Source organism: Ictalurus furcatus, chromosome 3 (assembly GCF_023375685.1).
Source record: "Ictalurus furcatus strain D&B chromosome 3, Billie_1.0, whole genome shotgun sequence".
NCBI classification, from domain to species: domain Eukaryota; kingdom Metazoa; phylum Chordata; class Actinopteri; order Siluriformes; family Ictaluridae; genus Ictalurus; species Ictalurus furcatus.
In genome coordinates, this window is record NC_071257.1 from 37,064,442 (window position 1) to 37,135,839 (window position 71,398).

The 71,398-nt window shown below is 41.0% G+C and overlaps 6 protein-coding genes across 8 annotated transcripts; 1 reads left to right on the top strand and 5 right to left on the bottom strand.

Moving 5' to 3' along the window:
- Window positions 1-3,440: 3,440 nt before the first annotated feature.
- On the top strand, window positions 3,441-9,963 carry cdkn2a/b (cyclin-dependent kinase inhibitor 2A/B (p15, inhibits CDK4)). The gene is made up of 2 exons (XM_053622243.1): window positions 3,441-3,868; window positions 9,440-9,963. Exons 1-2 carry the CDS (start codon window positions 3,728-3,730, stop codon window positions 9,689-9,691), a joined length of 393 nt encoding a protein of 130 aa, XP_053478218.1. The 5' UTR covers window positions 3,441-3,727; the 3' UTR covers window positions 9,692-9,963.
- Window positions 9,964-10,284: 321 nt separating this feature from the next.
- mtap (methylthioadenosine phosphorylase) lies at window positions 10,285-24,051 on the bottom strand. Of its 2 annotated transcripts, none has more exons than XM_053622236.1 (8): window positions 23,895-24,051; window positions 21,843-21,929; window positions 21,681-21,739; window positions 21,419-21,586; window positions 12,536-12,638; window positions 12,106-12,345; window positions 11,621-11,743; window positions 10,285-10,645 (listed from the first exon to the last, which is right to left on the bottom strand). In XM_053622236.1, exons 1-8 carry the CDS (start codon window positions 23,910-23,912, stop codon window positions 10,607-10,609), a joined length of 837 nt encoding a protein of 278 aa, XP_053478211.1. In that variant the 5' UTR covers window positions 23,913-24,051; the 3' UTR covers window positions 10,285-10,606. The 2 variants fall into 2 exon arrangements, with proteins under 2 accessions (XP_053478211.1, XP_053478210.1); XM_053622235.1 differs by having other exon boundaries at window positions 23,889-24,049.
- Window positions 24,052-25,327: 1,276 nt separating this feature from the next.
- Window positions 25,328-28,576, bottom strand: toporsa (topoisomerase I binding, arginine/serine-rich a). Its single transcript, XM_053622216.1, has 2 exons — window positions 28,465-28,576; window positions 25,328-27,952 (listed from the first exon to the last, which is right to left on the bottom strand). Exon 2 carries the CDS (start codon window positions 27,950-27,952, stop codon window positions 25,715-25,717), a length of 2,238 nt encoding a protein of 745 aa, XP_053478191.1. The 5' UTR covers window positions 28,465-28,576; the 3' UTR covers window positions 25,328-25,714.
- A 2,648-nt stretch (window positions 28,577-31,224) lies between these two features.
- On the bottom strand, window positions 31,225-33,650 carry ndufb6 (NADH:ubiquinone oxidoreductase subunit B). Its single transcript, XM_053622244.1, has 4 exons — window positions 33,292-33,650; window positions 32,095-32,187; window positions 31,874-31,918; window positions 31,225-31,366 (listed from the first exon to the last, which is right to left on the bottom strand). Exons 1-4 carry the CDS (start codon window positions 33,472-33,474, stop codon window positions 31,295-31,297), a joined length of 393 nt encoding a protein of 130 aa, XP_053478219.1. The 5' UTR covers window positions 33,475-33,650; the 3' UTR covers window positions 31,225-31,294.
- Window positions 33,651-36,590: 2,940 nt separating this feature from the next.
- mxd4 (MAX dimerization protein 4) lies at window positions 36,591-46,588 on the bottom strand. The gene is made up of 6 exons (XM_053622242.1): window positions 45,673-46,588; window positions 43,961-44,090; window positions 43,824-43,853; window positions 41,582-41,696; window positions 39,650-39,800; window positions 36,591-39,463 (listed from the first exon to the last, which is right to left on the bottom strand). The coding sequence occupies exons 1-6, from the start codon at window positions 45,734-45,736 to the stop codon at window positions 39,366-39,368; spliced, it is 588 nt and encodes a 195-aa protein (XP_053478217.1). The 5' UTR covers window positions 45,737-46,588; the 3' UTR covers window positions 36,591-39,365.
- A 2,030-nt stretch (window positions 46,589-48,618) lies between these two features.
- On the bottom strand, window positions 48,619-55,273 carry si:dkey-56e3.3 (zinc finger and SCAN domain-containing protein 2). 2 transcript variants are annotated; one of them, XM_053622228.1, is made up of 6 exons: window positions 54,874-55,273; window positions 52,828-52,928; window positions 52,521-52,632; window positions 52,352-52,398; window positions 52,025-52,094; window positions 48,619-50,673 (listed from the first exon to the last, which is right to left on the bottom strand). In XM_053622228.1, the coding sequence occupies exons 1-6, from the start codon at window positions 55,127-55,129 to the stop codon at window positions 49,970-49,972; spliced, it is 1,290 nt and encodes a 429-aa protein (XP_053478203.1). In that variant the 5' UTR covers window positions 55,130-55,273; the 3' UTR covers window positions 48,619-49,969. The 2 variants fall into 2 exon arrangements, with proteins under 2 accessions (XP_053478203.1, XP_053478202.1); XM_053622227.1 differs by having other exon boundaries at window positions 48,619-50,733; window positions 54,874-55,272.
- Window positions 55,274-71,398: the final 16,125 nt, after the last annotated feature.

A 71,398-nucleotide genomic window follows, 5' to 3' on the forward strand; every position in this document is an offset into this window, starting at 1 on the left:
TGTGTGGAAATGTTTTTGGACTAAAATCTAAAGACCTAAAAAGTCCCACCAGAAACTCCACAGATTTTCTTCATACTCACAGCAAATGTTAATAAACAACAATCAGCATAAATTACAGAGCACGTTCACAACCTTTACATTTAGCCACACCCACAAAACTGCATAAAAGAGCCGAAAATGACAAAACAATGACTAAACGATAAAAAAGCTCCTAACTTTAACAAGAAGACTGTTCAAATGAGCAACCTGTATTCCAAATGTACTTATATTATATAATTTTATATATATACAGTATAATTTATATTATCCGTTTCATGTTTTATTTATGTATTCATTTACATCATTCTTTAGTGTGTGTGTGTGTGTGTGTGTATGTAACCTCACCCTGGTGTTGATTTGTGTATACTGTTTACATTATTGTCTATATGGTGCATCTGAAAAAATTAGAATATCATGGAAAAGTATCTTTTCCGTTATTTAATTCAAAAACTGGAACTTTGATATGTTCTAGATTCATTACATATAAAGTGAAATATTTCAAGTCTTGTTTTGTTTTAATCTCGATGATTACGGCTTACAGCTCAGGGAAATCAAAAATCCAGAATCTCAAAATATCAGAATAAAGAATTTATAATACAGAAATGTGGACCTTGTGAAAAGTATGTTAATTTATGCGCTGATACTTGGGCGGGGCTTTAGTCCGTCTGCAGGAATTACTCCATCAGTATGGCGTGTCGTGGGTAATGTGTAATGAATTACCCAGTTAATCTAGAATATATGAAAGTTACACTTTTTAAATTAATTTACAGGAAAAATGAACTTTTCCACGATATTCTCATTTTTTGAGATGCACCTGTAGATATAAAAACACCTTGTTTTGTTATGCTTTGCTTTCATAAATAAAAATAGTCAAAATCACAGCCTACGCTAAATCTTACTAAAGCCACTGCAGAGTGTCGACTACCATAGATACACACTACAGCTACTGTTGTAGGGTGCCATTACTTTTTGAAGTTGTTCCTGTTTGAACTGTTAGTATTATTTGTCTTAATGTATGGATTTGTTTTGAAATCACTTTGTTTCAGAGCATTAATACAAGATGACAAAATCAGATTTTCACAAAATGTTCATTAAATTGGTGTGTAACAAATAAATAAGTGATTTAAAAGTGACGGTGTAATACGTGTATAAATATAATTATATATATAAAATATAACATCACAGGAACTCCTCCTCTGTTATACGACATGAAGACGATCACGATGTTCACATTACTCTCTTTATGCGCAAATTTACTCAAACTCAGGACACCAACATTTTCCCAACTACCATTTCCATGTGTGAAAATAACACAAACTTTGTTTATGTTTATGTTCTGTAACTGCGTCATTATAATCATCCACAATCTGCATGTTATAATTACAGATAAATTTATTTTTCTAATAAAAACATCAATTTCTCACTTCCAGTAAAATGTCTTTTATTTAAATTCTGATTCTGCAGAATTTACAACCTTTCTAAACTGCCTGTGTGTGTGTGTGTGTGTGTGTGTGTGTGTGTGTGTGTGTTCATTCATGAGCAGCAGGAATATCAGGGGATTTCCATAGTCTCAAAGCTAAACACACACACACACACACACACACACACACACACATACACACTTACAAGTAAATGTACACACTAAATTATAGATTTACAACATCATTTAAATAAAAAAAGAAAATAAATAAGTACAGACCGAAAAACCTGACTTCGCTCTAAAAACGTCCCACACACACACACACACACACACACACATACACACCACAGAATAACACACCATTTTGCAAAAAATACAGTGGTATGTGTGTGTGTGTGCGTGTGCATGTGCATGCGTGTGCGTGTGTGTGCGTGTTTAGAGAATAAGGGGTGAAGTTAAATAAATCAGGACAGTTTCTGAATTCCCACATTTTCTAAACTTTCTTGACATTAATGAAACAGGTGATATATTTGTGAACTCTTAAAGCGTTATCTCTGTAGCTGTGAAGGAGAAATGTTCATCTGGAATCCTACAGAAGCAGCTCAGCATTCCGACTAGAACCTTGTTAAAGACACTCCGTAGTTCAGGCAGCATGTTTCCACTGACGGCTTTAAAACATTATTCATTATAGAATACTTATTTATAGCATCAATAAATCACATTTCAGTAACAGGACTGTAAAACGTCATCTCCAGGTTCATCGTCTCCAGACTGGAGCACTGTATGGACACAGAAGACTCAGTAAAACTGACTACACATGAAGATCAAGTCGTCCTGAGGAACATGCTATCATTCATCTCTTACAGCAGTAACAACAATAACAGGGTTTATAAAATAACACATTCAAACTCTTCTAAACTTCAGTACAAAGAGAAGTGTAAATGAGTCAAATGTGTTCAAAATGTAGGGAACGTTTATCATTTATTTCCTGAAGTAACTCAGGATTTTAAAAATAAACGTTGACATCAGTCTGAAATTTAATATGAATATTATGATTTTGTTCTCCACCCCAATACTATGTAAAGGGCTTTGAGAGTCTAGAAAAACTATATATATATATATATATATATATATATATATATATATATATATATATAACTGTAAGTAGAGACAGAGCAACATGCAGCACCTACACACCTTTGAGCAAATACCATCTTTAATCAAATGCTCATTTACAGGTGGATACACACAATTCCTAAAACTACACACAATTCCCAAAACACACAATACACACATCTACCCAACATACACACACCCCAAAAAAATTCCCCAGAATTGTGTGTAGTTTTGAATTGTGTGTAGTTTTGGGATTTGTGTGTAGTTTTGAATTGTGTGTAGTTTTGAATTGTGTGTAGTTTTGGGATTTGTGTGTAGTTGTGAATTGTGTGTAGTTTTGAATTGTGTGTAGTTTTGGGATTTGTGTGTAGTTTTGAATTGTGTGTAGTTTTGAATTGTGTGTAGTTTTGGGATTTGTGTGTAGTTGTGAATTGTGTGTAGTTTTGGGATTTGTGTGTAGTTTTGAATTGTGTGTATATCCACCTGGGAAAACTGTAAGTGAACATTTGATTAAAGATCTGTTCAGAGTTGTGTAGGTGCTGCATGTTGCTCTGTCTTTGGTAATCTTACTAAAGAAAATAACCCACGCCCTCTGATTGAACTGCGCATGCGCCCTGCGTTTATTTCCCTTATTACACCTCATGACTGATGACTCACTGGTGATTAGCGCACTGCAAAATGATGATGAGTGCCGTTTATTACTTATAATTACACCTCAGATTGCTGTTATAATCACTGACCTACATTATTACTTTACTGTTTTATTCCTGCACCGGAATGATAATGAAACAGCGCGCAGCACTGAAACCGCTGAGTAAGTCAGTGTTCTGCGCATGCGCACTGCGCTACAGCTGGAGTGACGTAATGACACAAACACAAGACAAGTCCGAACATATATCCCGGGCACCCGCTGCTCGGGAGAGAGAGAGCGAGAGAGAGCGCGTATAAAGGCATCTATTCTGAATGCGACGACACACACACACACACACACACACACACACACACAGAGTATTTAATATAATATAGCACAGTGTCGCGCGATGCGCCTGGTGTAAAGTCCTCGCGCACACCTGTCCTGTCTGTGACTTACCTGTCACACAGTACGCAGTCCGGGCTCGCGCACAGGTGAGAGCAGGTGAGGGAGACGGCAGGATGCGCGCGGCCGAAGCGGACAGACTGGCGAATGAACTCACGAGCGCGGCGGCGGCGGGAGACACTGCGCGCGCTGAACTCCTGCTGCAGAACGGAGCTGAGATCAACCGCGCGAACCGCTTCGGGAGAACACCTGTACAGGTAAAAGCGCTGTATATTATATTATCATACTCCAGCTGTCTGTCTGTCTCCCTACCTGTCTGTCTGCCTTTATATGCAGTGAGAGCACATTAACTATTATTATTAATAATTATATATATATATATATATATATATATATATATATATATATATATATATATATAATTTTATTGTTTAATATAAAGGTTTTTTTTTGTTTTCGTATTTAATTTGTTATTTATTTCAGTCCCAAACTTTTAAAGGTTGTAAAAGTAGAATTTAGTTCGAAAATCAAAATGTAAACTTTAATAAAACAGCTGATATTAAACTGATCCTCCTGCTCTGATCTCGAACCCAAACTGACATCATTTACCATCTAAAGCAGCAGGAAACATTCAGTAAATTCAGTACATTCAGTACATTCTACTGAAATAAACAAATTCATCAAATCAGTCTTGTAATGAAGCTGTAATGAAGCTGTAAGTGCTGATCAACTGCGATAAAGCTGCAGTTTTATATCACGATGGACTTTAAAATGTGTTTATAAACTAATAAAAAAAATTATAATAATCTATAATCTGTCAGTAGTTTCATATAAACGAAAATGAAAGTGAACATTTCCTCAGAATAAACTCACACATTAAACACACACGAAAAAGATTTAAATAAAATAAAAACAACAACAAAACCAATTGAAAACACACTGGAGGATGAAAGTGTGAGAGTTTAATCTAAACACTGAATTTATCGGCTGCGTTAAAAAGAGCCGGCAGCTAACCCAGCGGCTGGGTTACACAACACTACACAACACTACACAACACTACACTACCACAAAACTACAACAAAACTACACAAGACTGAGAAAATAACCTAATTAAGTGACCCAAAGGCTCAACCCAGTGATTTTTGGAGTGTAGCAGGAAGTGTAATAATATCCGTTTTATTATTATTATTATTATTATTATTATTATTATTATTATATTCTACCGAATTTAGACAATCGTTTGTTCAGTCATGTTTCTGTTACACGGATTCAGAGCTGAGAGAAATAAACCGCAAATTAAAATGTTCTTTTATAAAATAAAATAAAAAGTAGCTGGTGTTTTTCAACACACACACACACACACACACACACACACACATACACACACACACACACACACAAGTAAATTTACACGCACAATTTTAGATTTAAGAGATCATTTAAAGATGTAAAGTTTCATTTTAAAATTAAATCAATCAGTAAGGACCGAAAAACCTGACATCTCTCTGAACACACACACACACACACACACACACACACACACAATAAACAAGTTAAATAAATAAATGAATGATGACCGCGCGCTAATTACACGTCAGAGTTTATTATAAATCAGTAAATAACACTTACAGTTTATTTATATTTCTATTCAGTAATAATGTTGACTGAAACTCACAGATTAAAATCTGTTCATTAAAACCCGGATTTATTAATAAACTAATCCTTGTTTTAGATTGAACAGATAATAAAGTTTATAATCACTTTATTGAAGTTTTATTTTAATTCATCAGGGCTTTGTTTCGGTTTAATGGGTTTTAACTGAAAGAAGGAGCAGAAGTGTGTGTGTGTGTGTGTGTGTGTGTGTGTGTGTGTGTGTGTGTGCGCGCGCGCGCGCGCGTGTGTGTGTCTGAATTCTACACCGAATTATTTTTATATTGCAGAGAAAATAAAATAACAGAGTTTACAAACCAGCGCGCGCTTCGTGCGGATTAAAAAAAAGTGGGCGTGGCCTCGCGCGCTGATTTAAATAGAACAGAAATCAGCTTTAAATGAAATGAATATTTTACACTTTCCTCTAGAAATGAAAATAAACAGAAGCAGAGAACATGTTTAATGCGTTTCAGAAAGATTAAAGCATTATTTAATGAATTCGCTTTGAGCCTTCTGTAAAATTCACACACAAAATAAATACATTTAATGATCTAATAAAATAATTTATATGTGTTTTGTACATTTTGAGGTATATTACATAATTATATAGGTCTACATTATTATATCAATATATTCTTAATTATTACAAATAATTAAAATAAGTAAACATATTTATAATTTTACAGCTACATTATATTACACAGACCTGTATGAGATGTATGTAAATATATTTATATTAATTAAAATGATTCATTTGGTGTTCGTGATATCGCTCTGGTCTGTTCAATAGGATTTCAGTAAAGCTGTGCACACACACACACACACACACACACACACACTCGTCAGTAATATAATTTATAAAAAGTGCTCTGTAGTTTTTAAATGAGTATTTGCAGTTGTTTGCATAAATTATTACAATTATTATGCAACTATTTACAACAGTGATAAAAATAATAATAAAGTATTATAAACTTATTTTTTGTTGTTGTTGCTCTACTGAAGATATTTTCACAATACACACTATACACTCACCGACCACTTTATTAGGAACACCTCTACGTTCAGGCGATGATCATGTGCCAGGTGCATGGTGTGTACAGTCCTGTAGATATGGGTGATCATGTGATCTCAGGACTGTTAACGTGGCCCGGTGTGTGTACAGTATCTCATCATATTTCCTTTGTTTTAATGCTGACGAGTGAAACAAAACATATAAAAGCTTTTATAAAAAAATATAGTATTACAGATATAAAAATATAACATTCCTCAAGGTAAAAGTACAATACTCAAGCTAATGTAAAAATATTACCAAAACAAGCAGCTGCTGAGTTTCAGTGGTGTGAGTCAGAGACATATACTGATCATAATCACATTAAAATATATCAGAACTTTTATCACACATCACATCACAGCCGCGGGTCGCGTCTCACATTCAGCCGTGTGAATAAAACACTAACGTCTGTATATTTCAGAGTGAACTAAAATACCCCCCACACACACACACACCATGAGCTCTTTCTGCTCTTAAAACATTTTCATTCATAACGAGAAACTCTTAACATAAAGTAATATTTAGAATAATATTTACATATTTAAATGAGTTGAAGATGGTGGGTTTTTGTGTGGATGCTCTGAAATTAATCTCGATATAAGATACAAGAAAACATTAAACAATAAAAATCAATCAGAAACATTAAAGCTGATGATATATTTCTGATTCATTAACATTTATATTTATCTTTTATATTATATGAACACACACAAAATGCAGATTGCCACAGTGTCTATGTCTGGGTATATAATATACACTTATTAATATTCATTGCACACTTTAATATTCATAAAGCTCTTTAAGTACTTAACATTATTTAAGAAGTAATTAAAATTCCAAATACCAAGTTTAAAGGAATTTGGCCGCTCGAGATAATTCTTTCACCAAAAATCTTTCATGTTAAATGTTTAAATAAGATCGTGATGATTAATCAGGTGTTAAATATGCGAATGATTTTAAAAGAGATTTCTCTTTTGAACACACAAAAAATAATTGGAGAGTAAATAGTTGATTTTCTGACACGAATAACACGTGGTGTTCAGTTTCTGACATTTTAACCCAGAATTCAGCGCTGTGCATAGGGTTTAATAACGTACCATTTCTTAAGATTAGACCTCAGTGTGTCAAGAAATGATCTTAAACTGTTGATTTTATAATAACTGCAGTAAATTTGGGGTTGTTGGATATTCATGTCATGTTCTCAGCTCTGATACGAATAACACGTGCTGTATAAACACGTTTATTTCATCTGGATCACTTTTTCAAGTCGTTTTTAAAGTTTCTCAGTGAGAAGCTTTTTCCTCCGGAACAGCAGAGGGCGCTGTGGGGAGAGTCCGTACAACAGTGACGTGTTTCTGGTTTAAGTTAAATTAATCAACAATGATTTAGATTACAGAGCGGCACGGGGATGACGTCATTGTGTACTAGTTAGTGTTTTAGCTCTTCCGGGTCCATCGTCCCGAATCAGTGGGTTTTTTAAAATGGGATTTTGGTTAAAAGCCTGAAATAAAGTCTGTGGTGAACACAAGCTCGAAATATTTTCACATTTTATTCTACGACACAAAATACACCAGTAAAACCCCACTCGTGATTCTCTGAAGGAGGCTCCACCAAAGACAAATAAGCATTGCAGACCATAACACAGAGTTTTCTTAGCCACGTAACACACTCGTGCTGAGGCCACGGTTTACACCCTCTCACACCCGGTCACACCCTCTCACATCCTCTTCACCCTCTCACACCCTCTCACACTCTCTTCACCCTCTCACACCCTCTTCACCCTCTCACACCCTGTCACACCCTTATTAATCATCACTTTCTACAGATTTCTGCAGGTTATTTGTACATATAAGAAAAGAAACAATCAACTATTGCAGTGTAAACTAACATAAATAACATTAAAACTACTGCACTGTGCTGACGGCTACGTTTACTGAATGTTTATTTTTAATTATATACAGTACATAATAATAATAATAATAATAATAATAATAATAGTGTTACAGTAAAATGAATGGAAGTAGGTGTGTACTGATGGTTATGAAATATATTTAGTTTTAGTTCTCAACATTTTTGAATGGATTTCCTTTTTGATTTTTTAAATGATTTACTTTGTGATATTTATTTACTAATTACACGTCTATTTTCATCACTCCATCATCTCATCCTTCACAGTTAAAGAGTTTTAGAGTAAAACGCTGCTACACACTCGTAGGCCGGTCATGATAACTTTTATTGTCCCATAAACAATATTAATGTCATTTTAACACCATTTTATGCCACTGATATAATAATAATAACACACGCACACCTTTCACAGAGCAACAAGCTCTTCATTCTTATGAATATCCAGACGTTGGAATACAATATTGTGGAATTCTTTATGTTTTAATTATTTATTCACCATAAAACATGATCATGAAGTTATGTGAACTTATTTCTTCTGCTTAACTCTGTTATGAGAAGTTTTGAAAATTGAAGTTAAGTTTATAAATTCTCACAAATTACATGTAAAATTTAATGTTGAAAAAAAAGGTTATTTTAAGTTGAGTTTATTCACGTTTTTACAGAAGCAGGTGAACTTTCGTGTCCAAGTTTAACCGCCTGAAATGTTTTAGTGCGTTGTTACGGAAACCGCGTTTTCACAACCTGACACGTTCCCCTGTGCACTCGCGTCATCGTGTGCAGAAGCGGGTTGTAATATTAGATTAATGTTGTGTATAAGTCTGATTAATCTCATGTGTGTATAGGACGTGTTTGGGTGAGTTTATTAACCCGCGAGTAAAGTGCTTCAGTTTACCGCCGTTCACTCTTACATTTTTGTGCATTTTATCTTAAATTCGATGAATATTTGAAGTTTGGATTTTAATATAACAGCACTCGAGCAGACGAGAGGACCGACGCAGCCGAACGGCTAAAATGTTGTTGACGTTCATTCTTATGTAAACAAACACGCATGTAAACACAACGGGTGATATCATCGAGGTCAGAAAAAATGATCGAACTCACGTCCATAAATATCGCACGATAAATCAATAACGTAATAATGTTGACGAGCCTAAACACTCATTAATAAGGGTTTGGTTAATCCCTGTGTGTGTGTGTGTGTGTTTGTGTGTGTGTGTAGGTGATGATGATGGGCAGCGAGCGCATGGCCAGCCTCCTGCTATTGCACGGTGCGAACCCAAACATGGTGGACGCGAGTACGGGCGCGACGCCGCTACACGACGCAGCGCGTGAGGGTTTCCTCCTCACCGTACAGCTGTTAGTCAGAGCCGGAGCTGACGTCACCGCACTGGACTACAGTGGGCGGAGCCCGGCCAAGTACGCACTGCAGGCTGGCCACGCTCACATCGCCAAGTACTTACACACCCTCTAACCAACTTTATGAACTGCTGTTCCAGTGTTTTATTAGTCTCTAATAATGTTTATAAACATGATGACGACACAGACACTGAATGCACTTTACACCTTTCTCTATTTTATTAAAATTATATGTGTGTGTGTGTGTGTGTGTAATACTACGATGTATTGTAGATCTGATGATTAATGTTTCTGTGCTGGAACACTGAAATATCAACCAGATTATTAAATAAAGATGAAATATCAGGATATTTAAATAAATAAATAATGAAATAATTATTCAGCATGCTTGTATTCGTTCAGATTTGTGTCATTTCTGCTGTGTTTTAAATATATTAATATAATATAATAGTATAATGTTAATAAATTATAGATATATATTATTATTTATTTATGTCCGTGTCTAAATTTGTTGTTGAATTATTTCCCATCACAAGTGAATTTATTTTAGAAACATTAATAATTTAGAAAATAAAAAATAAAATAAGAATAATTTAAATGAATAATATGATTATGAATATTAATAATGTTATATCAGTATTTCCTCTGTAATTCAGTGTACAAAAAAAACTATATTTTATATAATCTGAGTAAACACACAATGAGAGAAAAGTTTTATTTGTTTATTATTCTGATGACTGACACGACTGTAAATTATTAAACACAAATCATCCACATGATTTACATTTTACTGCTATAAAAATGAATACAGTAAAATTATGTAAAAACAAAACAAAAAAACCAACAACACATGAACACACACTCTTGTGCCATTAGCTAGTGTGAATGTACCTTAAATGTTTGTGTGTGTGTATGTGTGTGTGTGTGTGTGTGTGTGAAATGCTAAATGACCTTTTGTCCTTGCTGAAATGTGATCAGGCACTTTGCTCATTACAGAAGAGTGCAGTGTGTGTGTCTATCATCAGGAGATTCAGTGTTTGGGCAGCATCACGGAGCAGAGAGCCATCGCCTACACACACACACACACACACACACACACACACACACACACACACACAGAACAGGGAGATGAAACACACTCGAGGAATTCATTACTGAAGTGAAAGTGAAGGTCTGTTCACACCAGGACGTTTTTTAACGCCCCGTGTTTAAATTAATGGCCGTCACTGTGGGTGTGTGTGTGGGTGTGTGAGTTCACACAGGCGTAAAACACGTGGCGTTAAAGTGGCAATTTTTTTAATGTCAAGGTTTTCACTTTTTTTGACACCACGTTTAAAACTGTTCAACCAATGAGATTGACGCTTTTGTTCACATGCTTGGAGCCGCTGAAGTTACAGAAAAATACGACTTGATGGCGCTCAAGTACAAAACTGTCTTACTGACGAAGATGAAGAAGAAGCAAGCGTCCACCATCTTAGTGAGTGTATAAGTGACATACCCATATATTATATTACACACACTAAAGTGTATTTATAATGTTGTGGCTATTTTTTTGACGACACTGAAATGCAAGCATATATTCTAAGTGCTCCTACACTACACTACACTTTCTACACTAAATAGCAATATCATTTACCCCCCCACCCCACCTCCCCACCTTCAAATCATTACTTATTTAAAGAGAGTATACTGTTTAAAATTTACTGTAAGGAACTTTAAGGATTTAGCTTTAAAGAAGTATTTGTTACAATTCACAAAAGTGCATATGTGCTTTAGTGAGTTCACAAAAAGACGTAAATACTGACTCTCTTCTTCTTCTCAGTGATAAGTAGGTGTCAGACACGGAAAGTCGTGCAACGCCGCATTGTGTACTGGAGTATTTCTGCTTTTCAATAAGTGCCACCTACTGTCAGGGAGTGAAATTACACTTTCATTCAGTGCGTCACTCGAAAAAAACATCCCCGCGTGAACGGGCCTTAAATGTGTGAGTGAGTTTCATGTCGATTTACATACACAGCCTTGTGTGTGTGTGTGTGTGTGTTACCCGGTGCTGGCTGATGGTCTCCTCCCAGTACAGTTGGCTGATCAGTGGGATGGTCGTCAGTAAGATGCTGCTCGCTTTGTTTGCATTTTCTTTCATGGTTTTCAGCACGTTGTCCACACACACCTGCAAACATCACACACAGAGTTATCATATATGTCCAAGTAAGTAATCAACAGTGTGTGTGTGTGTGTGTGTGTGTGTATGTGTGTGTGAGAGAGAATGTTAAGTTTAATAATGGTGTATGTGTAATAACGACTGTGTAACTACACATACTATAACTATAACTATTAAAACTATTATTAAATATTTACTACACATGAATAATACGAATATATCAGTATAGATTAATTAAACTAAATTAAAAAATCGAATTAATAAAGAAATACATAATTTAATAAATAAAGCATATAAACAAGGTGCTGTTACACTGAAGGAGATAAACGTCAACCAAAGAACTGAGATCAACACTGGAACGACGCTCTCACCGCCTCCTCGTGCTGCTTCCAGCAATCGTAGTCGGTTGCCATGGCTACGGCGGCATAGCAGAGCCCCGCCTCCTTGGCAAGCACCACCTCGGGGACGGTGGTCATGTTGATGACGTCAGCGCCCCACTGACGAAACATCAAAGACTCGGCACGCGAGGAGAACCGCGGACCCTCGATACACATCATCGTGCCACTAGCATGGAAAGACACGCCCAGAGACCTCGCTGCCTCACTCAGAACCTGAAGACAGACAGACAGAGAGAGAGAGACAGACAGAGAGAGAGAGAGAAAGACAGAGAGAGAGAGAGACAGAGAGAGAGTGATAAACATGGCTAGCAAACTCGCTAATCTACTCATATGAACCTGAACAGTATACAGGTGTTTATCAAACCTCCCTTCCGACCTGTAAATAAAATGATAATGTTCTAACCTCTCTGGTTCTGGAGCAGAAGGGTTCCGCCATGGGAATGTGACTCACACCAGGAGGACGGCTGAGTTCACCATCATAAAACGTCTGCGCCCTCTTAGTTGTCCTTCAGTTCAAAGAAAAGAAGAAAAAGAAAGGAGAGAAGATGGATTCATCCAGCTCTCTCAATGCACAGAGTTCTCTTTGGGATTAAATATCAAGTTTGTCTGAAGTTGTTGAACTTGCTCTTAGTGTCCTCCTCCAACTGGTTTTACCAGGATGCACTTTTAACATTCCGATAACAATATCATCCGTCTTCATTTAAACTCCAGCAGTGTTATGTTCTGGACTGTGACTGGTCAGAAGGTGGTGATTAGTTCTCTATAACAGCGGCTCTGACAGTAGCGCAGGTTTATATTAATGCATCGCTCTAATACGTTATGGTTTCTATAGTAACGGCTCATTCACAGGGACTCGTACAGCAGACGCTCCACTGATAATAAAACGATTAAAAAACGTGTGATCATTAATATGGTGACGTTTCCTGTAAGATGTTTATGTAACGTGTATGGGAGGAGTCTCCAGCGTCAGTGCTGTGTAACAGTCGGAGGTAAAGCTGTAAGTTTAAGGTTTCCCACATCTTCAGCACAGAGGAGTTCTTTTGTGTGGTTTCTGCTGTCATTTTTGTGTTTTATTAACTTCAAGACAGCGAATAAAGAGATGCTGGTGAAGGAGTGACTGTTTTTAGCTGCTATAACACACGTGAGAATGAAATATAACAATAAACATATAAAACATACAGCATGTCATTCTTTAATAAATAAAAAATACCTGTATGGTATAAGAGGATTAAACACCTGAGGACCTGGTACTACAGACAAATCAGCAACCTTGTGATGGTAACAGTAACTCGGCTTCACGCCGCCCTGCTGATTATTTTCCCGTAACAGCATGACCCCACTTGCTTTATTCCTTACAGAGCAGCCTGTTCTAAACTGCGGCCTCTTTCATGTGCTGATGTAAACGATGGGCCATCTTACTGCCTGGAGGTGCTCACTTCTGGCTAATGTTACTGTAAATAGTTTCAGCCATCACCTTTGGCACCTGGTTATGACACCAACAGGGGGGCATTCACTTCATGCTTTCTGGCACCTACTAAAGATTTGTTCTGAGATATCAGCATGCTCATTGAGATTCTTGAGAGGGTGTTGGGTGGGTAGGTAGGTGGATAGATGGATGTACTTTATTGATCCCCAAGGGGAAATCTGGGGTTCTTGTACTGATCACTGAAGAACTTGCACTGGGTGTCGATCTACTAAAACTCCAAACATGTAATCTTCATGTTTATCTTGTCCTTGCCATTCCATTAATACATTGTGCCTCCAGTATGTATGCACTGGCTTATGGCGGTCCTTATATAAGGCTTGTTGGGCCCAAACCTGCCCAAACCTGTCCTACTACAAGCAACTCCAACAATCATCCTTAAACCTGTTTAACTACCACACCTAAACTCTAACTTCTACCATCCTCACACAGTTTATTCTTCTTCCCCTACAAAACAATGCTTCTGGAACATTCTAGAAGACCAAGCCACCATTAGAGGTAGCTAGCTGATCTTTATTAAAGCTCTCCACAATGCTAACTGGAATATCATAAATAAAAAAGGAGCAAAGGCTATTTCCAGGATGATGTCATCGGGGTAAATTCATACCATGACTTGCCTGGCAATTCAGATTTCTCTTCATCTTCTAATTTTTCTTATTCATCTTTAACGTCAACACTGGAGACCTTTAACCTGGTTGACTATCCATGCTTAGATGAGAAATCTCTAAATCCTGGGGATGATTTTAAAACGCTCTCCTGGAGGTCTGTCAGATACCTGACCTGGTCAAGTGTCCTCCAGACTCCACTTCCACTGACTCAAACAACATGTTCATGTCCACAGCACAGAGATCGATTCAGTCCAATACAATTTTATGTATATACGTACCACTTTAAACAATGGACATATTCACAAATAAACATTACAGAATTCTGGATATATAGTCTTCTTCTTCTTCCTTTAGAGAACCTAAAACCATAACCGGTGTAATAATCAAGGATCATTACAGGTCCCTGATCTAACCTGGGAAAGTCCAAGTTATAAGGTATAGAGACAGACCCTCTATAATCAGCAGAATTATCATCCAAGTGGGTTTAATAAAGCCAGAAATGCTAGCAGCCCCTTCCTTCTACACCAATCTCACGTCCATACTTTACCACGGACAGTAATGAAGCTTCTCTTTGATGGCAAAACAAAGCTTTGCAACTTCAGGGACCACAAATTTCACCTTTTTGGTCCATGATTTCTGGTACTTGGCCATCAGCCTCCAGGATAAACAATAATCACCATCATTGTTTAGAGGTCCACACAGTCCTTCAGCTCTGCCTTGATCAGGTGAGGACATATCAGTAGTCTGGACGCTCGAGACTAGATTTTGTGTCTGGAGTATTCCTCTTTCATTCATAGTTCAACAAACAAAGAAAAAAGTAATCCCCACTTCCTTTTCACATTTTCAAAATAAAAAACCTGTCATTGGCTGTATATCTGAAGTTACAGGTTCACAGTAGTGTGATGCACCTCAACGCTGAAGCTATCAGAATCCCAACACCTGTGTTTACTAGGTGGATTAACTAACATACATGGATGACAGAAGATCTTTTCAGAATCAGGCACGTGCAGGTGTGTAAACTGATGAAACCGAGCAAAACCTTTACATTTGAACGTGTATGTTTCATCTTGGCTTGGTGGACCATCAGACCATCTTTCTACTATATTTGTTTCCAAAATAACTCGGTACTAGTCTCTCTGTCTTCCTCCCTAAGGATTTCCCATAACCCTTTCACACCTGGCGTAGCATGCTGAGTCACGCTGAATGAATTCCTGAATCTCTGACTAAACCTGCTCAACAGAATGAACGTTTGAGTCCAGACGTCATTACACAAAAGAGGCAATATACGCTCGCTGAAACAGTGCCATTTTTGTATGATTTTTTTGGTGGCATCCCTAATATACATTCAGGTCCATAAATATTTGGACATCTAAATCATGTGTAGGATGTATTACCTACAGTACTTCTTATATGTGGTCCACCCTTTTTAACAGACTAAGTCATTGAACAAGTAGCTGCTCTGCTGTTCCATGGTCAAGTGTGTGATATTCCCCTTATTTCACCCACAAGATAAAAGGTTTAAAAGTGTGCATCTGCATTCTGTTGCTGTTAACTCTGAATATCAAGTCCAAAGAGCCGTCACTGCCGGTGAAATAAACCATCATTAGGCTAAAACAGTCTAAACAAACCCATCAGAGCGATAGCAAAAACATTAGGTGTGGCCAAATCAATTATTTGGTACATTCTTAAAAAATGAAGAACACACTGATGAGCTCAGGAACACCAAAAGGTTCCATGAAAAACAACTGGGATGGAAGACAGAAGAATTCCTTCCCCTTGGTGAGGAAAAACCCCTTCAGAACAGCTGGCCAGATGAACATCCTCCAGGAGGTAGGTGTACCTTTGTCAAAGTCAACAATCAGGAGACTAAATAAGGAGGGTTTACCACTGGGTGTGTGTACGGCTGGCAGTGGAACTGCTTCTCTTGTATTTCATGCTTCAAAACTCAATGGATGTCTCTGGGTTCCAGACTTCAGGAAGTCACTGACTGCAAAGCGTTACAACCAAATATCAAAAATGATTTCAATTATGATTCATTTTTTTTGTCCAATTATTTTTGGTCCCTTAAAAAAAAAGGGGGGGGCATAGAAGAAGTGCTGCTGTTTCTACTCAAATGAAAGCTTTTTAAATTGAAGATTGGCAGACAGATCATCTGAAAAAACCTGAATGTTCCAGGAAATGGAAAAAGCAGCTGTGTAACGTGACTCTGAATACAAAGAACTTTTAAATATTGAAGTAACTTTTGAACTTATATTCTGAAGACGAGCTAAAATACAAAGAGCTAATGCAGGATAAGCTGAGAAATTAATTCATAAAGATGATAAAATCAAAGCCACAAACACTTGACTGCTCAGTCACGATCGAATATCACACACACCAACAGCAGAAACAGACATCATTCCATCTACATGATATACACTCGTCTAACCACATTATTCAGTTTGATAACAACAAGAACAAGATCCTGTTACTCTGCTATGAGGAAATGCAGACTCACATTTCAAAACGAAACTGAAACGCTGAGAAGTGACGATGGTTTGGTGGTCGGAGCCCCACAGTGCCCCCTGCTGCCCCTCAGAGCCTCGCAGCGCCCCCTGCCACCCCGTAAAACACCCCTGCTGCCCCTCAGTGCCCCTTGGAGCCGATTAGAGCCCCCTGCTGCCCCTTTGAGCCCTGCAGCACCCCCTGCCACCCCTCTGAGCCCCGCAGTGCCCCTGCTGCCCTCCAGAGTCTCGCAGTGCCCCCTGCTGCCCCTCAGAGCCCCGCAGCGCCCCCTGATGCCCCACAGAGCTGCGCAGCTCAGGTTTCCACCGTGGGTGCATAGAAAATAAACACAACAACACCCTACACATAAACCATCATAAACAATCACAGGCATAGAGGGGAGAAGGGAACAAAAAGAAAAACATCAGGATCATACAACAAATGCATCTGACATCACAATGGCTGAGTACCAATGTGTTTAACGCTCATATAGCCATAGGAACAAAACTCCTACCATAGCTGGCCTTTCTGCACATGGGTAGTCTTAAATGACATAAATGTCATTGACGCTGATCTTCATTTCTAATTTAACATAACATTTTTTACATTAATTTTTGAGCTACAAAAAATGTAAACTGAAATGAAATTTAGAGAATATAAGTGAATTTGAACTTTATTTAATGTACATGCATACTTCAAGGCCTGTGTGCTTTATGACAGTCAACAAACAGGTAATAATGGAGAGATCCAGGCACTGGCACACAGACAAGAGGAAATTTAAAAAGGTTTGGCAAGATGACTTTTTATTTACTGAAATCTATTCAAAGGCAGTGTGTCTAGTTTGCAAGCAGTCAGTTGCTGTTTTGAAAGAGTACAATATCCGTCGTCATTATGAAACAAAACATTCTTCAGCTTTCTCAAAGGACAGCGGCGAGGCGCGAAAACAGAAGGCTAACGAGCTGCTTGCTAAACTTCGATCTGAGCAGAGCGCGCTGCTACGTCCTTCATCAGCTCAAGAAAGTGCCACATGGGCCAGCTATCAGATTTCACACTAACTGCTAAAAGTGGAAGAGCCTTCACTGGAGAGTTCGTCAAAGAAAGCCTTGCAGTGGCTGCAGAAGCAGTGTGCCCTTCTCAGACATGCATGTTCTCACAAATCAGCTTGTCAAGGAACACTGTTACCCGACCATAGAGGACATGGCCCAAGACATCGGTGAGCAAATGAAGGCAAAAGCAGCTGCCTTTTCAATAGCTTGTGACAAGAGCACCGATATATCTGATTCCACACAGCTGTTGGTATTTCTGCGTGGAGTAAATGAAAATTTTGAAGAGAAAGAGCTGGCTGGCACTGAGACTCTTTCTGGTACTACTAAAGGAGAGGATCTTTTTTTCACTGTTGAGAGAGTGTTAAAAAAGAATGAATTAAAGTGGGAGAATATGGCTGGCATTACAACTGATGGAGCCCCGGCGATGGTAGGGAGGAAATCTGGCCTTGCTACGTTGGTGTCTCAGAAAGTCAGTGAATGTGGAGGGAAATTAGTAAAGTACCACTGTATTTTACATCAAGAACAGCTATGTGCCAAATCCATCGGGCTTGTGGATGTGATGCGTGATGTCGTCAGAATTGTGAATGATATACGCTCCAAGGCGCTCTCTCACCTGCAGTTCAAGGTACTGTTGGATGAGATGGATGTGCAATATGGTGATGTGTTGTACCACCAGGAGGTTAGATGGCTGAGCCGAGGAAAAGTTCTCAGGAGATTTTTTGATCTGCGTGATGAGATCAGAGCTTTTCAGGAAAGCAAGATTGGTAGTATTCAAGAACCCATGGATAAGAAATGGCTTTCTGACCTGGCTTTCCTGGTGGACGTCACAGAGCTGCTCAATGTTTTAAATGTTCTGCTCCAGGGAAAAGACCAGATTATCACCCAGCTTTTTTATCACGTCAGAGCCTTCAAACAAAAACTACTGCTGCTCAGAAGACATCTCTCAGCAGCTAACATTCACAATTATAATATTCACCATAGTTTTATGTGCAGTTATTGTTATTATTAATACTTATATTTAGTTAGCATTTATATCCAGTGGTGTCAGCTTTGGGTTTTTTTGTTAATCAAGCTGATAAATTTTGTGTCAAAGTTCTCTTAAATTATCATGGATTAATTTCCTTGTTTTGTCAGTTATTTATTATATTTGCCTCCCTCTCTCTTCTTTCACTCCCCATCTCACACTGTTCCTCTCTCTCTCTCATCTCCACATCCAGGAAATTTAGCCCATTTTCCCTGTTTTAGAGAGGCAGGCATGATGAAAGAGAAGGTACCTGAGTATGATGCTGTTCTCAGCAATCTTATCCAGGAGTTTGACAGTCGCTTTGAGGACTTCAGACACAATGCTTCTGACTTTGAGTGGTTTGCTCAACCCTTCACCATCAGTGTGGACATAGTCAGTGATGATCTACAGATGGAACCAATTGAGCTTCAGTGTGATTCAGAACTCAAACACAAGTTCAGGTCCCTTCCCCTGACAGACTTCTACAAATGTGTCCCAGCAAACAGGTACAGATGTGCAAACAGGCACAAGTGATGCTGTCTCTGTTTGGCAGTACCTACCCTCTGTGAAGACTTTCAGTCTGATGAATTTAAACAAGTGTAAAGTGAGATGCAAAGTAACAGACTCTCACCTACATAATATCCTGACTTTGACAGTAAGTCCGCTGCATCCAAATTTGGAAAAACTTTTGAAGAATAAGGACCAGCTTCACGTGTCTCATTAGAGGTCACTGATATTGCAGGCATGTGGCTGTATTGCTTATAGCTTGAATAGTTGTATTAGGTATTGAACATGTATTATAAATGGGATTGTTTCTATGTTTTCATTATACTTTAAGTTTCATTGAACTATAAAACTCTGAAAATAAAACTGCATTAGTTAAGCAGATTACAGACTAATGTTTCCTATTTATTTAATTATTTGTAAATATTATGAAATCATAAATGAGGAGAACCATGGCAACTTTAATTTTAATATAATACAGTTTGGTATAATGCAACGTTATCTTTCAGCCCACGGCCCTCAATCAAGTTTGATTTTTGGCCCTTCATAGGAAAAAGTTTGGGCACCTCTGGTTTAACAGCTTGTCCAGTAAGAGACCTGACTCACTGAAAAGACTGTTTGGTGTTCATATTTGCAAAGTCCTTCTCCAATTTGTTTTTATACTTCTTTTTAGCCTTAAATATTTCAGTTTTGATGACTTGGTGTATGATTTTAAGACCAGCAATGTCCTTCTGCTTAAATGCAAGTTTTCTATTGTGGAAAAGAGATTTTAGAGATGAGTTGATCCAAGGTTTTGAATTTGGGCATGTTCTGGTAGTCTTTACTGGTATCAAGGAATCCATACAGAGTTTAATGTAATCAGTAATAACTGAAGTCTGCTCATCAAGCTCTCCCTCAAAGACTTACCAGTCTGTACACGCAAAGCAGCCTTGAAGGCATGCATTAGCATCCTCCGACCATTCAGGGGCGCTATGTATTACTGGCCTGCGTTGTTTCAGCCGTTGTTTGTAAACAGGAAGTAAACGGATAACATTATGATCCGCTAATCCTAGTGGTGGGAGAGCTCTAGCTTTATAGGCTACTGGGATATTACTGTAACATAAATGGGTGGTTGTGGCTCAGGTGGTAGAGCGGGTTGTCCACTAATCGTAGGGTTGGCAGTTCGATTCCCGGCCCACATGCCGAAATGTCCTTGGGCAAGACACTGAACCCCAAGTTGCTTCCGATGGCAAGTTAGTGCTTTGCATGGCAGCTCTGCTACCGTGTGTGTGTGTGTGTGAATGGGTGAATGAGACACAGTGTAAAGCGCTATATAAGTGCGCCATTTACCATAAATCTATAGTTTTATTAAATCTTGTTGGTACATCTACATATTGATTGAAGGCTGGCAGTGCGTAATCAAGCCGACAGCTGTTGAAGTCACCAAGAAGTAGTACTGGAGCATCCGGGTATTTGTTGAGCATAGTCTGTGTATTATGCGCTATCTGCTCAGCTGCTGCCTTGACATTAGTGCTTTATGGTGGAACATAAACACAGCTAAGCACAATAGTTGAGAACTGGGGAGGTAAAAGGCATGGGCGGACAGGGTGAGCAGCTCCAGGTCCGGATTACAAGATTTCCCATGTAGTCCCGCCAGTTGATGTACATACACACCCCACCTCTCCGTTCTTTCCCCGTATTACTGGTTCTGTCTTCCCGAAAGATCTCAAACCCATCCAGGTTAACCTCGGTATCCGGGACAGACTTATCCAGCCAGGACTCTGTCAAAGCGAGAACACATGCCTCCCTGAACGATACCTCCGTCAGACATTTCACATACAATAAGTTCATGTTGTTTTTCAATGAGCGAACATTTGAAAGGACGATTGAGGGTAGTGGAGGTTTAAAAGGACGCCTTCTAAGTCTGCAACGCACCCCTCCTCGCCTTCCTCTTTAAGACAGATGTTAATGTTCTATCCAGCGGAATGGCGATAGATGGGTTCAGCAGTGGATAGAGTTACGAAGGAGTAGATGTTCCTCCCGTGAATAGGTGAGTCTGTTCCTCAGTACACCAGCGGTTTCTTTCTTTTTCAGGACATTCCAGAGTGTTGTATTGACTTTACCCAGTGTTTGTGCATGTTTATGAAGTGTGTGTGTGTTGTTTATGAAGCGTGTGTACCTGTCGATAAACTGGTCGATGAGGACGATGTCCCCCGGTCTGATTTCGTCTCTCAGCGAGCCGCACGCTGTGGTGGCGAGGATGTGAGTACACTTCTCCTCCTTCAGAGCCCAGACATTCGCACGATAATTCACATTAGACGGCATGATGGTGTGTTTCCTGCCATGTCTTCACACACACACACACACACACACGATCAGAACTTTGTGTTCTCTTTATCTTTATTAAAGCACAAGTGTGTGTGTGTGTGTGTGCGTGTTACCTCGCGAGCAGCACACACTCCACGTCTTGGATCTTACCCAGAATCAGAGCATCTGATGGCTGTTACATGAACCGTGTGTTTTATTAAAGCATTTAAATAATATTAATGTGGTATTACTAATTATTTATTGATCAACTCTCTCACTCACACACACACACACACCTTTCCAAATGGCGTCTCCACATAGCGCTCAGTTCGGTCCTCCAGGATGTCTGGATCATCAAGACCAGAACCACCGATGATCCCAATCTACACACACACACACACACACACACACACACAATTATTTTAGCAACTGGATTTGTCTCAGTTCATGATTTTTGGTCTCAATTAATTCAACACTGGTTATTAATTTAAAACATAAATAAATAAATAAATGTGACTAAAATAATATTCTGTTTTATCAGTCAAACAAATACGGGATTATTAAACAGTATAAAAATTTGAAAGAAAGAAAGAAAGAAGAAAGAAAGAAAGATTATAAGATGGAGATACGGCCAGAAAGAGACAAAAACAGTAAAACATTAAAAAGTAAAATGCCAGGGTCGTCTAACATACAGGACCGGCCCAGAAAGGTTCTAATCATCCAGCAGCACCATCATATGGAGATAAATATGTGCCAAAAGTAAACAAATAAATTACCATTTCACAAACAAACACAATCTGCTTTGCAAAAGAAAACTCGAGTCTCAAACAAACAGCAATTTGGGATAAAACGCAAAGGCACAACCAATACATGTCCTGTGTTTACATTATATCATTTTATATCTCATATATATATATATATATATATATATATATATATATATATATATATACATACAAACACACACACACGAGCCTACATCATATTTCACAAATAAATACAATCCATTCTACAAATCTTTGAACAAATAAAAAATCCAAGGCATTCAAATGCACACCTCTCCATTATGTTTGTGAGAAACCTGCAATTTTAACATTTTAACAAGGGTGTGTAAACTTTTTATATCTGCTGTAGGGTTGCTCACAAGCTCCAAGGAAAACCCCTGCTGAAAGACTTTCAGGTGCGTTGAGTATGAAGTCTTTACAAAGCCTCCATGTTTTTGAAGCGTTTATGAAGCATTCATGAAGCGTTTATAAAACGTTTATGAAGTACATATTAAACATGTATGAAGCATAAATTCTGTATCACTTGTGTATAAAGTGTGTACAAGGCCTATATGAAGTGTGTATAAAGCGAACAGTATAAGTGTGTATGAAATGTGTATTCTTTAATAAATGTGTATGAGGTGTGTGTGAAGCATGTACATATAGTGTGTGTGTGTGTGTGTGTGTGTGAAGTGTACAGTCACCACCAAAAGTATTGGAACAGAAACGTAGTTCTTTTGTTTGTGCTGTAGACCAAAGACATTTAGGTTTGAGATGAAAAGATGAATATGAGACAATAGATCAGAATTTCAGCTTTCATTCACATTACCATTTGTTACTCAAAGGGTCGGTGGTCTTACAGTCTTTTTTTTTAATTTTTGGAACCATGTGAGATTTGATGCACAATAAATGATTACTCCAGTTTAAAATGTTCTGCTTCTGTTTAGGAACTGCACCTTCAGGAGCTTAACTGGGAGGATTGTAGGAACCCACAACATCTCACTGTTCCCACAGCTGACAACCTATTAAACCCTGAAGAACTAACAGCACTACAAGCAGCCAGTGATTCCATGAGACCTTCACCATCATCCATCCATCCACCCATCCATCCATCTCCCTCACTGCTTATCCTGCACAGGGGTGCACCTCCGAAATGATCTCAGGGCACAAGGTGGGAGACACTTTGTACAATCCACTGCAGTGCACAATCACACACACACAATAAATTATATATATATATATATATATATAAAATGATATAATGTAAACACAGGACATGTATTGGTTGCGCCTCTGCGTTTTATCCCAAATTTGTTTGAGACTCGACTTCTTTTGCAAAGCAGATTGTGTTTGTTTGTGAAATGGAAGTTTATTTGTGTACTTTTGGCACTAATTTATCTCCATATTATCACGTGACACTAAACATCTCGCGGCATTAGATGGCATCGCTCTGTATCAGACGAGATCAGGTTGTAAAAGTTCATCGCATAAAAATACAAATGTAAAAGCCGCAGATGAAGTGAAATCTCCGGATGTTAAACTACACACGCTATAAACACTAAAGAAACATAACTTTACCTTTACCGGAGCTCGCGTGGCCATTTTCACTCCTAATGAAATGATGAACGTTCAGCACCACGTTTCCTACACGTGCGCGTGATGGCGTCAAATGCGACAGGGCGTTACGTCATGACGTCAAACCCGGAAGTGAGTTATGCCGATTTATTGAAGTTCGATATATAGACACACACACAGTACTGTGCAAACGTTTTAGGCACCCTATTTTCTTTAGTATAAACTTTGCTATAGATTTTTATTTTATTTTATGACTTCTACATTATCGTGATAGTACAAAAACATTTTAGATTCCCCAAGCATTAGTTTTCCAGCACAAAATGAAATGTTACAGAAAAATGTACCTCAGTAAAGAAAGCGGGTATTGAGTAAGAGACACTTTTCAGACTGTTTTACTGCCAGAGGACCTGGACATTTTGTTAGGACACATGGCATCATGGACTCTATCAAATATCAACAGATATTAAATGAAAACCTGACTGCCTCTGCCAGAAAGCTTCAAATGGGCCGTGGTTGGATCTTCCAGCAGGACAATGATCCAAAACATACATCAAAATCAACACAAAAATGGTTTACTGACCACAAAATCAAGGTCCTGCCATGACCATCCCAGTCCCCTGACCTGAACCCCATAGAAAACCTGTGGGGTGAACTGAAGAGGAGAGTCCACCAGCGTGGACCTCGAAATGTGAAGGATCTGGAGAGGTTCTGTATGGAGGAACGGTCTCAGATCCCTCACCATGTATTCTCCAACCTCATCAGGCGTTATAGGAGAAGACTCAGAGCTGTTATCTTGGCAATGGGAGCTAGCACAAAGTATTGACTAAAAGGGTGCCAATAATTGTTGCACACCTATATTTAACCAAAATTTTCTTTGGATAAACCTGTGTTGTGTTTGTAATTGTTTGATATCCATGAGAGCTGAGTATTTTTGTGAAGTTTTTGAACAAAAGATCAAAAGGTTAAACAATAAAGACCATTTTGGCAGCCTTCTTTGCTCATACTTACCAAGGGTGCCAATATTATTGGAGGGAACTGTATGTCTCTTTATCTGATGTAGTATACATGTAGATTTATGTTTCAGTATTTGAGCATGGTTTGTTGAGCAGGCAAACTATTTATCTCCTGTGGTGTGACTTAGATTTTTTTACCTTCTCACTGCTCAGGTATAAATTCACATTCTGAATTTGCACTCGGGACATTTTTCATAAACCATAACATGACCTTCATAATGCTAAAATGAAGAAAAATGTAAAATACACGAACAGCTATAAGTCATTGTAACATGAAGTGATTTATACCAATTCCTCTTATAGGATACATGATATTTTGTGTTAATTATCCAGTGTTGATTTTAACTTTGGAATAAACTGCAGCGCTGCACAGCGCCCTCGTGTGGTCACACTGTGCAATCGCACCAACAATAAAACAAACTCTGAAATTCAAATCATCTTTAATATTTACAGGCAGTCTGAAAAATAAGTGCTTCATCCGACTTTAAAAACAGATTTCAACAGCACTGTAATGTTCGAAGTCTCAGTTTGAAAATAAGGCGATTTTAACACAGATCAGTCATTTGTTTGTTCACTTGTTTCCATAGAAACACATCAGAAAATACATGACGTCATTAGGATGATGTAATTAGCATATAAAATGATTTGAACACTTTAATCTGGATTGTCCTGCCACAATTTATAGGATTTTATGCCTTAAATCTGTTCGACACAATAATGACGGCTCTGCAGGTATTAAAGGAGGAGCTCGGCTTGGCTGCTCTGTGCAGGTGCAGAGAGGTGACGCGGGGAGTCCGTGTTTGAGGCTCGGCTGGGTCATGGGGAATTATTTGGAGGCGTGATGTTTGATGGGCCGTATGATGGTGACTCTTTCAAAGGAGTTTTATCAGATGCACAGTTTGAAGCTGTGCTGTTATGAGTTGTGGTGTTGGCGCAGGTTGGACAGGAATTCAGAGGCTCGCTGTGTGGTGTTGCAGCATCTCTCGGGGACGTGGCCTCTTCAGCAGACTCTGGATCAGTGTGGATGGTGAGGACAGTGGGGGAGCTCGCCCCGGAGCCCCGTCCCATCCTCTTACTCCTATTCCTCCTTTCTCTCTTGTGTTTTTTCTTCTTATGATGATGCTGCTTCCTACGCTCAGCACCGACCTCCATGCTGGAGCTCCGCCTTCTCTTCTTCTTCTTCTTGTGATGATGACGCTTCTCTCTGCTCCTCCTCCTCCTGCTCTCCCCATGCAGGGATTTATGCTGCTGCTTTCCACAGAGCTTGTCATGGCTCAACCTCCTGTGTGAGGAAGGGGAGGGGCTTACTGAGCATTTCCTGTTCTGGAGAGTAGCTTGCATTCTCCAACTTACACTGTAGAAGCGCGCGCGAGTTCTTGACCGTGAGCGCGCGCGAGTTCTTGACCGTGAGCGCGCGCGAGTTCTTGACCGTGAGCGCGCGCGAGTTCTTGACCGTGAGCGCGCGCGAGTGCTTGACCCCGAGCGCGCGCGAGTACTTGACCCCGAGCGCGCGCGAGTGCTTGACCCCGAGCGCGCGCGAGTTCTGGTCCATGAGCGTGTATAAGATCTTGACCGTGAGCGTGCACGAGCACTAAACCTAGAGAATGGACGGGTTCTAGACCTTGAACGTGAATGAGTTCTAGATCGTGAGCGTGCACGTGCCGGTAGCGGTGTGTCTCGGCTGTAGTGCGTATCTGTGTATCTGCTGTGTCTGTGGGGTGTGTGTGAGCACATGTGGGATGGAGAGCTGTGATTGGTTGCTCTGCTTCTTCTTCTGTGCTTATAGCTGAGTGAGCGAGAGCGCCGCCTGTGGCTGTGTGAGGAAAAGTCCCTGCCCCTGTGTTTACTCTTTGAGTTGTGTTTTGTACCAGAGTGGGAGGGGGCGTCGTCTGTATTCCGGCTTCTCTGATTGGTCAGATCTCTGGAGGTAGCCGGTTCTGGCTCTTCCTGCACCGAGGTGTCAGAGTCAGAAGACAGCTGGACGAGCTCGGGAGTCCGCTGGGCGGAGGGTTTGATGAAGCCTATGATGACGCAGTCTCCATCGCTGCTGTGATCATCCTCATCTACTGCAGCGTTAGCGACATTAATGTTAGCGGTAGCATTAGCGTTAACACTTACAGTCTCCTCTTCTTCATCACTCACGCTGTCTACATCCGAGTCACTAACGGTTACGGTAAACATACTTTGCGTGGAGCTGGAATAGCTTGGACCTGGAGTTTCATCATCCCAGGGTGAAGGAGCAGAGCTAATGTCTGCATCATCCTCTGAAACTACAGACATGTGTGAGGGGGCGGGGCAATCGTAAACAGCGTGGTGATCGTACGCTTCCATGTTGAACGGTGACTTTGCGAAACTCAGGAACTCGTGCAGGAAGTGCTCAGTTCGTGATGACAGGAAGGGGCGGAGTTCCCGCAGGAAGGTCTCATCTTGCATATCGAGACGTGTGATCAGGGACAATATCACCTGCAGAACGACATCAGCAACCGAGTCATGTGACCCATAGAGCACTGCCAGCTCCCGTTTCAGCCATGGAACCAGTCGGTGCAGACACGCCGGGTTTTTCCGGAAGAATTCGGCAGACGTGTCCCGGGAACGACCGCCATCTCGCACGCCGCGCACCCGCACGCCATGCCGGTACAGCCAGCGCCGGAAACGCAGCACTTCCTGTCGGTGAGAGCTGCCGCGTGTCCATCCGTCCCTGCGGCGCTGGTGCGTTAGAGTGGTCCGGTAGCGGAACCTCTGACCCTGCACGCTGCCGAAGGAGCCGTTCTGGGACGGACGCAGCTGGTGGAGTTTGAAGTCGTCCTCGGAGCGGACAGAGTGGTACACGGAGCTGAAGGGCTGCTTACACAGCGGACACTCGGCTTTGTTCTTCCCCCACTCCAGGATGCAGCGGAAACAGAACCGGTGGAAGCACCTGTCCGCGTACGACACGTTCCTGAAGCGGTCCAGACAGATCGGACACTTAGAGTCCGGAGACGTCTCCTTACACGCCGCCTCTGCTGCAGCACCAATCTTCTGCAGCTCCACGTCCTGCTCTGAGGAGGCCATCATCTGGAACATCAAAGGGGAAAGGCATCAGCATCAGGTATAAAGGACCATTACACACACACACACACACACACACACACACACACACACACACTACACAGAGACACACAGACATACACACACACTACACAGAGACACACAGACATATACACACACACAGTTCCACAGTTACACACACACACAGTTCCACACACACACAGTTCCACAGTTCCACACACACACACACACACACACACACACACACACACACAAAACATACATACATATATATATATATATATATATATATATATATATATATATACACACACACACACACACACACACACACACACACACAACATACATACACACACACGTTTTGTTAGCTAAACCGGCTAAAAACAACTCGCCCTCTTACTGACATAAACAATTTAAAGTGTATTTACAGATAAAAATGTTAAACATTAAACACGGATTTTAATTATAAACCCGAATAAAGTTCCGGACCGTAACAACAACAACTTATAACTTACACACACAATCTTATAGCTGTACTCGGCTCTCCTGGCCGGAAATGACTCGCTGGATATTTTTTCAATAATACTTCCGGTTTTGACGGCATGTCAAAGTAAAAGTCATCAGGCTCTGCGTTGTTAAATTTGTACGACAAAAAATGTCTTAAACATATTTTATTTTTTATAAATGAATTGAAATGTTTTTAACAGAGTTACTACACGGTTTACTTTAACTCTTTCCATTAGTGCTGTACATAAACCTAATTTTATATATCTACATTTACATCATAATTCTTTTTAACACAAAACACATCTCATTTTATATAAGTATATATCACACTCTCTTGAACACAAACACTGCCTGAAAAAAAGCTGTTTATGTAGTTTTAAACGATTGAATGTGATAGAAGTTCTATCCTACCGAATACTTTGCAACAGATATTTGTTTGTAAATGTATTGGTTAATATGAATTCAGACAGAAACATGGAGTTAAGAGTAGGTGTGTTAATCGGTAACTAAAAGGGAATAATAAATAAATGGGAATGCTAACACATACAAGCAATTTTAAGTATGATCCTTAATATTGGCAGCAAAAATGAAAATTTCAATTAGATAAACACACTTTAATTCTGCTCATATCATTATTATTATTATAGCCAGTATTATACGTTTATTATGGTAATCATTCTGTATCCAGTATAGAACACTATGAACACCATACACACTGTATTCTGTATGTACATAACTAAATGAATACATTTATTACACATTCTTATTAAGTTGTGCTTGTGTGATTCGGAATTCAGAATTCGATGGAGTAGGACGCGAAGTTGGAGGCTCCTGCTGATTTCGATTAAAATTGTAATTAATTAGCGCTTTTCGGTCATACAATATATTTTGACTTATTCTACTCTGTTTCCTTGTTTGCAATTTTAACTTTGTGGTACATTAAAATGTGTGGAAAGAACACGAAAACCCGTGGTAGCATTCAGACACGATTGAGGCCAAGTGTGCGCACTGTGAGCGAGTCCCCTTCTCCCCCTGAATCCACATCGCCGAGCGGTGACCCTGACTTCGCCGCACTCAGGCTTGAGCTGTTGGCTTTACTGAGGAAGGACATCGCCGATATTTTTAAAAAGGAGTTCCAGAAGCTCCAGGAGACTCTCGGGGGTGTGCTGTCTACTATCCAGCTTGACCTGCAGGCCGTGAAGACACAGCTGGCTAGTGATAAAGTCGTTACCGAGGCTACCATATCAACACTGAAAGGTACTGTTGGGGAAATGCAGCACGCGCTCTCTGGTTGCACCGATGCCATAGTTCATATGAAGACTACTATCGAGTCTCTCACTGCAACCGTGACTCAATTAGAGAATAAATGTGAGGATTTGGAATCCAGGTCATGGCGCAATAACGTTAGGATAGTCGGAGTTCCAGAGGGCGCTGACAGCTGTACAACCGCTGCTGTAGCGGCCTTGTTAAAAGAAGCGTTTGGTCTGGAGAAGGAGCCAGTTTTGGACCGGTCCCACCGGACCCTTCAGCCGAAGCCCAAGCCTGGTGAACGACCACGAGTTTTGTGTGCAGATTCCACTTTCACAGTGACTGTGTTGATATTTTACGCCATGGGAGAGAGCTGATTAGGGTTAGGGTTAGGGATTAAACCCTAACGGATTAAAGTGAGGGATTTGACCATCTCCGTTTTCCCTGATTACTCAGCCAAGACAGCCCGGGCCCAGGCCGCATTTAATGACGTTCGGCGTCAACTTCGTGGTACTTCACCCAGCTCGGCTTCGCATTACATACAACAGTGTCCAGAAGGACTTTATTTAAGCGGAGGAAGCAGGAGACTATGTTAAACTCTTGATATCGGGGTGAACTGCATCACCTATATAGTGGAGTCTTTTTCACTCTTCTTTTATTTTTATTTTTTGCACTCGGCCTTCCAGCTCTACAGAATTCGGATTTTTATTGAAGATATTGTCGTTGCATTACTCCACCTAGATTTTGTGGACTCACTCCTCTTAAAATCTACTTCTGTATTAATGTGCTTCTCTGTTTCGATGCTCTGACTGGGTTAGAGTTTCTGTTTATTTAATTTTATTAGTGTGATCTCCTCGGCTTTACGTGCTACACTGTTATATTATTTGTTACAAGTCTTTAAAAGGTAAGGACATTATATTTATTATTGTGTGCAGACTGTTTATGAGTCTTGGTAATTTTATTGGTTAGCCCAGTTTACTCTCTGAGTTGTTTTCACATTGTGGACAACGTTCGGTTTCTGTAGGATACACTGCTGTCTCATTTGTTCATGGAGACTTAAGGTTTGTGGGTGTTTGGAGGATTGTGAGAGTAAGCAGAACATGCCAGTGCTTTGAAGGATGTAATGTTATTTAATTGCGAATCTGTTTTTAGAGGATTTAAACCTAACATGGTGACAAATTATATTATAGAATTCAGGCAATTTTACTGGGGTTATCTCATACAGTGTAGCAAGTAATAATCTGGAAAGACCTTTGTAATATCACAGTCTAAAACTGGATTTAAAGAGAAGCAAATTAGTAAATGAATCACATGTAAATGAATCAAACGTAAATGAATCATGTTAATGAATCATATGTAAATGAATCACATGAAAATGTATCACATGTAAATGAATCACATGTAAATGAACCATATGAAAATGAATAAATTAAAGACAAGATGTACCTTTATACATTTAAAAAAAAGTTGTGCTTGTGTGTGTGAGATTAATATTACAGTAATGACAGTGAGGACGTACAGCGTGTGTAAAGCTCTTTATTATCAGATACAGAGGTATGTACAGAGGTGTTCATGTTACAGGTGCACTGCTCAGTGGTGGGCGTGGCCGTGAGTCTCGGGCAGCTCAGGAACCACCTCTCCCGTCTCCAGAATGGTATCACCCTGTAAACACACACAAACTCATAAGCATAAAACCAGTCACTTTATTAGGAACACCTGTACACCTGCAGCTATCCAATCAGCCAATCACGAGGCAGTAGAACACACTGGGTTCCACAAACAGACCAAGCACCTGAACACTATCAGAGCATCGTTTATATGCTACAGGATATCTGAGTATTGCTGTTCCACGAAATGACGATGAGTTCAGGGTACTTCAACATCCTCTTCAGTGACCAGACCTGAACCCACTACAGCAGCTCTGAGATGTGGTACAGCACGGCTGTGCTGCTCACAAATCGTCATGTAATCATGTCAAGAAGCAGAATCTTTAAGCAATGTTTCCAACACCTTATGGAATCCATACCATGAAGAATGAAAGCTGTTCTGAGAGTAAACATGGTTCTACTCAATATTAGTATTGTGTTCCTAATAAAATGGCATGTGAATGTATATTTGGACATGTATATACAGTATGTATAGTGAAAATATGTGTCCAAGCGTACTTACTGGGAACAGTCTGGGTTTCAGCTCCACCACACTGTACGGTTTTCTCTGTAACACACACACACGGTAACACTTCTGTTCAGCACCGTGTGGGAAACTGACACAAGTACTCACATGCTTATAATGTTTTGATGTCATTATGTCGCTTTGATATCATTATAACACTTTGACTTTATTATGCTGCTTTGATGTCATTCTGATATGATGATGAAGTTTATACTCACACTGAGGTGATATTTGACATAGTAGTGGACGACCCAGGCTGGAATGAGGACACGGGTCAGCGCAAACGCACCCACATTATACGCCTTAAATGCCTGTGCGTGCACACACACACACACACACACACACACACACACACACACACACACACATATTCAGGATCCAAGAAGATAAGCTCATCTATAAAAACCTTTACTAGTACATTAGCAGACAGATGTGGCAGAGCCTGTGAGTTGACAATCTAGTTATAATGCATGGACTTTAACACACTGTTCAGCACTGTACACTGATCACGTACAACTCTAACACATGTTTATAATATTTACACAAGGTTATCTTTACTAAACCAGTGCAGGAAAAGTGCACAAGACCAGTCCTCTCATTAGTGTGCAGAGCTGCAGATACACACACTCTCTCTCAAACACACTCTCTCTCAAACACAGACACACACTCAACATCATCATTACACGTGGAAGTATAAAGAACCCTTGTGATGTGTGTTGTAGTTTTTTATATGATATACAGTGGGCTCCAAAATTCTGCGAGCACTAGTGAAAATGCTTCTATTTTCCATTTGTTTCTAATTTAATGCAACAGTTTTCATTACAAATGATTTCACTGACATCGACCTGAGTGCAAACTAGAATTTAAGAAATATTTACGCGTATAAATATTTTTTGCTTTAAAGACCGTGTGCGCTCGAGCTGGCACGGACTCCACTCAAAGTGTGTGTAAAACCTGATGATCCAATTTAGATCAAATCCATCGGAGTGTCCTCTGTCTGACCACATGCTTCAATAGAAGAGATTAGACATGACCTAAGATTTGAATGAAGTTAACAACATGGTCAATATCACACATTAATTACAGGATACAGTGCAGAATCTTATTATTAAATATACAAGACATTAACCATTTAATTTCTTTGTTTTAAATATAAAATCCCAGATTTTCAACCTAGTCTCAGAATTTAGGACCCCACATTTTATTGTATATCGCATTATATTTGATTATATATATTTCAACGTGGTCTCAGACTGTAGGACCCCACATTTTATTATTATTATAAATTATTATTGTGTGTGTGTGTGTGTGATGAATTATCACACAGTGGTGTGACTCGCATACATGCTCCAGAGTGTTTGTATTTAGAGATAATTCGGTAATATAAAGTGAATTAATGTAATTAAAACACTCACGTAGATCCTCCAGAGGGACTGAGGCTGGAGGAAGGAGCTCCAGAAAGCCTGCACTCGGCCCGCAGCCGCGGGTTTAGTCGCCGGCTCCCGGGCGCTGAGCTCCTGATCTTTCAGCCAGCGGCGCCGCAGAGACGTTAACTGCTGCAGCCGGAGCTTCTCCTCCGCCGTGTAGCCCGACATCATACACTCACTCACTCTCTCTCTCGCTCTCTCTCTCACACACACACAGACAGACAGACACTCACTCACTCACTATAACAAAAATAACACTAATAATACAGTATAATAACTCTACTAACACCAAACCAGCTCACAATGACATCTGAGAGAGGACAACGATCCCATAATGCACCGCGTCATGAACCGGAAGTACAAAAAATACACAGCACCATTTTGTTCTTCTTTTCGGTTATTAAAATAATAATAATAATAGTAATAATACAAAATAGGTCTTACAGTAACAACACTTCAATAATCACAACCAAAACAACGCATTAACAGAATAAAGTCAAAAAGAAAGAAAATAAAACACACACGGAGTTAACATTCACAGAAAACTTCCAATAAAGCAATTAAACGCAGAGTATTCTTATTACAGATATTCTTTATAGATTTGAGAAGCAACTCGTTTTGGAGAGACAAAAAAATAAATAAATCTGGGGTGTATATTTATCCATCCATCCATCCATCTTCTATACCGCTTATCCTTTTCAGGGTCACGGGGAAACCTGGAGCCTATCCCAGGGAGCATCAGGCACAAAGCGGGGTACACCCTGGACAGGGTGCCAATATATATTTATTTATATATTTATTTAGAAAACTTAAATTTATGATTATAATATTATTATTATTTACCATAAATCCAATTCTAAAGCATTATCATGGCATTATTAATACCATATTTTGCATTTTATATCCACAGGTAGGTGTTAAATATGTATCTTTACCTCAAGTTGGAGGTCATCACGAAGTTTATTCATTTAATTAATTCATTAATTAATGTGTTTGTTTGTTTATTTATTTATTTTTACATTTGCAGGAATAAAACGTTAATCAAATGTTTTTATTAGAGCTTCACAAAAAGTGCAAATACTAGAATTCATATTACATCTGTGTCTTAAGAACTCACTACACGGGTAGATATTACAATTAACTTCCTCAGCCTTGCGTAAGATCGGAAAAAAGAGATTTTTTTTTCCTGATGTTTTCACCTTATCCACAGAACAGTCAAATACAAGATATTTAATTTCTGTTCTTTGTCAAACTGGATGATAATCTGATGCAGGCAGATTTCTTCTCTTTTACCAATTTGATGGACCACAGCCACCTCCTCTTCCATCTCCCATGGCACCCTGGAGCAATCTTCCTGAGTAGAGAGATTACCTCCTCTCTAATGTTCTCCTTCTGCTTCTAATTCTGCTTCTCCTTCTTGATGCGTAATTTTCACCGTCTTTAGTAACGATCATGTTTGGCAAACTTCAATCTCAATTCTTCATCCTTGAGTTCTGAAACTTGCATTTCGAGGCCAGTCCATTTTCCTCCAAAGATCATCCAGCTTTTTTCCTGTTTATAAAATCTTCTGCCAAGTGAGTTCATAAAGTTCTAAAATGGTCGCATTGGAAATCTCTTTTTCCTCTGGGTGATCTTTCTTTAAAGTGTGACCTTTACTAGGAGAAACAGGTGGGGAATCCACATCACTCTCCTCCATGAGACGCTTGTTATTCGCAGTCATTAGCTCCATTGGTACGGTGTAATGATGTTAGTTTTTACTGCCCACTGGCGTGTGATAACTGACATGTTTACAGCACCAGTTAGGTCTTGAAATTTGCCCAGAACCCCAGTTAAATAAAGATTAAGATTTTATTGTTTCAAAACTGCCAATCAAATGATCTTCTTTTCACGAACAGATCTTGCGCTGTTGGAAGATATCATATTAGGCTATATAATCACACCTTTACTACAGGTGCATATGGTGCATCTCAATTAATTTGAATATCATGGAAAAGTATTGTGGAAAAAGTTTTCCCCCCATAATTTAATTAAAAAAGTAGAACTTCCATATATTCTAGATTCATTACACATAAAGTGAAATATTTCAAGCCTTTTTTGTTTTAATCTCGATGATTACGGCTTACAGCTCACGGAAGTAAAAAATCCAGTATCTCAAAATATTAGAATAAAAAATTTATAATACAGAATATATATATATATATATATATATATATATATATATATATATATATATATATGCATATATATAAATGTCAACCTTCCGAGAGAAAAAAAAAAACCTTTTCCACCTTATTCTCATTTTTTGAGATGGACCTATAGACCCCATTTGGGATAACAGGTTTGTTTTATACAGGTGTAAATCTCTATGCTTTCTTAATTGTCTTGAAAAAAAAGGTATTTTTACGTAGTTCACGTAATGGATGAAGATGGGAGTCTGTTAACTTTCAAAACCGGAGATTTTTGTACTAAATACAATCGATATTGTGAACGCAAACAATTTTAGCGTATTTTAAATGCTATTCCAAAAAGTTTAATTCATTTAGTACAAAACCTTTTTATTAATTTGCTAGATGGCTCATGTCCCTTCTCTTTAATGGTAATGTCCTTATGACTATCTTCTCCACCAAACTTATTCATTCTCGTTTTAACTCTATACTGTATCCTACTCTTCTATATCATAATGATTTTCTACAAATTTATGACAAGCCAACTGTACTAAAATAGCAAATCCAGAATATTAACTTTCCAGTGGCTCCTAAAACAAACTTTAATGGATCCTTTAAGTGAATTTTTAAGGCTTTGATTTAATTTTGATCATAACCTTTGTACTTTTTATCAAGTTGACACAGAGACAGCTGATTGTCTTTATATTCATTGTATGCACTCAAATATTTCTTATTGGTTGGAAACAAAGGTCCGATCACTGTCTACTTTCTCTAGAAACCATACTGTATTTGGAATGTTGTTGGATGACAAAGTCAAAAAAAATTTTTCATTAATGTAATGTTCTCTTTTCATAAATGTGAGTGTATGAAGACAAAACCTTATTTCTCCGTATTTAAAAGAGATTTTGCTTGTAGTCATTGTACATCATTAAAATGTACGAGGAATAAACAGGCCTGCAGATGTGCTGGGATGATAAGGGACTTCGGTCTGTTGTAAGGTGAATGAACATAAATAAATACTATCTTATAATAATTATAAATTAAATAAAAATGATATGTATAATTGTGAGTGGCAGCAGGTGGTGCTCTAACACACCGAATAATAACACACTGAGGCACGCGTGTATAAAATCAGGTTTATTTCTGTATATTACACTGTTCAGTACACAAGCACCAGTGTGTGTGTGTGTGTGTGTGTGTGTGTGTGTGTTTGTGTGTGTAAACAAACAAAAATAAATTTGAATGTATGTTACACATCCTGTATTAACAGGTCTCTGGCACAGAACACTCCTGACCTCTGACCCCGGTGTTATCACACTGACAAGCCGCACAAAGACGATGCGTTAGAATTAAAATAATAATAAAAAAATTAAAAACATTAAAAGGGATGAAAGTAAAAGTGCAGTGACATAAAGCGGGAAGTGCTGAGACTACAGGAATGTATTAGAACTGTCTCACTCTCTGTCTCATTGTCTAACTCTCTGTCTCATCTCACTCTCTGTCTCGTTTCTTCAGTATAAACACTACTCTGGTCTCAGCTGATTGGCTACATCGGAGCTGCTCCTGTCCCTTTAAGATTTGAAACAACCTCTTATAACATCACTGAAGCCCCGCCTACACTCCCAATAGGTTCTACTTGAGAGAGGGGTGTGTGTGTGTGTGTGTGTGTGTGTGTGTGTGTGTGTGTTCCTCGTGATGAAAGCTGCCTGTTCGCACTGATCTCAGACCAGTCTGTCACATACTACCTTCACTATGCTCATCAGAGGGACTACCTTACCCACAATCCCCCTGGGCAGGAGTTTAACACTACTTAACACTACTACTACTACTACTACTACTACTACTACTATCGGGAAGTGCACGAAGAGAAGGTGAGAGAGGGCGGAAGAGCCCGAGCTGCCATGATCGAACTTCTCCCAGTGTCTTCCTCTGCACTAAGAGTAAAGACCATAACCACAGGAGTGAGTATGAAAGGGACGAGGATGTAGGAGGCACCCTGAAGCGTACAGGTTTGTTGTCGAATTAGGACACACACCAGCAGCATATCCTCACTTAGTTCCTTCTGAGGAAGTGACCGAGTGTGTACAGGAAGGAGACCTGAGTAGGGCTCGAGGGTAAGGGGGAGTCAGCAGGGAGAGCAATGAGACATGACCACTGGAGGGATGATGAGAGTTCAGCCTACATGTTGGATTAGGACACGACCCAGCCACACCTTGTTTTACAAAGTCTGTGTTGAGGGGTGTTAGTGAGTGTGTACATGAGAAAGCAGACCTGAGGAGAGACAGTAAGGGGGTAGGGAGCAAGGGGATGTCAGCAGGAAGTGGTATGTGGGCTCTCCTTAAAGAGAACAGTCTACTTGTTGGATTGGGACAGGCCCAGGCCGTGCCCTTCAAAGTAGACCAGAGTAGGTAGTAGAGAGTAGGGAGTAAGTGGAAGTGTACAGGGAGAGGAATAGGACATGACGAAGGCACAGAAAGATGGCAGAGATCGGCCTCTTGTATATAATTATATATGTATGCATTTAATATTTTTATTTATATTTTCTTTTTTTGGTCTTTTGCATTTTAGGAAAATATAATAAAAAAATTCTGACAGAAATATAGAGCTAAAGTCACTCGGTGACCTACACACTTTTATACACTTCTATTTAATATACACTTTTTTGTTTGTTTGAATCCACCTAGCAGGTGGAGGGGGAGTGGCCATCCTGATGATGTCATACACACTGCACCTCTACAGTCAGTTAGCTGGAATAACACCAGCAGCTAAAAGTAGCTAAGCAGTGTAGCCAAGATAACTGTATAAAATATGAGTATGAAATCACAGCACAGGCCACGCCCACTACACCAGTGTTTAAGGGATTTTTAAAAAATTTATTTTTCTGTAAAATATTTTTGCTAAAATTTTGGGACGACGTACGCTAAAGATAAAGATAGGTCTTTGTGTGTGTGTGTGTGTGTGTCTGTGTGTGTGTGTCCACAATGAATACTGCAAATTAGCTCACTGTGTTGTAGCTGCATGCTAATCTCAAGCTCTGCTACAAGCTAGCATCCGGCTCTGACGCGTCACTGTGTGAGGAGTGTGTGTGTACGCTGCGTCGAGTGTGTGTGCGCGATTGTGTTAGTGAATTATACATATACACACACACACACACACACACAGCGTCGTTATTGCTACATCACGTTGCTACTGAGAGGGGAAAAAAGGCTGGATCCTGATTGGCTGGGAGCTAGGACACACTTCTTATACATATTTTTTTTGAGTGACACGCCTCAGGCTTAAGTCAGTGGGGTTCGGGGCTTAAGGTACATTTGATCAGCCAATCATTGAATATAGAAGAGGTAACGTTAACGTTAGCTGTGCTAAGTGGTTAGAAGGCTAGCTTTTAGCTAACTATTAAGTCAAGAGAAAGAAGTAAAAGAAATGTTACTGGTGAGGTCACATGATCAAGATTGCCATTGGCTGATGCAATGAAATGTAATGTAAGTCCCGCCCCTTGTTGACTGATCCATCCTCAAGTTGCTGTTTTTTGCTAGCTGTTACACTGCTAATTTACACAGCGATGAATAATTATTAGTGATGCTAACTTATTCGAGTGCTAATTTATTTTGGGGGGAAAAAACGTTTTGTTTGTTTAGTGTGAGAAGTGCATGAGGTGTAGTGTGCTAAATGCTACTTCGTTCGCCTCACGGATCCAGCCTGGTTTAATATGGCAGCGTCTCAAATACACACTCGCTCACTTGGTTGGTGTAGAGACGGGTCAGAGCCGGAATGATCGGACCACAGGTTGTTCTTCAGAGCCGGATATAGGAAACAGGACGTACAGGAAGAACAGGAAGTACAGAACAGCCCACTTCCTGTTTGAGAGGGCAGGGAGGTTGGACAGAGGGGCGTGGCCTAAAAGCTGCATGGGCTGTAGTGATCCTCGGTGTCACTCACTCCGTCCACGCTGTCTCCATCACCGGGGGTGAACTCCATCCCCTCAATGTCCACCTCTACACACACACACACACACACACACACACACAGTGTGTACTCTTTAATAATAACGTAAAGACAATGAGATAATAAACACTTGTTCCTCGTTCTGATGTTTTATGTGAACATAAACTAAAGCTCTTGTCCTGCCACATGATTGGCTGATTGGATAACTGTGTGTGTGTGTGTGTGTGTGTGTGTACCCTGCTCTGAGTCAGTAGAGATGGTAGAGCCCATGCTGTCAGTGCGAATACGCTGCAGTGAGAGCTGTTCGAGGCGACGCTTTAAGTAGCGATGTTCCCTCTGCAGCTGCTCCTTCACATTCACCGCCTTCTTATCCTGTTCTTCTAACTTCTACACACACGCATGCACGCGCGCACACACACACACACACGCGATCACCACCACTAAGTTGCTGTGAATGTCTGCTGTGGTTATTCTGTTCTGACCCTGTGTACAAACACCTGGATTTTTGCACCTTATTTGTATTTTTATTCTTCATCACCATCTTATTTACTAACATGTATTTAATCCCAAAGACCCCCAATACCCCGCCTTGAACTCCTCTCAGGGCAACAAGGCAGCAGGGCACAGACATGTTCACAAGTCTGTTCTATTTTCAGCAATAATTATTTGAGCTAGAAATATTAAAACTGATTACTTCTACAGAATGTCTTGTTCATTTATTTAAAATTGTCTAATAAAGCACACAAGGTTTTATTTACATCATTCATTCAAAATGAAATCATTAAAAAAATACTTTCAAACTATTACATTTGATACAAAAGTTCTCCCTTTAATTACAATAAAACAGAACATTCATAGAAAATTCAGGAAAGATTATATATTTGTCATTTAGTGCACAGTTACCATAGTTCTGATGGGAAGTGATGGGTGGTGGGAAGTGATGGGAAGTGATGGGCGGTGATGGGAAGTGATGGGCGGTGATGGGAAGTGATGGGCGGTGATGGGAAGTGATGTGCAATGATGTGTAATGATGGGTAATGTGTGATGATGGGTAATGATGTGTGATGATGGGTGGTGATGGGTAGTGATGTGTGATAATGGGTGGTGATGGGTAGTGATGTGTAGTGATGTGAGTTGATGGGTGGTGATGGGAAGTGATGGGTGGTGAGAAGTGATGGGTGGTGATGGGCGGTGAGAAGTGATGGGCGGTGAAGGGAAGTGATGGGCGGTGATGGGAAGTGATGGGTGGTGATGGGAAGTGATGGGTGGTGATGGGAAGTGATGGGTGGTGATGGGAAGTGATGGGCGGTGATGGGTGGTGGGAAGTGATGGGCGGTGATGGGAAGTGATGGGTGGTGATGGGAAGTGATGGGTGGTGATGGGAAGTGATGGGAAGTGATGGGTGGTGATGGGAAGTGATGGGCGGTGATGGGAAGTGATGGGTGGTGATGGGTGGTGATGGGAAGCGATGGGAAGTGATGAGTGGTGATGTGCAATGATGTGAGTTAATGGGTGGTGATGGTTAATGATGTGCAGTGATGGGTAATGATGTGTGATGATGGGTGGTGATGGGTAATGATGTGTAGTGATGTGTGATGATGGATGGTGATGGGTAATGATGTGTAGTGATGGGTAATGATGTGTGATGATGGGTGGTGATGGGTAATGATGTGTAGTGATGTGTGATGATGGGTGGTGATGGGTAATGATGTGCAGTGATGTGTAGTGATGTGTGATGATGGGTGGTGATGGGTAATGATGTGCAGTGATGGGTAATGATGTGTGATGATGGGTGGCGATGGGTAGTGATGAACACGCGCCTGAAGATGCGTCACACGTCTGTATAAAAACACTGGCTCTGTGTGTTTAGAAACTAACTGTTATCAACACATACTGATGGGGAATGAATGAATCAGGGATAAATAAAAAAATCTGGAAAACCAAACCAATCTGGAAAACCAAACCAAAACGATGTGTTTTTCACCAGTTTCTGTCTTCAAGTCCAAGTCAAGTCTTGAGTCAGTTGTTCACGAGTCCAAGTCATTATTTTGCAACTTCAGTAGACTTTCAGTAGAGATCTATAATAGAGGTTATAACAGTGGACTGTTGGGATATGGGGGTATTCCGGAGGAGTGTGTGTGTGTGTGTGTGTGTGTGTGTGTGTGTACCTTGATGTGCATCCTGGCCCGTTTGAGCAGACTCAGTGTTGTGTGTCGCGTACTGTCAGGTCCTAAAGGCACGAGCTGCTTCAGCTGCTCCAGATAGAGACGCAACTTAGCACGTCTACACACACACACACACACACAGTCAGCACATTACAGTCTGTTTATAGAAACACAGCAACAGATGACAGATACACTGCAGTCAGAATCTGTGGACCTTTTGCATTTACTGTGTGTGTGTGTATGTGTGTGTGTATGTGTGTGTCTACTCTGTGTGTGTGTGTCTGTATGCATGTTGGATCTCTACCTGCAGCCATATGAAGTAATTGGCAACAAGCCAGAGGAAGCAGGAAGGAAATATTTGGGGTACTTGAGAGTGTAGAAAGACACACACACAAAATAACCAGGCACACCCTGAACCACACTCAGTGCACAATCTTTCACTTCAGCAGTGTTTATATAGAGAGGCCCGACCCTCACACACCTGTATTTCACACACACACACACACACACACAGTTTTTATATAGAGGGGCCCATACACACCTGGAAACACACAGAGGCTGACCTGTCTGTAAGGTGGAGCTGTATTCAGACCTCTTGTATGCAAGCCATCTGTTTAGCCCCGCCCACTCAGCCCCACCCACTCAGCACTGTAGGGTCAGCCCCGCTCAGGTCACCACCTAGCTCTGCCCACTCAACACTATAGCGCCACTACTCAGCTCTGCCCACATCCCTTCTATTACCTCCTGCACACAGATGCATTATGGGAAAAAGCCCAGGTTTAGGAGAAGACTCAGGGGGAGGAGTAAGCAAGGAGGAAGCGCAGTATTAAAGAAATACTGAGTAATAAAAACAAGGCATGTGCTGGGAATTCCCTGCTGACTTCTCACACACAGACACACACACACAGCTGTGATTAATCTCTACATCATATGTTTAACTCGCACACGTCAGCAGTTTTGGTACACATATTCTCTCACTGCGAGCATTGCTTACTTTACATGTGAGTCTGTGTGTGTGTATGTAACTGTCTGTATTTGTGGTGTGTGTGGTGTGTGTCTGTGTGTGTGTGTGTGTGTGTGTGTGTGTGCTCCAGTAAAATCAGTAATAGTTACATCACAGGTGTGCACCCTTAAACAACCCCTCCAGGTGATAATCGATGCTAAACTGCTGGCTATAGACTTCAATTACTTGTTAGCTACATTAGCCCTGTAGCTTATAGGTTTTAATATTGTTCATAAGAAAGCCTCACCCGAGTCATATCTCCCTGCAGTTCTCACCTGGTGTCCCACTTAAGATAAGCAGGGTTGAGTTTGGTGAGTACCTGCATGGGAGACTTTCTGGGGAAATTAAGGTTGCTGCTGGAAGTGGTATTAGTGAGGCCAGCAGGGGGCGCTCACCCTGTGGTCTGTGTGGGTCTAATGCCCCAGTATATCGACGGGGACACTAGACTTTAAAAACAGCAGCGTCTTTCGGATGAGATGTTAAACTGAGGTCCTGACTCTCTGTGGTCATTAAAAATCCCAGGACACGTATGGTAAAGAGTAGGGGTATAACCCCGGGGTCCTGCCCAAATTCCCCCATTGACCCTTCTCCATCTCTGAATTTGCCACATCTCTCTCTCTCCTCTCCACTAATAGCTGGTGTGTGGTGGGAGTTCTGGAGCACTATGGCTGCCGTCGCTTCATCCAGGTGGAGGATACACATTGGTGGTGGTTGAGGAGACCCCCCCCGCATACAATGTAAAGCACTTTGAGTGTCTAGAAAACTGCTGTATACATGTTACTGTAACTAACTAAAAAAAACAGGAAGCTGTAGACTGTAGATCCTGAAAAAAATCGAATAAAATACCGTGCTATCTTAACTCGCTCTCAGGATGTTGGTAAACAAGGGCTTTTCCTTCCCTGACACCAACAGGAAGTGACATCACGCTGACTGAAAAAGCGTCTGTTGCAGCTTCCTGTCTCGACAGTTCAAAGAAGCTGAGGTGTTTTTCGGAAGCGTGCGGTCTCACTGCTGGTAAAAAACATCTCCTCCTCCGACACACACACACACACACACACACACACATCTCATTCAGGATCCTCCCTTATCAGGAGAGTGACCTCGTGCCCTACCTATACAGCCTGCTCCTCAGTGGAGTGTATTGGAGCGCACCCGGGCTGCAGCTGTGTGAGGAGCAACGTGTGTGTACATGTTTGTAAGCAAGCACACACACACATACACACACACACACAAATCTCTCACCTGTGTTTCTCCAGTTCATTGTGCGACGATCTGAAAATTAAACGCACAAAGTTCAAGTATCAGATTTGATCAGAAAGAGATCAGTGAATAAGTGTGTGTAGGACTAATGATGATGATGATGATGGTGATGATGATACCTGTTGTTGTTGCTGTTGTTATTGTTGTTGTTGTTGCTGTTGCTGGGTCTGCGTGAGAGCAGCTGTGTTTTTTTCTTCCTGTTGAAGTCGGAGCTGTAGGGTAACACTGACGCATAACCGTGTTCAGCCTCTGTACACACACACATACACACACACAAAGATAAAGAGAACCCAATTAAACAAATGAGACAATAATATTATACTTGGTCATTTATTGAGGAAAATGATGCAGTGAGAGCAGTGGCTTTCTCCTTGCAGCCCTGCCATGCACACCATTGTTGTTCAGTGTTCTCCTGATGATGGACTCATGAACATTAACATTAGCCAATGTGTGAGAGGCCTTTAGATGCTTAGAAGTTACCCTGGTGTTCTTGGAGTGATCTTTGTTGGTCTCCACTCCTCCGGAGGGGAGCAATGGTGTTGAATTTCCTCCATTTGTACACAATCTGTGTGACTGTGGATTGGTGGAGTCTAAACTCTTTAGATATGGTTCTGTGACCTTTTCCAACCTGATGAGCTTCAGCAACTCTTTTTCTGAGATCCTCAGAAATCTCCTTTGTTCGTGCCATGATACACTTCCACAAACATGTGTTGTGAAGATCAGATGCTGATAGATCCCTGTTCTTTAAATAAAACAGCACACTCACTCACACCTGATCATCCCACTCACTGAAAACTCCTGACTCTAATCTCACCTTCAGATTAACTGTTAATCCTAGAGGTGCACATACTTTTGCCACTCACAGATATGTAAGACTGGATCATTTTCCTCAATAAATAAATGACCAAGTATAATATTTTAGTGTCATTTGTTTAATCGGGTTCTTTATCTGGTGATGTTTAGATCATATTTATGCAGAAATGTAGAAAATTCCAAAGGGTTCATAAACTTTCAAGCACCACTGACTATAGTGCACAGTTCTGGTGAGTGTTATAGATCATTAGATGATATCAGGGACAGTGTCTTAAATCACACCCTACCCACTACACGGTGCACTACACCTTACACATTACACGGTGCACTACACCCTACTCACTACACGGTGCACTACACCCTACTCACTACACGGTGCACTACACCCTACTCACTACACGGTGCACTACACCCTACTCACTACACGGTGCACTACACTGCGTGGGGAATAGGGGGTAGGGAATAGGGGGTAGGGAGTAAGGGGTAGAAGATAGGGATTAAGGGGTAGGGAGTAGGGAATAGGGGGTACGGAGCAAGGGGTAGGGAGTAGGGACTAGTGACTAGGGAGTAAGGGGTAGGGAATAGGGGGTAGGGAATAGGGGGTAGGGAATAGGGGGTACGGAGCAAGGGGTAGGGAGTAGGGACTAGTGACTAGGGAGTAAGGGGTAGGGAATAGGGGGTACGGAGCAAGGGGTAGGGAGTAGGGACTAGTGACTAGGGAGTAAGGGGTAGGGAATAGGGGTTAGGGAATAGGGAACTAGAGGATGAAGAATGTGATTTAATAGTAATTTGCTCCATTTGATGATCATGAAGAAAATAAACACACTCATCACATTTCACACACTTGAATGAGTTTATGAAGTGAAATGTTTACATTAATAAAGAGTTTGTGACTATAACACCAGAGGGTAGTTTAGAGTAAATAAAGTGAGATAAAGTTAGCGCTGTGCAGTTTTGCAGTAAAGTCGGAGATATAAGAGATATATAAGAGAATAAAGAGAGATATTGCAGTAAATACCTCTGTCTCTTCTCTCCAGATACTCTGCAGCCTCGAGCAGGATTAACAGAGAATTCAGCTCCATCCCGACTCAACTGGTACAAAATCGGAGAAAATATTTACAAAGTACAAAAATCGAAACCGATTCTGTGTGGGGAAAAAAATAGACGAAAAAAAATAAAAGAAAAACAAAAAAGTTGGTAACGCCCCGTTATGGCCAGGCAGCTCTGTGTAGTGAAGCGAGTCGCCAAATTCACATCAACGGAACATAGTGAACCTTCACCGTGATTGACAGCTCAACCGTCCAATCCCAGCGCACCATGAGGCGAAGGGTAGGGATAAGCGACGCGTCGCGCCCAATCCGGTGCAGTTCGCGTGAGAGAATTTTATACCTCACGAGCTGGCATTTCATTGGCCAGGCAGTGATAGTAACAAAGTAGAAGCTTTAGCCCTAGCAACAGCGCTCGTGACTCCGCCTCGAACTTCTCTCATTGGTGGGACGGATTCAGTGCAGGCTTCTGATTGGGTGACGCACCGACCGGGGTGTGGCTTTGCTTTAACTTCCTCTCAAACTCTGAACCTGACTACGTGTTGTCAGAGCGGCTGGGAGCCGAGTCGTGGCGGAAGTCACGTTAGTTCCTCAGACAACGCTGCGAAAACTGTCAAATAACTCAGGGAAAGTTTGAGAAGCAATACAAATAATTGTCTTTGCAAATTGGAAAATTAGTTTTTAAGTAATAAGACTCCCAAACAAACTCAAAAACATTACAAAAGCTCGAGAATGAGGACATGGAATGGAATGAGACCATCTCTACCATCACGTTTATAAACAACAGCCATTTTATAACGAACTCTTTTAATCCACCTCCTTCCCCTCAGCTCGAAAAAGCTTAAAAATCGTCTCACTGAAAAAAATATCAGAGTTTTAAAAGTGATGGCTCCAAAGTGCGTGTCCAGGTGTTTATTTGAGGTTCATTAGTTGAGTATCTGAGCTGCAGGTTTAATGTACACAGAATACTGAACAACAATAATAATCATTGAATAATCTGTGGTTGTGGCCTGTCAATTTAACGAGAGGTTATATATGACAGGATTAGATTTATTCCCCCATGTTTGTATCAAACACTAATTACACGTAGGAACTCAAGTAGTGAGAAGGGAACTGAAGAAACGTCGGACCACATACACCGCAGGACCGGTTCTGAGGAATCGTTCGACCCAATCGTTTGGATTTGTCGCTTTACAGCAGTGGTCACCAACTCTCTTCCACGAGATCTACCTTCCTGTAGGTTTCATCTCCATCCGAAATCTAACACACCTGATCAAGAACTTAAGGCTTCTAATGATTAGATGGTCAGATGGGCAGTGTTATGGTTGGAGAGAAAGTCTTCAGAAAGGTAGCTCTCCAGGAACAGGGTTGGTGACCACCGCTTTACAGCGTCATACATAATTTACATAGAAGTGAATAAATGGATTGACGCCACTTGTTGCTGAAATTGCTGGACAGTCGCCTCTTGTTTTGCAGCTCAGTAGTGTGATGGTAGGGTGACAGGCAATTGCACCCCTATGACACCCTGCCCCATGTGGCCACGCCCTTACGTATCATGTTCATAAGAGAAACTAAGCCAAGCACATAACGCTACATGCTTGAAATATAAAACACCTTTATGCCTTCATTTCCCTTCAGTGACAATGTTTAGTGTGTGGAAATAGTTAATGTCCCCTATTCAAGTCAGCACTTGATCATTACATAGTGAATAATTATTTGTGCTAAGGCCCAGTCATGCTCAGGAGCAAGGATAATCGCTAAATCTGAATTTTATTTTTGTTTTTTTACTGTTTATGGTCAGTGAGTTAGCACTTTAGCTCTGTTTGTTAGTGATAAATCATATCTAAAATGCTCAATGCACCAAAATGAAGTATTTAAAAAAAACAACAAAAAACAAAACAAAACTTCTTCACCAAACTTCTAGCCCCAACTCAGTCAGTTAGTTTTGGAAGGAAGATGTGAACAACTGTCATAAGGTCTTGGTGTACTTCAGACGAACTGCAGCAATGCATTCTGGGTAAATTCTGCCACTGACATTTACAGTGAAATCTACTGCACTAAATACAGAATGAGGGACTGATTTGAGACACCGCAAATGTTTTTATCCCAAATGAAAAACAAAAAAGGTAATGGACCTTGAGGGGACTTAAACAAGTGTAAAAATAGAAATAAAGAAATTTATTAGAAAAAATAGACATGTAGGATGACATGGTAATCCAAATATGGAGACTGGAGTAAAAAAAACAACAATAAACTGAAAGTCATGCGTGTCACTTCCTGTTTCCTGTATCAAAGTGCTGAGCAATAACACACACACACACACACACACACAATTTTGCTAAGAGGAGCTGTACAATTGTATTACAATAACAACAACATACAGTGAATAAATAAAAAGATGAAACTTTTGTGTATTTATAATCCAGACAAATGAAAGTTATGTTTCGTTGCTGAAGCATGAAGCTGAGTCTCTGTGGCAAATTAATCAGTAAATTATTGAGTAATATGTAAAATGATGATGATATCTATTTTTGTTTCAGGCCGAAGTGAAACGTGTATAAAACCCAGTGTTGTTGATTCAATCCTGCTGTGCTACAGATGACTTTAATATAAAAGTGACTCAGATTAGAGATGGAAGCAGCTGAGCATGTGACTGTTCAGGGTTTTGTTCCGAGCTTTAAACACATACCCTCCTGCTATACAATTAAAGTTTATTCTCAGTTTCTAAATATAGGTCATAATCATGTCTGTGGAAATTATATTTCTTAACAAAAACTGATTCTGAGTTTAAGCTACAAATAAGCTCTTCCCCCAGGAAAAAAAAGAAAGAAGCTGAGATTAATATATATATATATATATATATATATATATATATATATATATATATATATATATATATATATATATATTGCCATCCTGTTAGAAACTGATATGTCTCTCTCTCTCTCTATGGGTTTTGTCATGATGAGAAATGTTTAGTCACTCAATTTCCCCACTTCCTGTCTATGTTCAGGTTCACAGGAGAGGGTGTGTGCATGTATGTTAGCATACTAATGCATTCTCTCTCGGTCTCATACACAAACTCACACACACGTTTCTAATCAGTAACTCAAAACTGCTGACCTACATAATGTCAAACCAGAGACACCCGTCTAACAGAGAGAGAGAGAGAGAGAGAGAGAGACAGACAGACAGACAGAGAGATATTAAGAGACAAACAGAGAGACAGACAGATATATAGAGACATATAAAGAGACAGACAGACAGATATAAAGAGACAGAGACAGACAAAGAGAGGCAGACAGATATAAAGAGATAGACAGATATAAAGAGACAGACAATGACAGATGTAATCCAGTTTTTTTTCCTCCTCTACTCAGGAACCACAAACGAAGCAGAAATCCTTCACAGGGAAAAGAGAGAGAGAGAGAGAGAGAGAGAGAGAGAGAGATCGTTTGTGTGTATAATAAGGACAATGTGGAGTAACAGAAGGGCAATGTGGACAACGTTCCACCAGAAACAAACACACACACACACACACACAGAGTTCCCTGTAAGGTTAGTAGTGGTGCTGCCTCCCTGTGGATGCAGACAGTATTACAGCGAGCATCTATCCGTCTCTCAGTCTGTTTCATCCAGATTTCTAAATGCAATAAGTGAACTTGGTATTTAAGTTTTAAAGTTTTGTAATACTTTATTTTTACACAAGAGGGGACTTTCATAATAATAATAATAATAATAATAATAATAATAATAATAATAATAAAGCACTGTACGCAGCTCTCTGTTCATTTCAGTCTTACAGGAGTGTGACTTTGTGTTCATTCAGAATTAAAAAAATAATTCTTCTACAGGCACGAAACTGAAAAACGAAACCATCTCACTGCAACTTATTTACACGACACGTTCCAGTGGCCACTTTCATGATTTTAATACTGAATCCTATCATCCTATACACACACAGTTGGGTATTTATTAAAAGGGAAACCCTGATTTGCAGTGAAATTCTTTTTTATTTCCTCTGTATTTACCGCTTCACTTGGGAAATGGACCATAACCTAAAGAAATCATCACGAGAGCGTCTGTATCAGGCAGGAGACCGAGTGAACACTTCAGAGACGTGTTCTCCTGGAAGTATCTGTGCAGGAATGTTCTCTGGAAAAGAGGGAAGAACGCGGAGATCCAGAGCAGGGCAGACAGACCCTCACTGCGTATAGTATATTTATAAAACTGCTGGATGCAGAACATGACTTCCAGGCTCAGAAAGGTCTAAAACTGTGGAAGTGGGTTCTGCAGCGGGTTCTGGAGCGGGTTCTGCAGAGTAAGGCAGTTCCTCTGCTGATGTTTCACCAGACTGCTCTTGTAGGCGAAGATCTGGCCACAGTGCTCGCAGCTAAATGGTTTCTCCCGCGTGTGGATCTTCATGTGTGTCTTCAGGTTGGACGACTGGTTGAAGGTTTTGCCGCACTGCACGCAGCCGTAGGGTTTCTCGCCCGTGTGCACGTTAACGTGCTTCTTCAGGTTGCTCTGATCCGAGAAGAGTTTTCCGCAGTGCAAGCAGCTGAAGGGTTTCTCTCCTCGGTGCATGCCGTAGTGTTTCTTCAGACTGGACGCCTGACTGAAGCGTTTCCCACAGAGAGCGCAGTAGTACGGCTTCTCGCCCGTGTGGACACGCTGGTGCAGGACTAGAGCGCTAGCATGAGGGAAGTGTTTCCCACAATATTTACACACCACGAACCTGTCGGGTTTAAACGGGCCGGCATGGGACTGAGAGACCATTCGCTTGTCAGCGTGTGGGAAGTGAGTCTCAGGAAAAGACGCGTTACTAACAGAGCTGACCTCGGTGCCGTAGGAACACACAGCGTCTCTGTGCAGGAAATAATCGTTAACGGACGTTCCTGCACTGATGTCAGCTCCAGAGTACGGGAGGTTGTGTGGGGAGGAGTCGAACATGCTGCCTTCCCATGATGCATCTGTAACAGTGACGTCATTGTCAGCTTCTATACTTGAAGTGCCTTCATCAGGACAACTTCCTAAAAATAAAATGTAAAGATAAACACCTAAGAGAAGTTGGTTTTGCTTCTTTAGTGTTGCACTGGAGCTATGAGGCTAAGGTTGCTAACAAGCAGTGGAAGCGTATAGCCACCAGTTTAGCATTGTGCACTAATAATCTGCATCCCACAATGTTGTCTCCTCAATAGGCTTCGTGGAGGTGTTCAGTGTCTCAAACAGATTCACTGATGTGGTTTCGGACTCTTTCTTTTTTGGTTTCAGGCCGATATCAAATCTCCCTAAGATCCCTAAATCTACAAGATCTTAGAAAAGGTTGTAGCACAGCAGCTCGTACCTACATAGGAATAACACAGAGACAGAGCTGGTTAAAGTGGTAAATGACCTTCTACTGACCTCTGATCAGGGTTGTGTCTCGCTGCTTGTGTTGCTTGACCTTAGTGCAGCTTTTGATACTACAGATCATACTATTCTCCTTGATAGACTAGAAAATGTTGTTGTTCAAGGTTCTTTACCTTGTTTTAAAGTTTGCACTCGACTACTCTTCCAATCTCGTAGCTCCGGTGCAGATGTAACCCCACGTTCACACTAGCGAGCGACAGACTGACTCTTCATTTTCTATGTACGCTCGATACAGATCCACGATTTGCACGGAGATTGTCTGAATTCTATGCAAACTGATCGTGACGCTTCAACTCCAATCGATCATCTCGAATGATTCCTGTGGTGCGTGTGGTCTGATGTTTCTTTAGTTCCGACCTGCAATTACTTCCCTCTTAAGGTTTCATCTTCTGATGTCATATACGACCTCTCATTAAGTGTGTACAGAGACGTTAGGAAGAAAAATCAGTCCGTACAGGATTTTGCAGAGTTTTTTGTTACTGTTGCGTCCAAAAAAGTTTGATTTTGCTGTGACTTTTTTTTAAAATTTGCGGAGATTTTTGTGCAGAAAACTACTTGAGTTGGCGAGATCGCAATCGCATGAAATTGTTAAGCACGCTTTCGCAGTGATTGATGGTAAACGAGACCTTTTCCCTGCACTCATGTTCGACACGCGGGAATCCAAGTGGGCTTTGGCTGAATATAATACGCTCCTCCGAATATTGCGGAGTTTCTTTGATTTTGCGTCAATTTCTGCGATCGCAAAATCCTGGAGGGCCTGTACAAGACTGGAGGGCCTGTACTGTGCTGCGTGCTAGTGTGGACGCAGGGTAAAGAACACGGCTCAGCCTTCCTTTTACTGCTGTTCTTTATTTGAAGCCCTGGTGAATGATGATGTATATTTGGTGCCGTTTTTATTTTCTCTGTCGTTACCGTCGTGTGCTTCTGCGTCTCCTCGCTCCTCTCGTTGCTCCTCCTTCAGAAAGTCACGTTCTTCATCAGACTGAAAACACACAGAGCGTTTATTACCTGCTGAGGGGAACCTTTAGTAATGCTCAGTTTAAGCTAGGGGCGGAGTCGAGCTCGTTGCTATGGACGACAAAAAAAATGTTTAATGAATGAATATCAACATCAGTTGATGATGCACTAAGGTAAACTCGCAGTGTATTATGGGTAACATACACTTTATAAATACTCCAACATCCAATAACCACCAGAAGAAGAAGTGTGTGTGTGTGTGTGTGTGTGTGTGTGTGTAACCTCCTGTTGTTGGAGCGAGTCGTGCTGCAGGACGTTTTCTCTGCCCGCTGCACACACACAGAAAAACGCACTCATTAACAGCCTGGCTGTAACGTTCAGTGTAAACACACAGTGAATGGAAGATAAAAGTGTGTGTGTGTGTGTGCGTGCGTGCGTGCTTGTGCTGTACTTGTATCTCTGGTCTCTGTGTCTCGCTCTTTACTGAGGGTCTCTGTTGTCTCCTGTTTCAGCATGAGAATGTCCGACTGTCCGTCCTGCTCCACACACTCCATCACACTCTCCTATTCTCTCTCACACACACACACACACACACACACACACATAGAATGAATCACACACCTACACAAGACTTCTCAGATATTTAGAGATAAAGTTTCATGGAGTAATAGCAGTACATGAGTGTGTTATTGTGTTTATTATATATATATATTTCTTTTCATTTGTGCATATGTGTGTGTGTGTGCATGTGTGTGTACCTGTTGAGCAGGTGTGTGTATTACAGGATCATGTGGTGTTGTTTCCTCAGTGGGGCGCCGTTCACTCTGTATTGTGCCGATCTTCACCCGCACCCTTCCACCTACAACACACACTTCACCTTTTAGTTCACGGTTTAGTGGGTGGGGTCAACATCTGAATAAATTTTTTTTTTTACTTCTTGAATCCCGTTCGTGTTCACAAAGCTCCGCCCCCAGGACCTAACAGCTGCTGGAAAAAAAAACAAACAATAGAAACCCTCATACAATGTGTAATGGTTATAATGGGGAATTGTGTTGGTTTTAATGGAAACTGTAATGGTCCCTGTGGGTCTCTACTGGTAATTTGTTGCCTTCTATTGCTGGCATGTTATATCTAGGACCAATGATTTTAATAAGCAAAATTCTAGTCCTGGTTACTGATTTATAAACGTAACTTTTCACCTCATCGATGGTATATTTGGAATAATATAGAAAATGTTATTTCCAAAAATAAACTGTTTTTAAAAATAATGTTTATACCTTTAGCCAGCTGAGAACCATGGCCAATTATATTCATTTTCAGAATTTCTCCAGAAAATTTTATTTTGGGGCGTAAAGTATAAAACTGTAGTAAATACCGTTCCTAGTGATGTTTAAACTCTTATTAAAGGAGAACAAACCTGTAATCTGACCTTTTTGAATAACACTATTTCAATAGAAGGAATTCTTATTACTGATGACAAATTTAATAATTATTTCAGCTCGACCGACTGATCAGCGATATTTTTTCCAGGTTGCGGCTGAGAAGGGTCCGCTGTCGTTATACGGTACGAAAGCATAGAGGTGAAATGAAAACTATCGCTGACTAATTTTGTTGTGTTATTTGAAGTGTTTTTGATTCATTTTGGCTGTCTCTAATTTGACTCGTTATTTGGAATGCTAGTTGGACTTTTTAAGTTCGGTTTGGATGTATATCTTTTATTTACTTTAATATTTATCAATAGTTTATATTTTAAAAAGTACAGTACATTTTTCATGGTACAGTCAGTACTGTTTAGTTTTGTAATAAAATGTTTTAATTTATTCCAGCGTCTTCTTTGCAGTGGACGGCATATTATTATTCAGCACAGTCTGGTCATTTCCCCACAATTATTTACTAACAAATAAGATTTTTTTTTGGTAAAAAGTTACTTTTAAAATATTAAACAAATAAATGTTACCCGTGTAATAGCACACTTTCTAAATATATACAAAGCATCTAAGGAAAAAAATACTTTAGAAGAGACAACTAAACATGTTTACGAATGTGTTTATATTAAAACACTTTGGAAGGAGTTATGTACCTATCTCAGGATATGTATAACATTTTCAATATTATTTTTCTGTATACAACTCTCAGATTCAGTATGTTTTTAATCTATTTATTAATCTTGGTAAAAAAAAAAAGTTCAACAACAAAATCTTTCAAATGTTAAAAATTACTGTGAATGTATGTATAACCTTGTAAATTGACTCTGTTTAAAATATTTTTTAATTGTCTTATTTATTTAAACTTATTCCACGGACACGTTACTTAAAAGGTAGAGTAAGAATTTGTTAAACAAAAAAACCCATTTCAGACATAATTCAGCAAACAAGAGCAATAATATCTATAAATAAAAAACAAAAAAGGCAAGGAGTCGTTTGGAAGCCGAAGAGTCGACTCCTATTGGTGAGCCGAGCCAAACGATATGACTCACGGAACAGAGCCGCGTGTTTGTGTCAGTGTCGGTCAAGAAGAAATTTTTAGGTGAACATACTGCGAGTCGACTCTCATATGATTCAGATTTTTTTTTCTTTTTTGGGGGCCGAAAGAATTGACTCATATTGGTGAGCTGAGCTAATTGGTCTGACTCACTAAAAAAGAGCCGAACGCCGCGAGTTGACTCGTATATAATATGAGTCGGATTTTTACTTTCGTTCTTCTGTTATAGGAGCTGAATGAGTCGACTCATATCGGTGAGCCGAGCTAAAAGATCTGACTCGCTAAAAAGAGCCGCGCGTGTGCGTGCGCGTGAGTTCACTCACCCTCTCCCCCCGCCGAGTCCTTCAGCCTGTTGGCTCTTTTATAAAACGACTCGCGCATTTCGATCATCTTCAACCTCCGTTTGAGCAGAGTGTTCTCCTTCTGGCTCTTCAGCATCTCCATCTGTAACTCGGTGTAACTCACCTCCACAACTTTACAAATCTCCGCCACAGCGGCGTTAGCGAACACCTCCATCACTGAGGCGATCTGAGTCTGAAACGCTAAAACACTCGACATGCTGCTCACCTCCACGGCCATCACGAACCCTCCCACCTCTAATAAGCCCTTAATAACACCGTTATTAACCTTTGATTAGCGCTTACAGGAGCGAATCAGACTTCTGTTTTACTACACAAATAATAAACGGGCTGACGCTGTGACGTCATCAATACTGAAAGGACCCCTGAGGACCCATGACTAAAAAAAATAAAAACACAAGCAAGGGCCACGTTACTAAATTAAACAATTTGAGCTTAAGAAATGTTATTCATATTGAGTATCCATTAATAAAACCGAAAATATGTTATTTAATTATCATACGTAAAATCAAGTCATTTCAATCAGGCACGTAAGACAGCCGCGTGCCTAATTTAAGCCAATAGTAACGCTCTAAACGGATTACGTCACAGGAACAGTTCTGCAGAGGAGGCTACCTCGGTTACCACACCTTAATTTCCACCCACTGTACATCATGCACCCCAAGGACCCCTTTGGTGGCTTTCATATCCGCCTGATTTCAAATCACACTAACGATGAACAATTCAAATCAGCACTCTAAAATGTATAAGTGCAACACTATGAACACTAAATAAGAGAAAATACAGAGTGTTTTCCACACAGGGGCTCGAAGCGTTGTCCATGTAACATCATTTGAATGTTTTGCGCTGAAAATAACAGGATTTATGCCCTCTGTTGGTTGGTTACTTCACTCCAAATCGTACTGTTACAGGAAAATCAAGATCTTCTGGCTGTTTTTAAATTAAAAATGAATAAATAATCACCAGTCACTCAAACCATTGTCAAATCAAGTCAGATTTTTTTAAAAATTATATATTGTGGACAAACATTTCAATGAGCCATAATTAATGAAATGCAATAGAGTAAAAGAATATATTTAAAAAAACACTATAAAACATTGATATATCAATTACTGTTATTTGTTATTTTCTCGATGTTTCTTTGAGACAATTATGGATCAAAATGATATTAAAATTCATTTAATATTTGCTTGCTAGCGGTTTCAAATTCTACCATTTAATATTGCAAGGTGTAATAGCTTTGAGAGACCACAGGGGGGAGATATAACATATTGATGTCCGTCACTCCTCTTACACGTAATCCTAATAACCCTAGCTCCATCTAGTGGCTGTTCTTGATATGATACCATCTGTGTGGTTTTAATAGTGTACGTCAGAGCTTCCCGACCTTTTGTAACTAAACCCCACCAACCCTCCCCTATCATGTGGCACGACCCATATTGGAGGAGACCAGGTATAATTATAATACTATATAGAATCTACATATATATAACCTGAGATAGATAGATAGATAGGTAGATATATAGATAGATTATTTTTTGCTTTTGTGTTTTGTACTTTTTAAAATTAATTTTCATAAGTTTTATGACTTTTTAAATAACTTTTATGACTTTTATAAAACTATATTCAATTCAATTTTATTTTATTTGTATAGCGCTTTTAACAATGGACATTGTCTCAAAGCAGCTTTACAAAAAAATATAAACACAGGATACAGATGTTAAGTGTGTGAATTTATCTCTATTGAGCGAGCCGGTGGTGATGGTGGTGAGGAAAACTCCCTAAGATGATATGAGGAAGAAACCTTGAGAGGAACCAGACTCAGAAGGGAACCTGTTGTGTCTTTGTGTTAGACTACATCTTGAGAAAAATAAAGTAGACAGTCGGAGGTAAAGTTAACTCGTGTATTAACTTGAGCAAGAGAGTGAAACATATCAATGCGCATGGCTAATCAGAAAACAATGCTAAGGGGAGTGATTCCACTTAAAGAAATAGATCCACTCTATACACTACACTCCTCTCCTTTTAGATTTATGCAACACATATGAATAGAAAATAGTAGTAGTTAGTTCCGTCCGCGCAGCGAGGCGCATCGGGCAACAAGCATTCGCCAGCGGGCTCGGTCGGCAGCGTCGATTTCCACATCTTCCCACTTGACATCGAGCGCTCGTAGATCTTCCATGAATGTTCGTCGCCATGTATTATGCGGCCGCCCTACTCTTCTCTTCCCCCGTGGCGGCGTCCAGCGCAGCGCGATCTTTGCGTGGCGGTGGTCAGACATCCGTAGAATGTGTCCTGCAAAGCGCATTCTTCGCTCTACGACCATTTCTGTCAGGCTGCGGGAGTTTGTTCTTCTTAGAATTTCTTCATTTGAAATACGATCACGGTATGATACACCGAGTATTCTTCTCAGGCATCGTTGCTGAAACACATTCAGCTTGTGGATGACTGCCCTCGAGCTCTTCCAAGTTTCAGATGCATAGATGGCGGTTGGGATGATGATGCTATTAAACAGGCGAACTTCGCCTGAATAGAAAATAAAACATTATAATTTACTCTCTGCAAATCTTGTTTTTAAACAGTCTATGACTATAACTATAACAGTCTATAATACAAACTATAACGACTATGGTTATAACTATAAAACCAAGTCAGTTCTTTACAGATCCAGTCGTTTGGGTGGCGCCCTGTTCCTTTCAGGGTAGCACCTCTGTATCTGTGGAGTAACATGAGGGTTCTTTTCAAGGGAGACTGTTACTGTTACAAGTGATAAGTCTGGTGGACACACTGTGTCTGTTTTAATGAATGCAGACTGTTCAGGGGTGTTCTTTGGCTGAGCATGCAGTATTTGATCAACGTGACGTCTCCACGTATACTCTCCAACATCCACTTCGTACATCAGTGGTCCAGCTCTTGTGGCTATCCGCCCAGGTGTCCACTTGTTCTCTTCACAATACAGTTCAACCCTTTCAATAAACGCTTCCCAGTCTTCATTAGCGCTGTCGAACTCATCTATTTTCCTGACGAATGCCTTTGCATTATTTCCACTTTAGCATTTTAGCGTCTTTTACTGTGTGTCATGCACGGTTAACGTTACTCACGCAACCCTTTTGCTAGCAGTGACTGCCTGCCGTGTTTCACTATTCCTCTCCTCTTTTCCTCTGGAGACCATCTGGCATCGCATAACTGTGCATCCAACAATATCCAAGTTCGTAATTTACCTGTCGCCAATTTGTTCTGTCTTTGTGTTAGACTACAACTTGAGAAAAATAAAGTAGACACTCGGAGGTAAAGTTAACTCGTGTATTAACCAGAGCAAAAGAGTGAAACATATCAATGCGCATGGCTAATTACCAATCAGAAATCAATACTAAGGGGAGTGATTCCACTTAAATAAATAGATGCACTCTATACACTACAGAACCCATCCTCATCTGGGTAACAATGGATAGTGTGAAAGTAAAAGAAAGTTTATTATGGTTTTTATATGAAGTCTCTTTTGTTGATCTAGTCAACTGTTCACTAAAGGAGAACTGAGTGTATAACTGCATGTGGTAATTGCAGTTTTAAGGCCATAGTAGCAACCGTAGTCCCAGCAACCACAGTGAGAAGGTCATTTACTACTTTAACCAGCGCTGTTTCCGTGCTATGATGAGGCCAAAATCCTGACTGATATATTTCACGAATGTTATTTCTATGTAGGTACGAGCGTAGCTGATGTGCTATAACCTTTTCTAAGATCTTCAAAATAAAGGGAAGATTTGATATTGGCCTAAAGTTGGACACTTGACAAGGGTCAAGGTCAGGTTTTTTAATCAGAGGTTGGATAACCACTTATTTAAATGATTTAGATATATAGCCAGTGCTAAGGGAAAAATTAATTCTTTTTACAAGGGGTTTGATTACTTCTGGAATAATCTGTTTAAAGAAACACGAAAGTAAGGGATCTAGTATAAGAGTTGAGATTTTGATGAAAAAATTAATGAAAGTTTGTTCTCTCTAAGGGGAGTAAAACATTTTAATCATTGAGCTGATATTGTTATATTATCACGTCATATCAAGCAAACCAGTGACTACATTTCTCATCCTGCACTGCGGCCTACAAACATGGCCGCCATGGACCACAATTCCGAGAACACTACCTTTCATTCTAATCACACACACCTGCTTCCAATCTCACACACAATCACACCACAAATAATAGAGCCTGTTTGAACACTAGTTTTTTTACGTGTGTTTTCCATATACCAAGCTGTTGTTCATCGGGTTTTGTGTCCTAGTTTTGATCTTGTTCTAGCCCTCATTTTGGATTCTTGTTTTGCCTCATTTATGCCTGTTTTGCAATCGCCTGATCTATTGCCTAGTTTATGACCATGTCTATGTTTCACGATTTAGATTTGTCTGCCTGTCTCTCATATAATAAAGCTCTCATCTGCATTTCCATCCGTTCTCAACTCCATTACTTGGCAGAATACTTCGCCAGCAACATGGAAGCAGCAGGAGAGCAAGGAGAGTGTCACGCCAGAGTACATGGGGATGTCTGGCCACCCTTCATGTCAGTACAGTTTCCCCAGTGGACTGATATAGACCTCCCCATGGACATAGACCTCCCGAATTATGGATTGTGTGACTACCCGAGGCAGTTCATGTTCCACTGCCAAATGAAATTTTCAAGCCTGGCAAACCCTAAGACGGACAAAGGGCAGTAACTTGGTTTCATTGTGTCAGCCGCTTTATGGCCTGGCCTCCCAAAGGTCACAGCATCTGGCCAGTACAGGGTCCAGTGCCCTCGCCCAAGTAACTCAGTTTGCTGTACTATTTTTAAAGGGGTTTGGGAATCCAGAGCAGAACTGCAACCTGGATGAACTCTTGAGAGAAGTCAGCATAGTGGACCAGCATGATCTGCCATTCCATACTTACTATGAGTGGATTGACAGTGTGGTCTAAACAGCTCAGCTTCATCCCCCAGCCGACAGGGCAGTGGTGGGGGTGATGCAGACCTGCAAGACCGAGGGCTGCTGTAAAGTAGCCCAGCTACAATGTCCCACCAGTAGTAAACTTGGGATACCCGGATCGTATTTCAGGAATGTTCCAAGGGCAGCTGGCATGCCCACAAATGGCTCCACCTGAAAGCAAGAACAGAGCTCCCGCTTGAGACCCATGAGGTGGTCTCACCTGCCGAGCTCCTGCCGGAGGTCAACATTGCGAGCTCATTTCCAGAGCTCCAACGTGAGACCTACGAGGTGGTCTCACCCACAGAGCTCCAGCCGATGGTCAACGTAGCGACCTCATCTCCAGAGCTCCAACCTGAGACCCATGAGGTGGTTTCACCTGCCGAGCTCCAGTAGGAGGTCAATGTGGCGACCACCTCCCCAGAGTTCCATCATGAGACCTATGAGGTGATCTCACCGGCTGAACACTCATCTGAGGTCAATGTGGTGACCTCAGCTCCAGAGCCCCAGCTGGAGGTCAACAGGGTGACTTCCTCTTCAGAGCTCCAACACAAGACCTGTGAGGTTGTCTCATTTCCAGAGCTCCAGGATAAAGTCAAGTTCTTGTCTGAGGTTGAGGACATGGCCTTCCATGCCAAATTCTGGTCCCAGGTCGACGAGTCGACCTCCCAGGCCAAGTTTCTGTCCGAGGTCGAGGTGACGGCCTCTCAAGCCAAGTTCCAGCTCCAGGTTGATGAGGTGACCTCCCATGCAAAGTTCCAATCCGAGGTCGACGAGGTGACCTCCCAGGCCAAGTTCCAGTCCGCGGTCGACAAGACGGCCTCTCAAACCAAGATACTGTCCGAGGTCGAAGAGACGGCCTCTCAAGCCAGTTTCCTGTATGAGGTTGAGGAGACGGCCTCTCAAGTCAAGTTCCAATCTGAGGTCGACGATTCAACCTCCCACGCCAAGTTCCAGTCCAAGGTCAAAAAGATGACCTCCCACGCCATGTTCCAGTCCGAGGTCGATGAGGTGATCTCCAGGGCCAAGTTCCAGTCCCAGGTCTATGAAGCGACCTCCCAGGCCAAGTTCCAGTCCCTGGTCGATGAGGCGACCTCCCCCGCCAAGTTCCAGTCCGAGGTCGAGGAGGCTACCTCCCACACCAAGTTCCAGTCCCAGGTCGAAGAGGTGACCTCCCACACCAATTTTCAGTCCCAGGTCGACAAGGTGACCTCCCAGTCCAAATTCCAGTCCCAGGTCGACGAGGCGACCTCAATGGCCAAGTTCCAGTCCCAGGTCGACGAGGCGACCTCCCAGGCCCTGTCCTAGTCCCAGATCGACGAGACGACCTCCCACGCCAAGTTCCAGTCCCAGGTCGATGAGGCAACCTCCCATGCCAAGTTCCAGTCCCAGGTCGACGAGGCTACCTTCCATGCCACGTTCCAGTCCCAGGTTGACGAGGTGACCTCCCAGGCCAAGTTCCAGTCTCAGGTCGAGGAGGCTACCTCCCACACCATGTTCCAGTCCCAGGTCGAAGAGGCGACCTCCCACACCAAATTCCAGTCCCAGGTCGACGATGCTTCCTCCCAGGACACGTTCCAGTCCAAGGTCTATGATACAGCCTCTCAAACCAAGTTCCTGTCTGAGGTCGAGGTGACTGCCTCTAAAGCCAAGTTCCAATCCTAGGTCGAGAAGGCGACCTCCAAGGCCAAGTTCCACTCTCAGGTCGATGAGGTGAACTCTCACACCACGTTCCTGCCTGAGGTCGAAGAGATGGCCTCCCACGCCATGATCCTGTCCCAGGTCAAAGAGACGGCCTCCCAAGCCAAGATCCTGTCCCAGGTCGACGAGGCGAAATCTCACGCCACATTTCTGTCAGAGGTCAAAGAGACAACCTCCCAAGCCATGTTCCTGTCTGAGGTGGAAGAGACGGCCTCCCAAGCCATGTTCCTGTCCGAGGTCATAGTGCCAGCCTCCCAAGCCACGTTCCTGCCCCAGGTCGAAGAGATGGCCTCCCAAGCCACATTCCTGTCGAGGTTGAAGAGACGGCCTCTCAAGCCAAGTTCCTGTCACAGGTCGACGAGGCGGCCTCCCATGCCACGTTCCTGTCCCAGGACGAAGAGACGGCCTACCAAACAAAGATCTTGTCCCAGGTCGACGAGGCGAGCTCTCCCGCCACATTCCTGTCAGAAGTCAAAGAGACGGCCTCCTTTGAGGGAAATTACGCATTTTTACTTTGTAATAAGTTTGTTCTTGTTCTATTTCATTCTCATCAGAGGATAATGCCTAAGAAGGCCATGTCATGTCACTGAGATCAGTACAGAATGTTTATCTGCTTACAGAGACACGAACATGTTCTTCTGTTCAAGGTTCGTCTAAACATCTTCCAAGATCCTAACACAAAGCCTGTTTGAACTGCCTCAAACTGCTTCTTATCAGTACACAGAATTATGTCATGCTCTGCGTTTCATATATAGTAGTGGTTTAGTACAAGGGCTTCAGAGTGCTCTCATTATTCTATCCTGCTTTATTCTATCCTGTATTAACCATCTTTCTGTAATAAACCTTTTTACCTTCAGAGGACGAGTCTGCGAGTGTTGTCTAATTTCCACCACAATTTGGCGTCTCCTGGCTGGGCTGCGAGAGTCTTTTCAGCTTTTCTGGACAACAAGCAAACCAGAGGACGCCCGTGGAAAAGTTTTCACCCTGAACTCCATGTTGATACAAGCGGATTGCCCTTTATTGTGCAGAGTGAAAGACCGATGCAGCCTAGAAATCATATAAAAAAACAGCCTTAAGGTAAATTAGAATTTTATAAAGTCATTGTGTATTGCTGTCTGTATGGAAGGGAGTCAATGATATAAGAAATGCGCATATTACCTTGAGAGAAGTATTACATGGAGGCGATTTCTTATAAGAAGTTTGAGGAACTTCGCCTCTGCGATGACAGAGAGATTGGTGTTTCTTAGATCACAGCTTCAAAACTAAGATATATACAGACGGGTATATATATATAGAGAGAAAGATAATAACGGTAAAAATAAACTGAAAGAGTCCGTTTCGAGGAATATATAAGTAAAGAGAGTACTTATTAAGAAGCACAAGAGGCGCAGTATTTTTACGGCGGATTATTATCAAGAGGCATGCCCCATTGACTCATTCCATCATATCAGCGGTACATGAAATATTTGGCAAATTTAACGCACAAGTAAATTTTACTGAGATAAAAATAATAATAAAAAATAAATTATTATTTAAGAAAAAAAGAAGGGAAGAGAAAACTGTAAGTCCTACCAAATTGATGAATGTGGACTCGCCCTCACAGGTAAACTCTTTTACATTCTTAAGGTTTGCTCTATTGAACCTATAGGTTATATGATTAATTGAATGTCTAGACATTTGACACACATTTTGAACGTTTTCTGTCTGTGCACGAGAATGCATATTCACTTGATTTTCATAGCACGTTAAATTGATTAAAACTTTGAAAGTTATAGAAGCTGTAAAAATAAAATAAAATAAAATAAAATATGGGAAAAACATATAGCAAAGCACATCCTGTGACAGGGTGCTCATATGTTGATCCTAATAACATGTTTATGCGTGTGAATTATGGGGAAGGATGTTTGAACCAATATGATGTATGGGTTAAAGAATGTGCTTTTCCTGAAAAGGTAGTTTTAGCCTCAGACAGTTAGAACAACTGAAACTTAATTTAGAGACAAAGGAGAGAGAGAGACCCCTAAAACAAAGAGCGAAGTGCAGTTGTTAGCTGACTGGAAGGCTTTTGCTGAATGGCAGAGCGAGGCACATAAAGAGACAGCCAGTAAGGAGGGAGGAACCTGCAGTTTCAGAGGCACCTCCTCACGATGAAGCGGCCCAGCCTACGCCACTCTATCCGAACCTGTCAGAACTGAGCCACCAACCCCCACCGAACTATGCTCCAGCCGTCCTACCTTCACCGGTGGCATTACACACGAGATCCCAAGTGAAGGGACCAACAACATTGCTGCCTGAGGGCTTCAGACCAACAAAATCGGACAGAGAAGGGACAGTGCACGCCATGGTAAATGCCGCAATACTATAAGTGGCCAGAGAAGGAGGCCCTATGCTAGTTCACAGACCCTGGACATTGGAAGATATCAGGAGCAGCATGACGCACCTGCCGGCACTCCACGAAGTAGGATGACGAACGTTTGGGGATGAACTTCAGATATTCTGCAGAGAATTCAGACCCACCACTTATGAACTACGACGACTGCTTATGGCGAAACTTGGCACGGACTGGGTCAAGGTTTCATGTGAATTCCCAGAGAATGATGTCCGCCTGATCAACCCACAGTGGGATGATGAAGTCAACGGAAGGTACAGAACACAAATCACGGCGCTCCAGCAGAGGCTGACGAAAACCCAAACACCAATACGTTTAGAAATAGCTTTCCCAGAATACCATTACATATACGAATCAACAATTTTGAGAGACCTTGTTCCCACGGAGTCTGCTGATCTCATAGACAGTTATCTCGCGGCCCTCGCCATTCCCAAGGACAGTTATCTAGTAGGCGTAGCACAGCCCAATACCCTTAAAATTGTCCCGTCTTCTCATGTCTCGTTTTTAAAAAAATAACCTGACCTTTGTCTGTGTCACTCCTGACTGGTTTATCGTGAGAAGAGGATTCTCCACACCTTCACACACGTTATGAGTAAGTTTCTTTCATATTTATTCTTCATTTCTGTTTTCTAATGTGGTTTCTTTCATATTTTGTTCTACATTTTCTGTTTATAACGCTTACACATAGTTTACCCCCTTTACTTTACTCTATACCTTATAATACCCTTATAATCCTTATACTCCTTTTATTATCCTTATAATAGCCTTATAATATTCTGCATTCCTTTCCTTCCGTGTGTGTGTGTGGCTGCATAGGCCTCTATGTGTGTGTGTGTGTCTGTCTGCACTCCTCTGTGTGTGTGTGTGTGTGTGTGTCTGCACGTGCCTCTCTGTCTGTACTCCCCAGTTCCTAGGTTTCATTGTGAATAATAAATCTTACTGTTAATCTTAAAGTTAATCTTAATCTTAAGGTGTAATCTTAAACTTAATTCTCTTCTATGTGTCCTAGGTGCCCGTCACTTGTTCTTATCTCCTTTACTGGAGGGGCTGGATTTGGATCTGAACACTAGCTATCAGCTTGCGCATCTCACTGCTGACTTCACTACGCTACTCGAAGTTCTTTGCACCCCCTCTGGAGATGCAGGGTTCCCCCCATCTCTCAGATATATAATCCGCCCAGCAAATGTGTGTATTGACGCCTCTACACAGACAGACCCTCTGCCTGACTCTTCCTCCAGCTATCAGACTGATGATGATGTGGCCTTCTCTGCCCTTCTCTGCACGTGGGCTCTGATCACTCTCCCACTTTCTCACCTACCAGTCCTGAGTACTCTCCCCCGTATACCTCAGCTGGCTATCCCACGTCCCCAGGACGTAACCCATTTTATCACCCGTTTTCTCCCTACCGCTCTCCCCTGCTCTCGGATTACCTACCCACCAGCCCAGTGAATTCTCAATAAAGTTACTTACTACTTATCCTTGGTCTCCCTTGTGTTTATTTCATGTCTGTTTTATATACAACATTTCCCCCTCTGAGGCTGTAAAGCCTCACAAACTGCCTCAATTAAGTGGGTATCTGTGGAGAAATCGGTTCTGCCGCACCCCTTGGCCGTCCCCCATTAACTGTCGGAGGATTACTCTAACGAAGCCATAATTACGGTGGTCATATGCATCATCGGACGGGTCTCTGACTGTAACTACTTCCACACTACACTGATCAGGATGGGAGCTGAGGAGGGTTTGCAGAGCTGGTGGGAGAGGCTCTAGTGTCGTGCGCCCAGGGGCCTCAAAGTCGATTGGCAGCTGGAGAATGGGCCTTAGGGCGCCTCTGCGTCTATTTTGAGCTTAACCCATATAGATGTACCTAGCCATAAATCCATAGATTATCCATAGATTATAGCCATAGATTATGCTACATACTCTGTCGTCAGTACGAGTGACTATAACGAGTAAATACTTGATTGGATTCTACATGTCCCTATCTTTCTCAACTGGGCCTATCAGCCCTCAGTTTTGTATTTGTTGGGACTGCGCAGTGTGTTGCTTCTCCCCAATAATCAAATCTCGCACTCAGGGGTGGGCAAAAAAACCTCCTATGAGGAAAAATTCCCACCCTGCCAGCACTATGTGCTCGACAGCACCATTTACACTTTTCTCGTGCCTGATTGCGTTCACACTTCTTTGCACATTACATGTCTCATCACAAACATTATATATCATTATATAATATTCCAATTAACCAGTTGTTTCAAGTTAATGTCTATCTTCCACCCCTCGGCATCCTTCAGTCTGCTGGTTGTCTTCAGCACCGGCACTTTACGTAAGGGCCACCCGTGGGGAGAGGTTAGGCTAGCACTTACACCAGGGCATGGCTCATCGCATCGTCTTCTCATCCTGGTGGACTGGTGGAAGGTAACGGTAATGTCTCTTGAGGGCAGACCCCCCGTTGACAGCTGCTGGTCCACACAGGACCTTCACGTGTCCCCTGCCTCACAGGACCTCCTCGTCATCAGACGCAAACCTCGGGGGTCGGGGGTCTCATGTCCTCATAATCAGTTGCTTCAGCCATTCTCTTGCTGCTCATGGTCTCACTGCTCATGGTGACCACCACCCCCCGTTGAGGTGGTAACGCCTCATCCATAACAACGAATTAGTACGGCCCTTCACTCCTGGGCTGGAACACCCCTAGGTACACAAGTTGGGGGTCACTGGACAAAGAACTTCTGTCTCCTGTCTCGGTCCCCAGCTCTGGTCCTGTAGATAGCTTAGATAGATAGATAGATAGCTTCATACATAGCAGTTAGTTATCGCATATATTCTCTTAGTTCCATCTGCAATTACTCCAGCGGTGGTCCCTCATAAGGACCTCTCAGATGTGACACAGCCATGGGTCGACCCGTAAGTATTTCATGCGGTGTTATGCATATTTCTGTTAGTCTGCATGCGATAGGTCATTAGTTTAGTTAGATTAATTTAGTGTCAGCATAAATTGCGTTAAGCTTGAGATGGTGTGCCAAATCTTAGGAACTACCTCTCTGGTCAAAAACTGAATCACTGTTCCAGATGGCATAGCCTCCCACCAACTGCTAAACCTGTCTATCACCAAGTGCTTATACGGCCCTTCGGGCATTGATATGTGCCCTATCGGTACCGATTTTCCCTTTCTGACCTTGTTTTGAGCACAAATTTGCACACTCAGATAAAAACAAAAACAATATCCATCACTGCCTGTAAGTACAGAGACCAGTCCTCTTGCTGTTTTATCTTTCCCATAACTTCCCCCTCACGCACTGGTCAAAACCCTGTGCATCTGAATTCCATACAGTGAGAAGTGCATTAGGTACAACCGGAATTCAATTAAACTATTTACTCTGTATGTTAAAGTGGTGTTCCAACGTTTTTTCTAAAACCTCATTGCATTCAAACAGCTCCAAACCGATGACACAATCCATGGGCATAAGCAGAGTCAGTATTTATATATATATTATCAATTCTACCCTTAACCAGTTCGCACTCTGTAGTGATAGCTTTTAATTCAGCCAATTGGGCAGATCAGAGTGCTCATACTGTTTCTGAAATTTCAGACACAAAATCTTTCAGATGGACCGTCTAAAAAGTTCAAACTTAGGCTCGAGGAAATATGAATTTCGGCTAGGCAATCATAAGTGTTCTCAGTGACTGGCTCCACAGAATTAATTAGGCAATACAACAATACAGTTGGTGTATTAGACACACTACTAGGTTTAAGAGTTACATTTTGGGTGGCACATAGAATAACCTCATATCCTGTTCTTTGTTGAGCTGTCATGTGTTCATGCGGATATAATTAAAATAGAAGTGACCTGGTGTGATGAATGTATGAGATCAATGTGTAAGAGAGCAATTTTCCCAGTGATCTGCACTAAGAGAGCAGCTCCAGCCATGGCACGCAAACGTGCTGGCAATACTTGTGCCACCAACTCCAATGTTTCCGATAAATAAACTAAAGACCTGCAAGCGCCCCCATACTCCTGAGCCGGGACCCCCGCAGCGGTGCCCCCTCTCTCAGTCACATATAAGAAAAAGTCTTTGTTGTAGTTTGCCAGCCATAGTACAGGTGCAGAGCATACATCCATTGAATGTCAGGCTTTTCCTTAGAAAACCCAGATCTCAGGATTTTGTCATGAAGAGAGCAATCAGTGATCCACTGTAGACTATACTTGATAACATCCAGGAAGCTTAACATTTGTTGTGCTTTATGGGGCGGAGGATGATCCCACTCATGTCCTGTCGGCCTTGGGAGCGTGCCAGGGAGTCTCTGACCACAGAGGAGTAAACCGCAGGGGAGCCCACTGCCCCTGAGGGAGACGCACCCAGGTGTATTACTGATCTTGGAATGTTAAGGGGAGTAACAGCCTTGAGCACTCACATGCAGGCTCACTGGAAAAAGAGCTGAGCACAGGTCAACAACAGAAAAATAATAATTATCATGTGGAATGGAATAGGTTACACTAGGGACATCAGGCAGTAATGGGCTTACTGGGATGACTAGTTCATTGATTTTTCAAATTTTGTGTAAAATGCCATCCCCTTCTGTTGTATAGCAGAACTGTTGGCACAATCACAGCTGGCTGTAATAATGCTAGAATAATTGGGCATATCCCTTCCTCCTTTTGTGAGGACAGAGGGTATTGTTTACTGGACACAGGATGACTATACTTCACTTTAGCTTATAACGGTGTACATGTTACCTTTCCCGCTTCGACCTTATGTAGCCCATAATGTGCCAGGTATGTTAACGAGTTCAGGATAAGGGATGCCACCATCACTGTCCGAAGTGAAAACTGGAGACAGACAACTGGGAACACACAACTGCAAAACTCATCATTAACTGTTCAGTTTATGCATCAGATCAAGGCCTAGTAAATTAAAAGGTGAATAATTATCATTTGACTTACTGTAACATGCAGTGGATGTGGACACGTGGCCACTGAACTGGAACCCCATCTGTGATATACTTAATCTTTCGTTTCTTCGATTAAACAATATCTTCGCCGTAATAAATCCTCATATTGATTCTCTCTGCAAAAATGTGTTCTTATTCCCTTTCATTTGTTGTACAAGTCATTGTTGTACAATTTATATCTACTTAAATTATGGCTTTCTTACTCGCTCCATACTCACATGAATCGCTACACAATCAAAACGCCTGTACCTCACTCAAAAGATTACTCAGACCCTCTGTAAATATGACACTTAAATTTTGTTCACATTATTTAAATATAACTAATTAGGAGTAATGCATATGTGTATTTAACTTAGTCTAACATAAAATTGATCATCTATGAGCTTTGTTTCAATTGAAAACAAATTAGTTTCCTTTGCTGAGCAGCATAAAAATTCCCATTATAAACGTATCCATTTCATTTAAACTGTATTTGATCATTTTAAGTTGGTGTTAAGTCTACTCATGTCACGAACTACACTTCCCATCCTGCACTGCAGCCCACAAACATGGCTGCCATGTACGGCAATTCCCAGATCTCACACATCTGCATCCAATTCACAGAACAATCACAGCTACAGTATAAAGACTTTCAATTGCTTCACAGATTGTGCAGTATACGCTCCATTCCTCATGTTTGTGACCATTTCACTGTATTTTTTTTTTTTAATAATGAGACTTGTGTTTCGTATACATTGTATTACATATCCATAGCACACCGTATATAATATACATATTTGTATATTCACACACTACTTTATTCTGTTCTATTCAACAGTCCACGGTTCAGAAAAGAAACAAATCTCTCAAACTACACTGTTGTAAAAAGACTGTAATTGAACTAAACTAACAAACATATCACTGCAGTGAGACCCACATCAGCACAACATATCACACCAACAGCAAAAGAAACCCCCATGTAACATGCAATGCTGCCCGATCCAGACACATGTAATCCATGCAATTCAACATTAACTATTCACCATCTTATTCTAATGTAAAGGACTCAGATAACACATCTGTAATAGGTGTATTTTGTAAAATACGTTACAAAAAATTTGAAAATAATATATTACCATAAAATCTTACTTATTCATCACTGGACATAGGCAAGGTTTAAAAGAAATATGCAGCAAATTATCAATCATTGTGCAACACGAATACCTCATGCCAAAAGAACTTACTACACTGCTTGACTTAATAAAACAGGAGTTACATTATTATTATTATTATTATTATTATTATTATTATTATTATTATATACTTATTTATTTATTTATTTATTTATTTATTTATTTTTCGCTTTGAGTTCATCTCGATCGGGACGTGAGTGACCAGTTGTCCTGACAACGTCAGGGCACGTAAAGTTTTATAGACACGTACACGTATAGGAATCAAAGATTCACAAATTAGTTATGGTTAGCCAAGCTCTTTTTAGTGAGTCAGTTCATTTGGCTCAGCTCAGCAATAAGCTCCCAAAGGACTCTTCATTCAGTATGACTAATGGCTTTTATAATTCAGCCAAATTTAGCAATATCTAGACCTATGATTAGTGTGTGTGCACATATATCACTTAAATTGTTCAGTTGAATGAATGAATGCCTTTTTATTGTCACTATACACATGTACAATGAAATTAAGAGCCACTCCTTTTTGTTCCGTGCCAACATGTACATAAAATAAACAAGAAGAATAAACAAGATAAATAAACAAGATAAATAAACAGATAAATAAACAAGATAAATAAACAAGATATTGGGGCGGGGGGGGGGGGGGTACTATGAAATGCACAGTTTTGAGACACTATATACATATACTGTGAGATCAGTACATGTATGTGTTTAGAATGGTAATAGCTTTTGGGAAAAAACTATTCTTAAATCTATTAGTCCTTGTTTTGATGCACCTGTAACGTCTCCCTGAGGGCAACAGATTGAACAGATCAGAGCCAGGGTGAGAGCTGTCCTTAATGATGGTTTTTCCTCTGCTGAGGCAACGGGAGGTGTAAATATCCATCAGGGAGGGGAGAGGGCAGCCAATGATCTTCTGTGCTGCTCATATTACTCTCTGAAGCCTCTCCCTGTCTGCCGCGGTGCAGCTACCGTACCACACCGTGATACAGTATGTCAGCAGGCTCTAGACGGACGAGCGGTAGAAGATCAGCAGCAGATTGGGGTCCAGATTGTACTTCCTGAGAACTCTCAGGAAGTGTAGCCGTGTTTGAGCCTTCTTAATAACCGCTGTGATGTTGTCTGTCCAGGAGATGTCAGCAGAGATAAGGACGCCAAGAAACCGGAAGGTGTGGACCCTCTCCACACACTCACCATTGATGAAAAGGGGGGCTAGCTCAGTGTTGTGCTTCCTGAAGTCTACAATGAGCTCCTTGGGTTTCTTAGTGTTTAGAGCCAGATTGTTCTTGGAACACCAGGCTGCCAAGTTCAGGACTTCCTCTCTGTAGGCTAC

Bases quoted from the DNA above. Each gene is read 5' to 3' on its own strand.
- toporsa (XM_053622216.1), bottom strand. From the start codon at position 27,952: ATGATGGCCTCCTCAGAGCAGGACGTGGAGCTGCAGAAGATTGGTGCT.
- si:dkey-56e3.3 (XM_053622227.1), bottom strand. From the start codon at position 55,129: ATGGCCGTGGAGGTGAGCAGCATGTCGAGTGTTTTAGCGTTTCAGACT. The intron at 52,633-52,827 runs GTACACACACAT...GAGAGAGAATAG, and splicing joins TACACACACCTGCTCAACAG to GAGAGTGTGATGGAGTGTGT. The intron at 52,095-52,351 runs GTTACACACACA...GTGTGTTTTCAG, and splicing joins ACTCGCTCCAACAACAGGAG to TCTGATGAAGAACGTGACTT.
- mxd4 (XM_053622242.1), bottom strand. From the start codon at position 45,736: ATGGAGCTGAATTCTCTGTTAATCCTGCTCGAGGCTGCAGAGTATCTG. The intron at 41,697-43,823 runs GTGAGAGATTTG...GTGTGTGTGTAG, and splicing joins AATGAACTGGAGAAACACAG to ACGTGCTAAGTTGCGTCTCT. The intron at 39,801-41,581 runs GTACACACACAC...GCGTGTGTGTAG, and splicing joins GGGCCAGGATGCACATCAAG to AAGTTAGAAGAACAGGATAA.
- cdkn2a/b (XM_053622243.1), top strand. From the start codon at position 3,728: ATGCGCGCGGCCGAAGCGGACAGACTGGCGAATGAACTCACGAGCGCG. The intron at 3,869-9,439 runs GTAAAAGCGCTG...GTGTGTGTGTAG, and splicing joins TCGGGAGAACACCTGTACAG to GTGATGATGATGGGCAGCGA.
- mtap (XM_053622235.1), bottom strand. From the start codon at position 23,912: ATGGCCACGCGAGCTCCGGTAAAG. The intron at 12,639-21,418 runs GTACACACGCTT...TTTGAACTGAAG, and splicing joins ATCGACCAGTTTATCGACAG to GACAACTAAGAGGGCGCAGA. The intron at 12,346-12,535 runs GTTAGAACATTA...GTCTGTCTTCAG, and splicing joins TCTGCTCCAGAACCAGAGAG to GTTCTGAGTGAGGCAGCGAG.
- ndufb6 (XM_053622244.1), bottom strand. From the start codon at position 33,474: ATGATGTCGGGCTACACGGCGGAGGAGAAGCTCCGGCTGCAGCAGTTA. The intron at 32,188-33,291 runs GTGAGTGTTTTA...GTGCACGCACAG, and splicing joins AGTCCCTCTGGAGGATCTAC to GCATTTAAGGCGTATAATGT. The intron at 31,919-32,094 runs GTGAGTATAAAC...TGTGTGTTACAG, and splicing joins ATGTCAAATATCACCTCAGT to AGAAAACCGTACAGTGTGGT.